General features: G+C 32.4%; 3 protein-coding genes across 5 annotated transcripts; 2 read left to right on the forward strand and 1 right to left on the reverse strand.

Moving 5' to 3' along the window:
- The first annotated feature begins 399 nt into the window (after positions 1-399).
- LOC108847490 (60S ribosomal protein L19-3) lies at positions 400-1,721 on the forward strand. Its single transcript, XM_018620737.2, has 4 exons — positions 400-574; positions 837-1,273; positions 1,365-1,390; positions 1,484-1,721. The coding sequence occupies exons 1-4, from the start codon at positions 424-426 to the stop codon at positions 1,509-1,511; spliced, it is 642 nt and encodes a 213-aa protein (XP_018476239.2). The 5' UTR covers positions 400-423; the 3' UTR covers positions 1,512-1,721.
- Positions 1,722-23,469: 21,748 nt separating this feature from the next.
- On the forward strand, positions 23,470-37,429 carry LOC108843967 (probable cyclic nucleotide-gated ion channel 12). 3 transcript variants are annotated; one of them, XM_018617136.2, is made up of 8 exons: positions 23,470-24,286; positions 24,384-24,786; positions 24,856-25,059; positions 25,803-26,104; positions 26,181-26,292; positions 26,386-26,622; positions 33,513-33,576; positions 37,158-37,429. In XM_018617136.2, the coding sequence occupies exons 1-8, from the start codon at positions 24,237-24,239 to the stop codon at positions 37,178-37,180; spliced, it is 1,395 nt and encodes a 464-aa protein (XP_018472638.1). In that variant the 5' UTR covers positions 23,470-24,236; the 3' UTR covers positions 37,181-37,429. The 3 variants fall into 3 exon arrangements, with proteins under 3 accessions (XP_018472638.1, XP_018472639.1, XP_018472641.1); XM_018617137.2 differs by lacking the exon at positions 33,513-33,576 and having other exon boundaries at positions 23,471-24,286; XM_018617139.2 differs by lacking the exons at positions 33,513-33,576; positions 37,158-37,429 and adding an exon at positions 32,672-32,955 and having other exon boundaries at positions 23,471-24,286.
- A 5,198-nt stretch (positions 37,430-42,627) lies between these two features.
- On the reverse strand, positions 42,628-43,446 carry LOC108846111 (uncharacterized). The gene has a single exon (XM_018619325.2). It carries the CDS (start codon positions 43,333-43,335, stop codon positions 42,796-42,798), a length of 540 nt encoding a protein of 179 aa, XP_018474827.1. The 5' UTR covers positions 43,336-43,446; the 3' UTR covers positions 42,628-42,795.
- Between the last annotated feature and the right edge of the window lie 7,542 nt (positions 43,447-50,988).

The following is a 50,988-nucleotide window of genomic DNA, read 5'->3' on the forward strand; positions in this document are numbered from 1 at the left end:
TTATGAACCCCATTTTTGGGGTTCAGGGATGGAGATGCTCTTATGAACCTACAGGAGATACTTACATGGCAGAAGTACGTAACCATATCGCAGAAAGTATTTGGAATGCTCGCTATTAGTTAATTAATTTAGCTTACTTTGTTTTTCATAAGATTGTTTTTAGTTGCTGGAAAACTTGTGTACGTGATTTGTTTTTAGTTGCTGGAAAACTTGTGTACGTGATCATTTGTTCTTTTTCTTTTTTCTTTAATTCTTTAGTTTTAATTATGTCTATTTTGGTCATTTAATATTTTAAATGCTACAGCTTTGCCAATCATATAATTTGATTGTAACTAATATAGCATACAGCTTCTGCTGCATACTGCTTCTGCTGCTTACTGCTACTGTTTCTGCTAATGCTTTACCAATCAAGGCCATAAAGAAATGGTCTTTACCTTGGAGAAGGGAGAGAAGGCGAAAGAAATGGTGGCGTTGAAGCTCCAGAAGCGTATCGCAGCCTCAGTGCTCAAGTGCGGAAAGGGCAAAGTATGGCTCGACCCAAACGAAGGCAACGACATCGCCATGGCCAACTCTCGTAACCTTCTTCTTCTACCTTGTTGTTTCGATTTCACTGTTGATGATGATGGTAGCTTGATTCGTTGAATGATTATTGAATTTGAGATCGAATCCAATACCGTTGATGTTAGTTCAATTTGTCATCGTTTGATGATTGATCTTGGATTCACTATGTTGTTTCTTGATATCATGAGCTAGGGTTTCCTGATTGTTATGGATTCATCTCACTGTTTCATGATTGATTGTTAAGATACTGTACTGTGTTGTTATGTATGTATCAGGCCAAAACATAAGGAGGCTAGTGAATGATGGATTCATCATCAAGAAGCCAACAAAGATCCACTCACGCTCCAGAGCACGACGCATGAAGATCGCCAAGATGAAGGGACGTCACTCTGGTTACGGTAAGAGGAAAGGTACCAGGGAGGCGAGGCTGCCGACTAAAGTTTTGTGGATGAGGAGGATGAGAGTGTTGAGGCGTCTTCTCAAGAAGTACCGTGAGTCCAAGAAGATTGACAGGCACATGTACCATGACATGTACATGAAGGTGAAGGGGAACGTTTTCAAGAACAAGCGTGTGTTGATGGAGAGTATCCATAAGTCCAAGGCTGAGAAGGCTAGGGAGAAGACTCTGTCTGATCAGTTTGAGGCTAAGAGGGCTAAGAACAAGGCTAGTAGAGAGAGGAAACATGCTCGTAGAGAGGAAAGACTTGCCATGGTGAGCTCTTGTGCTTGTGTATATGATGTATATGGTTTGGTGAACTCACTGATTCATTTGATTTTGATATGTTTTTTTGGTTTTGTTTCAGGGTCCTGGAGGAAATGTACCTGCAGAGTAAGTATTGATCTTTTCATCGTAATTCGATCAAGCTTTTATTGTATTGTGGGGAGGTTCTAAACTCTTGCTTTGGGTTGTTTGTTCTTGCAGGGACCCAGCTAAAAGGTCCAACAAGTGAGAAGAAGAATAAGCTTTGTTCTTTAGTGACTTTTTCTTTAGCAGATAATTTTGGAACGTTTTTTTTTTGTGATTTAGCTTTATCAAACAATTTATCTGCGACACGTATGAGTGTCTTCTTCATTAGTTTTGTCAGCAGTTCGCTGTGTTTTAGTCTTCAAATACTTTTTTATTTCCTATCATCTCAGTAATATGTCCGTTCACAGGCTTATCTAAAGAGAAACTATTATTAGAGTAAAAGAAACAGAGTTCTTTCAGCTCAAGACATGTTTGTGTCTGTTCTGACTATTCCGGGATAGGTTTGATCATGAAACCGAGTTCCAAGAGTTCAAGTCCAAGGTTACGTTACAACAGATTTGTCTAAGTTGAGTGCCGAAGACGATAGCAACTCTGTTTTGTTTGAACCCAAGAACAAAAGAGAACATCAACTTGGGCCTACTGATACAAACCATCTGTTTCGTTTGAACCCAAGAACAAAAGAGATCATCAACTTGGGCCTACTGATACAAACCTTATAAAGATGAAGAAGCCTCGTGTTGATGAAACCAAAACCATCTGAATCGAGGATTCGGTGGAAGCTATTCAAGCGTTACAAGACATGAATGAGGAGCTTATATTAAGATGCTTGTCATCTGGTTGAAGATGAACACAAGGGCAAAACTTTCTGGTCTCTAGATGTGATAACTACACAAGAAGTGGTTGATAAAGATATATCCGGCCTCAATTAATATTACGAGCTGTAAACGAAGTTTGAAAGATAAAAATAAGCTAATTGGCTTACAATAACACTACTCAGGTTAATAACTTTTGCTAGAGTTTCATATATAAACTACTTGACCAAGAGCAACAAAGATTCAAACAATGTATTACATGCTTTCTTAGTCTTACTCAGAAGTCGTCAGATGTGATCAAACATGGCTGATGATATCAAACTGTAATTACCCCATTGTTAGCGTCTAGGTGATGCTCTTCGTCGAAATGGTGACACAACTGAACTTAATCATAATCATCTGTGCAGAATGGGCACTGATAGTCCACTTCCATTTCATCATCTTCCTCTTCTTCAATACACGAACCTAAAAATGAAGTTAACCATCAAACATAAACCCTAAAAACCCTAAATATGAGGGGGTTGAAGCTAACTAGACTGATACGTGATAAGCTCTTCTAACCAGCGCTGGTACATGGTTTTTGGAGGTCCTCCTCAATACTAGAAGTGTGCCTTGCACTCAATACTAGAAAATGTGATTTGATATTCAAAGTTCAAACAAATGAATAATACTAATTATTTTTCATTAAATTCAAAAGCAAAGAAAAAAATGAAGAACATTTGAATTAGATTATGTATTGCATATTACCACATTTACACATTCAATAACATGATTGCTTAACCTAAACTAACAAAAATAACAATGACTAGCATCTAAAAATGACAAAACATTACCCAGATTTTTTTTCTTAAAAAAAAAAAGAGATTCACTAACTTCTAAAATTGTGTGCGATACAGCGTTGCTTACTTTGCTTCGGCCGTGGGCCGGGCCTGCTTCTAATCGATACTTCTTGGAAGAATCAAAATCACACATGTCTAAAACTCATGCCTCTCTCTATTTTTCCGCCGTTCTCCTATTTTTTTGGGATTTCCTCGTCCATAAATATGTTATTGTTGTGAATTAATAGAATAGAGAATATATAAAGGTTTATTATATATGTGTGTGTTGGTGGTGAGCAACGAGAGAAAGAGAGTTGAGTTTGATAATTATTATTGAACTTTCATATGTATGATACAAATGAGGGGGATGATCTATTTATACTAGTGAATGTCGGTTAGTGTCAACCGACATAGAAGAAAAGGACAAAACATAAGGATAAGCATTATCCTTATTTGGATAATCACTTATTATCTAATACTCCTCCTTGATTATCCAATTTGGTGTTACGTAGTGCCTCGTTAAAAACCTAATCATGGAAAAACCCAGTGGGATAAAAATCATGATAAGGGAAAAAGAGTACACTGACGTAATCTCTTCCTAAGAATAATGGACATAGCTTTTTCTTCATAAGTCACGTAAACGCCGCATCCCGATACCGTCGACGTGTTTCCGGAATATTGTAGTCGGAAGAGACTTAGTGAACAAGTCAGCCGGATTGTCGCATGACCGTACATATTCGATGTCCACTTCTTTATTTTTCTCGAGTTCCCGAATGTACGAGAAAAATCTTGGAGGGATATGCTTCGTTCTGTCGCTCTTAATATAACCTTCTTTGAGTTGAGCGACGCAAGCCGAGTTATCTTCAAAAACTTTCGTCGGCTCTTTCTTGTTAACTATTCCGCTTGAATCTTGTATGTGGTGACTCATTGATCTTAACCACACACATTCTCGACATGCTTCGTGAAGCGTAATAGTCTCTGCATGGTTTGAAGAAGTTGCAACCAGAGTTTGTTTTTGGGACCGTCAAGAGATCGCGGTTCCACCAATTGTAAAAACATAGCCGGTTTGCGATCGAGCTTTATGAGGATCTGATAAGAATCCTGCATCTGCAAAACCAACCATACCAAACTCGGGTTTTCTAAAATACATTAACCCTAAATCAACTGTACCTTGTAAATAACGGAATAGATGTTTTATTCCGTTCCAATGCCTGTGAGTAGGAGCAGAGCTATATCTTGCTAAGAGATTAGTTGCAAAAGCAATATCAGGCCTGGTACAGTTTGCTAAGTATAAAAACCCACCGATAGCACTCATATAAGGTACTTCAGGACCTAATATCTTTTCGCTATCTTCACAGGGTCTAAAAGGATCACTCTCAACATTGAGAGATCTACCAACCATTGGAGTACTCAAAGGAGTCGCTTGGTCCATACGAAAGCGTTTCAATAACCTTTTCGTATAGTTTGATTGATGCACAAATATCCCTTCTCGGAGATGCTCTAACTGGAGCCCAAGACAAAACTTTGTCTTTCCAAGATCTTTCATTTCGAACTCCTCTTTCATATGAGTTCGAGCATCATCAACCTCCTTTTGAGTTCCAATCATGTTCAGGTCATCTACATATACAGCAATGATCACAAGGCCAGATGACGATTTCTTAACAAAAACGCAGGGACATATCGCATTGTTCACATATCCTTTACTCAAGAGATATTCACTTAAGCGATTGTACCACATGCGTCCGGATTGTTTTAATCCGTATAGTGATCGCTGTAACTTGACCGAACATACCTCCCTGGATTTTTCTTTCAATGCCCCTGGCATTTTCAATCCTTCAGGGAGTCTCATATATATATCATTATCCAACGATCCATATAAATAAGCTGTCACAACGTCCATGAGATGCATCTCAAGAGTTTTTGACGCCGTAAGGCTCATCAAAAATCTAAACGTAATTGCATCCATTACCGGGGAATATGTTTCCTCAAAATCAACTCCCGGTCTCTGAGAAAAACCTTGGGCTACTAATCGGGCTTTATATCGTGTTACTTAATTCTTTTCATTTCTTTTTCTCACGAATACCCACTTATACCCAACAGGATTTATATTCTCAGGCGTTATGACAATAGGTCCAAAGACATCTCTTTTATTCAGGGAGAGTAATTCAATTTGAATGGCCTTCTTCCACTCCTCCCAATCATGTCTTTTCTGACATTCTAAAATGGATCTTGGATCGGGATCATCACTTTCGTGATTGATTTCTTTGGACACAGAAAAGGAGAACATTCCATCAACATCTTTTATCTTATTTCTGATCAATAACCTTTGATCAAGGGCGTAGTTGATGGAAATCTCATACTTTTCTGTTCCCTCCTCGTCATCTGGATCCTTATCTTTATTTGGTTCTTCTTGAACCTTTTCATCTATGCCTTCTTTCAGACATTTTTCAATATCAGGTTCTTCTGGAACCTTTTCACTTTGTTCAACCAATTTCTTTTTCTTTCGGGGATTTTTATCTTTTGAACCCGCTGGTCTCCCCCTCTTTAACTGAACCCCAGGTTCATTTATTTTGTTTCCATCAGTTTGTTCCCCAGGAACAACCACTCTTGATGGAATATTTTCAGCGGGTATATATGATTTCGTCACTCTTCTCGTATCTGTGAACGCATCTGGTAACTGGTTTGCCAAATTATGCAAATGCACAATTTTCTAAACTTCCAGCTCTCTTTAATTTGTAGGGGGATTAAGGTGTAACAACAACTGTGTACACCATGTAATTTCTTTTAGAAATTCCTTTAGTTCCTCCCCCTAACGCTGGAATTCATTCTTATTAAAATGGCAATCGGCAAACCGTACCGTAAACATATCACCAGTTACTGGTTCCAGATATCTCATTTACGGCTTGTTCTAACTCTTTCAGAGTTTTATCATTCCCGAGAATATCATTAATTCTCCAGGGACTATTAAGATGCATCTCAAGTCATTTGTGTCCTGCCAGACATATTAATATTGCATCTACTATAAATTTTCTCCAGTAACCTCAGAACAAGCCGTTTTTCATACCTCAAGGTTATCTTTTATTTCATTTTCTGGAGAAATATATACATTGGACCTTTTGTCCAAGAATCTCTCGTTTTTCTAACGAGCTTTATATCAAATTGATTGCCTCATTCACTTTTTGGCTAATCAATTCACTCTATCCTCATATATAGAGGTATATTCATGATCATGATCATCATTTATATAGCGCTTTTTCATTTATTTATTGTCGACAATCTATTTTCTCTTTGGTTCCATCTTTTTACCCGTACTGATATGGTTAATCGAGATCTCTTTCTCATCATCGATGATTTACCCAGGTACCTGACTACACATTAACCCATATCAACGGTCTCTTTAAGAGATTCGTCCTCTATTCATATATTTGCTCCATTTTGAGGACACTTTGAAACCAAAGTGGTCTATCACGTCTCTAGCGTGCCATAGACTCATATATCGTCCTTTTAGGACACATTTTCTTATTGGAGCCTTTTCAGCTGGATTATGAGATCATTATTTTATCAAAATGTCTGGCAGGCATTTTATAAATGGATTGTCTTATATAACTTTCATGATAATCCATTTCTCATATCTCATTCCATCAGCTGCTTATATGCTTCCAGCAACCTTGCGAGCATATTTCTGATTAGTCCATATACTTCATCCCTTTTGGATTGTATATGACTCTATTACATGCATAACTGCATGTTTACACCCGATCATGGGAATCATCTTGCTTGAATTTACTTTATCAAGTACTTTTTCGAGTGAACAGAATATTCTCATTGTTCCACTCACTAGGATTCTTTAATTCTCCCCCTCGAGATGATGACACTCCATGTCTAAAATCTCGTACTGAATCCCACTCTAGAACCAATAACATATTCAGATTTCCCATTTGGGATGAATTATGTTTCAAATCCTTTAGAGTGAGATCCTGATTTGGGACTGTTTAAAGAAATCACATCTATTGAACTTGTTTGATGATTCAATACCCATGATGGTTTCTTTGTTTTCTTAAGACATGCTATATGTGAAAAACCTTTAGTTTTTCAACATTTCACAATAATGTCGATAACATTATTGGGGATGGCTATATATCAGTAAACTTCAGGTTTACTACTCATTCATAATTTTTGCCATCCTTCTCTTATGCATGTCTTTTCATCATAAGCTCTTATAGAACCAATAGTAATTTATATATACATTACTGATACTATACTTATTTATTTTGAGAGAGGATAGATATTTGTTACCTTTAATAGCCATGTATGATGATCCATTATCTGTCAAGTATATCTATCTCCATCCTGAATCTCAAAATATTGTTTAGAAAAATAATTTTCATGTCACATCGATATTTCCATTTATTTTCTGAATTACCCAGAAAATCTTAAAACATCAAGATGAGTATTAAATCTATGAAAGATGGTCCGGGTTCATAAGAGATGAAGTATATCTCACTTCCTTTCTCTTTTCTTATTGACCATCAATACAGATCGGCTAATATTTTGGCGTACAACAAATATGTACCAAACGTTTCTTTTCTTGCCATATCTGTAGCAAACCTTTTCTGTTTGCCTTTTATCACCCGACCATTTTCATTTACGTGGAAGTTCTTATTATTTCATAGGGACGGTATATTCTTCCTCGTCCTCTTCCACGACCACAATAGCGGTTTCAACCGCATCTACACCTTGGTCCTTTTGTAGTAGGACCGACTTGATGGTTTAGTATCATGATTTCCAACTTTTCAGTTTTCATGGAGGATTTACATCAACTCCAATTATTTAGTGAATCCTTTCTTTCAAGGATTTAGTTTTTCAAAGATCTTCTAGATCTTTTCATGATACACCTCATCTTATAAACCATCTTTAAATTGGTGTAAGATATCATGGCTTTTCTTTTCTCATCTGATTAACTTATCGATGATTTCTCAAAGCTCATTTTCTCTCAGGTGCATCTATGCACCGAGTGCCCAGATCAAATAATTATTTTTCGTAATATCTAGGGCATTAATTTCGAGCTTTGTTAAATTCGACATGATTGCTTTATTTATAAACTAATAATATAAATATAGACGGGAATTTAAATGCATAAAAATAAATGCAAAAATTAAATTGCGTAAACTTAAATCGCAGAAATTTAAATAGCATAAATAAAATTGGGGGTCCAACCCACCATATGATCCAGGAGTCTTAGACTTTCATATTTGATCATTTTCAAAGGTTCGAGGCGACATAGTCGGCCATATTAACCTTTTCTTTTAATCAAGGTCCGAGGAGGCTTAGCCTTCTATTTTAACCTTTTATTCACGGAGGTAAAACCTACCACGTGTTTCTCTGATCGTGAAGGCCTAGCCTATCTTAACGATCAGTCGGGAAAGACAACGCCTCTCTTCCCGAAAAAAATAAACGGAGAAGACCTAGCCTCTCACTCCGGAATAATAAAAATAATTTAAATAATTAAAATTATTGAAAGACATAAATTTAAAAACTTATTTCGCTTGCTTGGTTTAAGAGCAGTCGGTATAAGAGAGCTCGTCGTGCTGATAACGTGTTGTGAATTAATAGAATAGAGAATATATAAAGCTTTATTATATATGTGTGTGTGTTGGTGGTGAGCAACGAGAGAAAGAGAGTTGAGTTTGATAATTATTATTGAACTTTCATATGTATGATACAAATAAGGGGGATGATCTATTTATACTAGTGAAGGTCGGTTAGTGTCAACCGACATAGAAGAAAAGGACAAAACATAAGAATAAGCATTATCCTTATTTGGATAATCACTTATTATCTAATAATTATTCCTTTTTCTTCATTTTCTTCTTCTTTCTTTATTATTTATCTGATTTTTTTCTTATCTGATTTCCTATCTCTCACTACACATCTTTCATATTACACGCATATATGAAAAAATGCAAAAGTAAAACTTCTCAACAAACAAAGTTTCATCGAGCTGTACAATCGTTTATGTTGTAGAATTTGGTTAAAAATTGTGTAAGTTTTACCAAATTGTATCTCGACAATAGGGATGAATACTTTACCCGATACTTGAACCCGTATTCAAACCCGATCCAAAAAATCCGAACCAAAATCTGAACCAAAATAGAAAAATACCCGAACGGATATTGATTTAGGAGACTTTGGATATCCAAACTCGAACGGGTAATATCCGAACCCGAATGAATATCCAAATTAAGTTATCCGAACATATGTATATTTATCCTTATATTTCTAGTTTAGATTTTCCATTTTATTTAAAATATTTATATTGATATTACATATATTTTAAGATCATATAGTATACATATAGTTACGGAGAAAATGATTTGATACTCGCTTAAAATGTATATCAGGATTGTTGTTTTTATGTATTAACAAAAGTTACATCCAAATTCTAAAAACAATAGTTAATATAAACGTCTGTTTATTTTTGAAATGTTATTTCCAAATCTATTAATTATTAAATCTATTAAAATAAAAAAAATCAGTTAGTTAAAAGCTAAATTTCCAAATACAAAAAACTTTAAAAATAAAATTTTTTTTTTTTTTCAAAATCTAAATATCCGAACCCGACCCAAATTACCGACTCCGAACTAAAAAAAAATATTCGAACCCCATCCGAAGGACAAGACTTAGGTTCACCCCCTATGGTGAACCTTTATATTCACCACACCATTTATGACCAATGAAAATGACATGTAGATAATCAAATAAAATATATTAAATTTATTTTAAAATAGTTAAAAAAGAATAATGACAATTCTAAACCACAAATTTTAATTTTTAAACCCTAAACATTAATTTCTAAATCCAAACCCTATACCCTAAATCAAAATTCTATACCATAAACTCAAATCCTAGAACCTGACCTCAAACCCAAATTCTATACCCTAAACCCAAACCCAAATTCTAAACCCTAAACCCAAACCATAAATCTTAAATCTAAACCCTAAACCCAAATCGTATACCCTAAACCCAAACCTTATACCCTAAACCCAAATTCTATATCCTAAACCCAAATCGTAAACCCTAAACCTAAACCGTATATCCTAAACCCAAATCCTAGACCTTAAATCCAAACCGTAACCCTAAATTTAAATTTAAAATTTAGGGTTTAGGGTTTGGATTTAAGGTCTAGGATTTGGGTTTAGGATATACGGTTTAGGTTTAGGGTTTACGATTTGGGTTTAGGATATAGAATTTGGGTTTAGGGTATAAGGTTTGGGTTTAGGGTATACGATTTGGGTTTAGGGTTTAGATTTAAGATTTATGGTTTGGGTTTAGGGTTTAGAATTTGGGTTTGGGTTTAGGGTATACGGTTTGGGTTTAAGACCTAGGATTTGGATTTAGGGTATACGGTTTGGGTTTAGGGTCTAAGATTTGGGTTTAGGGTCTTGAATTTAGATTTAGGGTATTAGATTTAGATTTATGGTTTATGGTTTGGGTTTAAGGTCTAAGATTTGAGTTTAGGGTATATGATTTTGGTTTAGGGTATAGAGTTTGGATTTAGAAATTAATATTTAGGGTTTAAAAATTAAGATTTGTGGTTTAGAATTGGCATTATTCTTTTTTAACTATTTTAAAATAAATTTATAATGTTTTATTTAATTATCTACATGTCATTTTCATTGGTCTTAAATGGTGAGGTGAATTTAAAGGTTTACCATAGGGGGTGAACCTAAGTCTTGTCCGAAGTATATAAATACCCGAATGGGTTCTATACTACATATACCGACATACCCGAAAATATGAAATACCCAAACCCGAACTGGTATCCGAACGCCCACCCCTACTCGACAATAGTAAAAATTGTTATAATTAGAAATTTTTTTACCAACTTGTATAATCGTTCAAGTATAACTTGGTAAAACTGAAGAACTTGGTGAACTATGAAATTTGAAAAAACTGTAAATTTTTGTAAAATTGTAGAATTTTGTAAAACTGTGGAACTTGGTAAAACTGTATATCGATTATTCAGATCTAAAAATTTGAAATCTGAAATTTGATTTAGGAGGAAAAACAATAAAGGTAAAATTGAAATTCTATTATCCTATTAAAAGTATGAGAGTATGTAGATTTAGTAAGAGTAGGAGAGATTAAGTTTTCTCTACTAAGACCATATGAGGCTTTGGTTTAGGGAGCTGCGTTTTCACTTCACGAGTAAACTGGATACCAATTTCAAATCAGAAAAGATTCAATTAGCAAGCATTAAACCGGAACTAAAAGAAACCAAAGGAGGGTTGGTATGTTTATGCTGAGAAGGTAGCTCGGAATCGTTCAAACAGTTCTCTCCGAGCTCAGTATTCAAACCTACTCTTGGGAATTCATCGTTAACAGCTTCATTATTATTAAGGGATTGTACCCGTCGACAAGGACTATCAAATACATAATTCATCCATTTATGGTGAAGCCGACAAAGATGAACTCGACCCAATTAATCAAATTCGATGTAGACTAAACCGACTTAAGAACAAAAGGAAAAAATAAGCGAGTATAAAAAGAGAAGGGAAAACACTAAAAAAATGTATTCACCAAACAAACTCATGGGCACAAGAGCTAGGATTTTTCTCATTACTGTACTTTCGTCGAATGCTTTATCATTCTACCTATATATATATATATATATAAATTGTCAAAAATACTACAAGTTAAGAGCATCTCCAACTCCACTCCATATTTTACTGCAAAATGGAATGGAAAATGGAATAATGACCAAACAAAAAAGTTATTACTCTATATATGGAGTAATCACTTTTTTCTTTGGTCATTACTTCATTTCCCACTCTATTTTGTAGTAAAATATGGAGTGGGGTTGGAGATGCTCTAAGTACCACTTTTCAAAAATACTATCAATCAAAAATATATAAACATTTGGGTTTAGGCTTTAGTGATTAGTGTTTAGGGTTTAGTATTAAGGAGTTTGGGTTTGGTTTATATATGTTTTATAAATATTTTGAAAAATTAGTTTAGTGTTATTTTATCACAAATTTAGGGTATTTTTGAAAATAGTCATTCATTAATGGTAAATATGAAAAGTGGTATCAAAATTGTGGTATAATTGACTTTTCTCCAAAATTCTTCAAGAGTTTATAATTAATATTTATTATATTAATGTTGAAATGTATACTCCGACAGTTGCTTTCTGCTTGGAAAATCTTTGAATATTTTACCCAGTTTACCAAAAATGAATAATATATTTTATATTCTTGCTTTCATTATTGTGAAATTTATTACAATATCTTATTTATAGTACCGGAAAATATATACATACAGATGACATTCGCTCCGAAATTATCTTTAGAAATTTTGGAAATTGTCCTGTGTCATTCATAAAATGAATTTTTCTTCAACAAATTCAATTTTGGTTAAAAGAGTTTTTATTAATTTCAATTACCAAAATATAAATCAATTATTTTTACCGAAAATAATATTTTATCAATTTAAACTTGTTTAAAATATAAATCATGTTTCTTATACGATAATGATAATATTTATTGTTAATAATTTATATATGTATATTGAGCAGCTTAAAATATATTTTTTTGTAAGTTTAAGAAAGACACATAAAAACCTTCTAAAATATTAGTATAAATTATTTTCTGTCAATCTATACTAAAAATTAATCAGAAATTGTATTTGAAAATATAAATAATAAATATTTTTATTATTGATGTGTTGAAATGTATTATCTGCAGTTGCTTTCTGCTTTGAAATTTCTTTGAATATTTTATATTCTTGTTTTTATTATTTTAAAAATTCTTACAGTGTCTTATTTATAGTTAAGATGATACATACAAATGAAAGTTGCTCGGAATTTATCTTCAGAAAATCTAGAAATTGTTTTGTGTCATTCGTAAGATGATTTTTTCAAAAGAATTTAATTTAAGTTACAAGAAATTATAACTTTATGCTTTTATCAATGTTAATTTTTGAAATAACAGTCAATTATTTTTATCAATAAAGTAAATATTTTATTTATTAAAACTTGTTAAAATATAAATCATGTTTCTTCTATAATAAAACTGTTAATGAATCTCTATAATATTATTTGAGAAGTCAGTTTCTTATGTGTCGTGCTCACGTTTATTCTCACACAAGTCAATTACACGAATAACCGTAATGAATTAATTTTAGTTATATCTAATTACCATTACTAAAAATTGCTTCATTTACTTTTTATTAATAAAGTCTTAGTTATCTTTTTAATTTTCGTTTATGTATGTCATAAAACCATATATAATAAAAGGAAATATCTATAAATATAGATTTTGTATATACAAAACGAATTTATTTTTTCTTACTTTATATTTTCCTAAAAACATAAATAAAAAAGCGAATATCTATATATTTTTAAATATATAGGTGTATATATAATAAAAATAAATAATTTAAGAAAATATATTTATAATGATTATATTTTTGATCAAATGATTTAAAGAAAATTAATTTCAAACAATGTAAAGTGATCATCTAATATCATATTTTTCAAATCACATGCTAAATTAAGGAAAAAATACAAAATTAAAAATCTACCTAACTTTCATAGATAAAATTAATTATAAAATGTATTCACAATTCTAAACAAGTGATGATTTACCAATTATTAGGATTTAGTTCCTTTATAAACATTCATATATGTACATGAATTTTCAAATATTATAAAATATGTTTATGAATACAACTACAACAATTTTTGTGTGTTTATATGTTTTTTTAAAATAAACTTATCAAATTTATATGATTTATAAAATATATTTAGAAATATAAAAGGATGAACTGAACTAAATGAAGCTAAAAATAGTAATCTAATTTTAATCTTATTAAATTAAAAACAAAATAACTGTTCTTCAGTTTGAAATAACAGTTGCAAAAACATACCTAAAAATTAACATTTGAATTGTCCAAAATATCACATTTGAAATAAAATATCTAATTAAGATGAAAACATACGTCTAGATAAAATCTTTTGAATTTTTGGGCGTAATTACCTTATGAATTCGTAATTAATCAATTAATTTTTGAAATACTTCAGAATTGGTTTTCTTATTCAACTCTCAATATCTTAGCACTTTAATTTATTTTATATAGTTATATCTAAAATAACATACATTAAATTTTTAAAATATTAGAATTATTTATTAATGCAATTCCAGCTTTTTATTTCTTTTTTTCAAATAACATATATCAAATTAAAAAGTGTTGTTTACTTTGCAAACAAATATGGAGCTCAACAATACCATATATGAACCGATTTAAATTACTATACATGGCATCGCATATCTTTTTTTTAACACTGATTTATTATGATATTACAATTATTAGGAACATTACATAGACGATTCGACAACCCACAATACTATCTGTTTTATGAAGATCTACGCCTAACTGCATCATCACCTGGCATCGCATATCTAAAACATAATAATGCGTAATATAATATTATTTTCATGATATAAATTAAAATGACTTAAAAGTTATGAACAAATGTATAGACACTTTTTTGTCAGCAAATGTATAGATACTTATTTCCATGTAATAATACCTAATACTATTCCATTTATTTATCATAAATATAAATTATAGAATTATGAAAATTATAAACAACATATTTAAATGTTTAACAATTATTATTATTTGATTATTTTATAAGTATTTATTCTCGTCCATAAACACATGAGAATCATCTAGTTATCTATATAATGGAAACTCATAAAATAGTTTTTTATTAAGTTTACCAGAGACACGAAAACCTTCACAAGTATTATATAAATTATCTTCTTTCAATCTACATCAAAAATTAAATTGGAAATCTTATTTTAAAATATAAATAACAGAAAGAGTTTATTATTAATATTTACATTATAAGATTTATGTTAGACCGCCGATTATTTTATAGACAGCTTCATTTTTGTAATTGTAACTTGAGAACTTTTAAACTAGGTGTACGAACAGATAATGATAACGTTTCAATTTACTAGCAAAAGTTTATATTTAAAAAAGAAGTTTAAATATATTTCTAGTCCAGTAATAATAAAATATACCCATAAAATTATATATGTGGCAACTTGTTAAAGTTTCTCTTGTTCTTGAAAACTATATAGTAAACCAGGCAGTCATATTACTTTTATCATTTTTAATGTACAATTAGTTTACGATCATATATGACACCACCCAAAGAATGGTTTCTGCACGACTAATTTTTTTTAAAAATTATACTTTCAGCATATTATCCCAAAACATATATTGTGCTAAGAAAAGTCGGTTTAATTAATTATATACTTTTATTAAAAATATTTATACTATTATTTTCAAAAATAAATCTTAACTAATTATTATATTATAAATTTTTTATTACATATAATATTTCTTGTGAACTATCAAAAACATCAATAATTATCACTAAATATTATGTACCTAAAATAGTGTATATCATCTTTTGAAGGCTTAGACAATTTCCAATTTATTTTCCTATTTTTTCTATAATAGAAGAATTCTCTAATAGGGATAACTTCCTATCCATTGTATTCCTCTACTTTTTTCTCTAAAAATAATATTCCTAAAAGATTCCTTTTTATTTTATTTTACAATTAACACCTTATATTTGTAAATGTTAAAAATTATTCCATTCATTGTGATTTTTGTTTTTTTCCAAAAATTGCAATACTATACTATTAAACTAAACATTTTATTCCAAAAAACATTATACATATGAAATCAAACAAGGTAAAAATTATTTAACCATCAGTATTATTATGTTTTCACATAAATGATTTATTAATGCATTTCCAAGTAAGAAATGAATATTAGTTAATATTTAGGTTGAACTTAAATATGTTATGAATATGTAAAATCTATGTAAAACATTTAATAATTAAATTTAATTTTATTTTAGTTAAATATAAAACTTTAAATATCATTTGTTAATTTTTTTGGATTTTAAATAAATAATAATATTTTTATGTATGGTTTATTATATTGTGAAAAGTTAAAAATTAAATTGTGTTGTTGTATGTATAAATATTTGTATTTCTCCATAAACATTATTTTAGTTGTAAATACAAAAATTTAAAGGATTATTTATAAATAAAAGTTTTCCCTAAATATTAAAGATAAAAATAGCAATCTCTGTTTTATGTGAACAAATAGAGATAAATTGAAGTAATTTTTTTTTTGTAAACTAAATTGAAATTGAAGTAAATTTTACTCTACTATAGAGTATAGAAACAAATATAGTATAGGATTGGAGATCTTTATTGCTAGTTTTTTACTATTAATAAGTCTAGACCGGTGACAAAAGAAAACTGAACTAACTCTAACTCTAAAAAATTATCCATTTGTAGATGTTAAAGATTTGTGCACGGATACTATATATTCTAGTTAGAAAACCATCCATTTGTAGAAGTTATCCATGAATGTAATGCTTACAATATTCCTCAAAAAAGATATTAATATTAGGAAAATATGATTATTCATAGAGACACTTGTCTCATTCGTATGAATGATGTATTAGTCACTATCTAGGTGTCAGTCTTATATTTTTCCCTTTCTCTCCAAGTTTATCAAGTCACCGACTTGATACATATATAAACAGGGATGATGTGCTTTGATGTTTGAATAACAATAAGAAGAATAGTACAGCTTTTATTTCTCTCTCTCTCCCGTACAAAAACACTCTCTCACCAAAAACCAAATGGTTCCCCATCATTTCATATCTCTCTCTCCATCGATTAGCTCATATATATATATATATATATATATATATATATATATATATATATATATATATATATATTAATAATTATAAAATCCAGCATCAGCTTTATATTTCACAACACGTTATCAGCACGACGAGCTCTTTTATACCGATACAAGGTTATACCAGCGAGATAAGTTTTAATTTATGTCTTTCAATATATTTAATTTATTTAAATAATTTTTATTATTCCGGAGTGAGAGGCTAGGCCTTCTCCGTTTATTTTTCGGGAAGAGAGGCGTTGCCTTTCCCGACTGATCGTTAAGATAGGCTAGGCCTTCACGATCAGAGAAACACGTGGTAGGTTTTACCTCCGTGAGTAAAAGGTCAAAAATGGAAGGCTAAGCCTCCTCGGACCTTGATTAAAAGAAAAGGTTAATATGGCCGACTATGTCGCCTCGAACCTTTGAAAATGATCAAATATGGAAGTCTAAGACTCCTGGATCATATGGTGGGCTGGGCCCCCAATTTTATTAATGCTATTTAAATTTCTGCAATTTAAGTTTACGCAATTTAATTTTTTGCATTTATTTTATGCTTTTAATTTCTGCATTTAAATTATGCATTTAATTCTTGTTTATAATTATATTATATAAATATAGTAATCATGTCGAATTTGACAAAGCTCGAAACTAATGCCCTAGATATTACGAAAAATAATTATATGATCTGGGCACTGGGTGTAAATATACACCTGAGAGAAAATGAGCTTTGAGAAATCATCGATAAGTTAATCAGATGAGAAAAGAAAAGCCATGATATCTTACACCAATTTGATGATGGTTTATAAGATGAGGTGTATCATGAAAAGATCTAGAAGATTTTTGAAAAACTAAATCCTTGAAAGAAAGGATTCACTAAATAGTTGGAGTTGATGTAAATCCTCCATGAAAACTGAAAAGTTGGATATCATGATACTAAACCATCAAGTTGATCCTACTAGAAAAGGACGAAGGTGTAGATGCGGTTGAAACCGATATCGTGGTCGTGGAAAAGGACGAGGAAGAATATACCGTCCCAATGAAATAATAAGAACTTCCACGTAAATAAAAATGGTCGGGTGATAAAAGGCAAACAGAAAAGGTTTGCTACAGATATGGCAAGAAAAGAAACGTTTGGTACGTATTTGTTGTACGCCAAAATATTAGCCGATCTATATTGATGGTCAATAAGAAAAGAGAAAGGAAGTGAGATATACTTCATCTCTTATGAACCCGGACCATCTTTCATGGATTTAATACTCATCTTGATGTTTTAAGATTTTCTCGGTAATTCAGAAAATAAATGGAAATATCGATGTGACATGAAAATTATTTTTCTAAACAATATTTTGAATTTCAGGATGGAGATAGATATACTTGACAGATATTGGGTCATCATACATGGCTATTAAAGGTAACAAATATCTATCCTCTTTCAAAATAAATAAGTATAATATCTAGTAATGTATATAAAAATTACTATTGGTTCTATAAGAGCTTATGATGAAAAGACATGCATAAGAGAAGGATGGCAAAAATTATGAATGAGTAGTAAACCTGAAGTTTACTAATATATATCCATCCCCAATAATGTTATCGACATTATTGTGAAATGTTGAAAAACTAAAAGTTTTTCATATATAGCATGTCTTAAGAAAACAAAGAAACCATCATGAGAGTTTAATCATTAAACAAGTTCAATAAATGTGATTTCTTTAAACAGTCCCAAATCAGGATCTCACTCTAAAGGATTTGAAACATAATTCATCCCAAATGGGAAATCTGAATATGTTATTGGTTCTAGAGTGAGATTCAGTACGAGATTTTAGACATGGAGTGTCATCATCTCGAGGGGGAGAATTAAAGAATCCTAGTGAGTGGAACAATGAGAATATTCTGTTCACTCGAAAAAGTACTTGATAAAGTAAATTCAAGTAAGATGATTCCCATGATCGGGTGTAAACATGCAGTTATGCATGTAATAGAGTCATATACAATCCAAAAGGGATGAAGTATATGGACTAATCAGAAATATGCTCGCAAAGTTGCTGGAAGCATATAAGCAGCTGATGGAATGAGATATGAGAAATGGATTATCATGAAAGTTATATAAGACAATCCATTTATAAAATGCCTGCCAGACATTTTGATAAAATAACGATCTCATAATCCAGCTGAAAAGGCTCCAATAAGAAAATATGTCCTAAAAGGACGATATATGAGTCTATGACACGCTAGAGACGTGATAGACCACTTTGGTTCCAAAGAGTCCTCAAAATGGAGCAAATATATGAATAGAGGACGAATCGAGACCGTTGATATGGGTTAATGTGTAGTCAGGTACCTGGGTAAATCATCGATGATGATAAAGAGATTTCAATTAACCATATCAGTACGGGTAAAAAGATGGAACCAAAGAGAAAATAGATTGTCGACAATAAACAAATGAAAAAGCGCTATATAAATGATGATCATGATCATGAATATACCTCTATGTATGAGGTTAGAGTGAATTGATTAGCCAAAGAGTGAATGAGGCAATCAATTCGATATAAAGCTTGTTAGAAAAACGAGAGATTCTTGGACAAAAAGTCCAAGGTATATATTTCTCCAGAAAATGAAATAAAAGATAACCTTGAGGTATGAAAAATGGCTTGTTCTGAGGTTACTGGAGAAAATTTATAGTAGATGCAATATTAATATGTCTGGCAGGACACAAATGACTTGAGATGCATCTTAATAGTCCCTGGAGAATTAATGATATTCTCGGGAATGATAAAACTCTGAAAGAGTTAGAACAAGCCGTAAATGAGATATCTGGAACCAGTAACTGGTGATATGTTTACGGCACGGTTTGCCGATTGCCATTTTAATAAGAATGAATTCCAGCGTTAGGGGGAGGAATTAGAGGAATTTCTAAAAGAGATTACATGGTGTACACAGTTGTTGGTACACCTTAATCCCCCTACAAATTAAAGAGAGCTGGAAGTTTAGAAAATTGTGCATTTGCATAATTTGGCAAACCAGTTACCAGATGCGTTCACAGATACGAGAAGAGTGACGAAATCATATATACCCGCTGAAAATATTCCATCAAGAGTGGTTGTTCCTGGGGAACAAACTTATGGAAACAAAATAAATGAACCTGGGGTTCAGTTAAAGAGGGGGAGACCAGCGGGTTCGAAAGATAAAAATCCCCGAAAGAAAAAGAAATTGGTTGAGGAAAGTGGAAAGATTCGAGAAGAACTTGATATTGAAAAATGTCTGAAAGAAGGCATAAGTGAAAAGGTTCAAGAAGAACCAAATAAAGATAAGGATCCAGATGACGAGGAGGGAACAGAAAAGTATGAGATTTCCATCAACTACGCCCTTGATCAAAAGTTATTAATCAGAAATAAAATAAAAGATGTTGATGGAATGTTCTCCTTTTCTGTGTCCAAAGAAATCAATCACGAAAGTGATGATCCCGATCCAAGGTCCATTTTAGAATGTCAGAAAAGACATGATTGGGAAGAGTGGAAGAAGGCCATTCAAATTGAATTACTCTCCCTGAATAAAAGAGATGTCTGTGGACCTATTGTCATAACGCCTGAGAATATAAATCATGTTGGGTATAAGTGGGTATTCGTGAGAAAAAGAAATGAAAAGAATGAAGTAACACGATATAAAGCCCGATTAGTAGCCCAAGATTTTTCTCAGAGACCGGGAGTTGATTTTGAGGAAACGTATTCCCCGGTAATGGATGCAATTACGTTTAGATTTTTTGATGAGCCTTACGGCGTCAAAAAGTCTTGAAATGCATCTCATGGACGTTGTGACAGCTTATTTGTATGGATCGTTGGATAATGATATATATATGAGACTCCCTGAAGGATTAAAAATGCCAAGGGCATTGAAAGAAAAATCCAGGGAGGTATGTTCGGTCAAGTTACAGCGATCACTCTACGGATTAAAGCAATCCGGACGCATGTGGTACAATCGCTTAAGTGACTATCTCTTGAGTAAAGGATATGTGAACAATGCGATATGTCCATGTGTTTTTGTTAAGAAATCGTCATCTGGCTTTGTGATCATCGCTGTATATGTAGATGACCTGAACATGATTGGAACTCAAAAGGAGGTTGATGATGCTCGAACTCATATGAAAGAAGAATTCGAAATGAAAGATCTCGGCAAGACAAAGTTTTGTCTTGGGCTCCAGATAGAGCATCTCCGAGAAGGAATATTTGTGCATCAATCAAACTATACGAAGAGGTTATTGAAACGCTTTCGTATGGACCAAGCGACTCCTTTGAGTACTCCAATGGTTGGTAGATCTCTCAATGTTGAGAGTGATCCTTTTAGACCCTGCGAAGATAGCGAGAAGATATTAGGTCCTGAAGTTCCTAATATGAGTGCTATCGGTGGGCTATTATACATGGCAAATTGTACCAGGCCTGATATTGCTTTTGCAACTAACCTCTTAGCAAGATATAGCTCTGCTCCTACTCACATGCATTGGAACGGAATAAAGCATTTATTCCGTTATTTACAAGGTACAGTTGATTTAGGGTTAATGTATATTAGAAAACCCGAGTTTGGTATGATTGGTTTTGCAGATGCAGGATACTTATCAGATCCTCATAAGGCTCGATCGCAAACCGGCTATGTTTTTACAATTGGTGGAACTGCGATCTCTTGGCGGTCCCAAAAACAAACTCTGGTTGCAACATCTTCGAATCATGCAGAGACTATTGCGCTTCACGAAGCATGTCGAAAATGTGTGTGGCTGAGATCAATGAGTCACCACATACAAGATTCAAGCGGAATAGTTAACAAGAAAGAGCCGACGAAAGTTTTTGAAGATAATTCGGCTTGCGTCGCTCAACTCAAAGAAGGTTATATTAAGAGCGACAGAACGAAGCACATCCCTCCAAGATTTTTCTCGTACATTCGGGAGCTCGAGAAAAATAAAGAAGTGGACATCGAATATGTACAGTCATGCGACAATCCGGCTGACTTGTTCACCAAGTCTCTTCCGACTACAACATTCCGGAAACACGTCGACGGTATCGGGATGCGGCGTTTGCGTGACTTATGAAGAAAAATCTATGTCCATTACTCTCAGGGGGAGATTACGTCAGTGTACTCTTTTTTCTTTATCATGGTTTTTATCCCATTGAGTTTTTCCATGACTAGGTTTTTAACGAGGCACTACGTAATACAAGATGAATAATCAAGGGGGAGTATTAGGAAAATATGATTATTCATAGAGACACTTGTCTCATTCCTATGAATGATGTATTAGTCACCATCCAGGTGTCAGTCTTATATTTTTCCCTTTCTCTCCAAGTTTATCAAGTCACCGACTTGATACATATATAAATAGGGACTAGATTTTGACCCGCGCTTCGAAAGCGCGGATATTATTTTTCACTTTTATGAAATATATTATTTGTTTGTAATTATTGAATTTATTTATTTTAATAAAATTTTCTTTATAATAATTTCGACACATAGAGTGTCTCTAATAAACTATATATTTCTCTAGTTTTGTTTTATTCGCTCTTCAATCAATATATTTATTTGGCTTGTTGTTAAAATAAATGATTATAGACTTTGATCTCTGCACCTCCGCGGATGTATATTTTAAAAAATATGATGATATTTGTTTTTCATGTAATTATAAGGGTTTGGCAAAATGAATCCGAGGAACAGAACTGATACCAATCAGTAAATATAGTACCAAACCTGAACATAAATTGATTAAATATTCGAATTATTCAAAACTGTTAGTTAGAGAACCGAATCGGATCCGAACCGAAGTATTCGTGTACCTGAATTTATCTAAAAATAGATTTATATATTTATATATTAATTATTTTTATATTTAACGTATATAAAACATCAAGAATGATACCTTTAAATTGGTTTAAAATACTTAAAAATATATATAAATAGTCAAAAACAAATATCTGAAATAGTTAAAGTATATTCAAATCACCAAAAATACTTAAAATAATTATTGATTTCGTATCCAAATTTTTAAATCAAACCAATTGATATGTTAAGCTTAGGTATTCTGACATATGTTACTTAAATTTATAGGTAACATATTACTTTATTTATAGATTTTGAGAAATTTTAAATATATAGTGATTTAAAACTTTAAAAATAATTTAAATATGTTATCCAAACCCAAACCAAACCCGTAAAGATCCGAATCAAACTCAAACAAAAATTTAGAAACATCCTAATAGGACTGAAATCTTTGACCTCGAAAACTCGAAACGCAAACTGATCAGAATCAAACCCGTATGGATGTCTGAAAACCCATCCTTAGTCATTATTATATATCGTATAATTTCATCATATAATTAATCGTATTTTATATGTACCATTATATAACTAATCATATAATTAATAGTATTTAATATGTATCATCATATAAATAATTACATATATTATATTTTAAAATTTTAATATGAAATATAAAAACCATAATTTGAGTTGGTATTTCAAATTGGGCTTTGTATTGTATTTTTCTTATATATATTGACAATGTTCTTTTATAATGGACTTAATAACTTAAGCCCATTACTTTTTCTATTTAATACTACTATCTTTGTTTCCAAACAATTTTTTTTTTAAAAGACTACAATCCATGTTTCCAAACACACCAATTTTTTTTAATACTCTTATCCAAGTATCCAAACACACCGAATTTGTACTTCAGCTTTAATAAGATAGATGATGTGCTTTGATGTTTGAATAACAATAAGAAGAATAGTACAGCTTTTATTTCTCTCTCTCCCGTACAAAAACACTCTCTCACCAAAAACCAAATGGTCCCCCCATCATTTCATATCTCTCTCTCCATCGATTAGCTCATATATATATATATTTAATAATTATAAAATCCAGCATCAGCTTTATAAAGATTTGTGCACATATACTATATACTTTTCAACTATTTGAACCCGGTGGCGCATACTTTTCAACTATTTGGACCCCTCACGACGCCGTATTCTATTTTGTAACTCGTGTTTAGAAAAATCTCAACTTTCACGTAAGAGGCAAGTAACAAACAAATATTAGTTGATCTGAGCCATAGATCGTTCCGCATGACTCAAATTTGATCTGAGCCATAGATTTATGCGTCCTTCTCTTCAGTTGCTTGCTGCTTTAAAAATACTTTGAGAAGTTGGGGAAAGATTATAATCTATCATTCATTTTCCAACATCTTCTGGCTCCCAGGTTGCATTTTCTCACTCTCTGAATCGAAATAAATTTACATGGAAATGAATTTATCTTCTTCTTTGGCCTCTGAGAAATTAATAACTATATGCAAATAACTATATAAGAATCACCTTGTGAGCTGGCTCTTTCGATTTTTTTATTGAAATAGTTTTTCGTGGAAAGAACCGGTGGTGGTGGTTTAGTAGCGCTTAAGGGAATTAAAAATCCAATACGGTGAATCCGGTTTCAAATCACACCGACCACACGGATATGAGTTATTGCTTTCGGCTCATTTGAATGCCCCTGATAAAGTCTATTTATGGGCTATACCTCCACCCGGAGGTTAGGTCTGTGTCTTTAATAGACCCGGATTTAATTCTTTTTTTTTGTCAGAAAAATAGTTTTTGCTGAGAGAATTGCTATTATAGCTATATCTTGTAACAGCAGGTTTATAATTGGAAAAATGGAAAGATCTTCAACGACAAAGTCAGTCAGGGAGAGTGTTAGAGGAAGCTTAAAGACAGCTTACATCAAGATGAAAACTCCTGAAAACTGGAGGAAGATAATCCTGTTCGTTTGTGTTGTTGCTTTGGGTATTGATCCTTTGTATCTCTTTGTACCTGTGGTTGATTCTCCTAACTTCTGCTTCACTTTCGACAAGAAGCTTGCCACAGGAGTATCTGTCCTTCGTACCTTCATTGACGTATTATATGTGGTTCATATCATTTCGAATTTCATGAGATATTCAAATGGCCAGTTAAACTTCCATTCTAAGCCTAAATGGGAACCATATTTTTTCATCTTTCATACCATTGTTGACATTTTGTCTGTTCTCCCCAGTCCTCAGGTATGTTCACTTCTTTTCTAGATCGTGCGTCCTTTTAAATTGTGATCTATATTCTATAAAATCTTGTAGGTTCTCGTTCTCACTTTAATGCGTCGGTCTGACTCGCTCGTGTCAAGAGAAATACTGAAATGGATTATACTTTCTCAATATATACCAAGAATCCTACGTATCTATCCGCTTTACAAAGAAGTGACAAAAGCCTCTGGTACAGTAGCAGAAACAAAGTGGATTGGAGCTGCTTTTAACCTTTTCCTCTACATGTTGCACAGTCATGTAAGTCTTTATCTCTTACTTGCTCCCACTGCTATTTTTATTTGAGTAATTCTTAAGTACACTCCACTCCCTAGGATGAACCTATAGAATTTTACTATTTCATATTTAGTATCTTTTAAAAAAAATATTGTCAAATTAAATTATGTTTTTAAATTAAAAGACAAAAATAAATAAAAAATAATACAAGTTGCAAAAAAAACTTTAAAAAACTAATTTTAATACCGTCAACAAAACACTAAACCCTAAATACTAAACCTTAAATCCTTGGATCCTAAATCTTTGAACTTTTTTAATAAAGTACCGTCAGCAAAACACTAAACTCTAAAACTTAAATACTAAATCCTAAACATTTGGGTAAACCCTAAACCTTGAATAAATTCTAAACCCTAGGATTTAAGATTTATCAAAATGTTTAGAGTTTAGTATTTAGTGTTTAAGGTTTAGTATTTAGGGTCTAGTGTTTTGTTGATGGTATTAAAATTATTTTTTAAAAGTTTTTTGTTTGCAACTAGTATTATTTTATATATTTTTATCTTTTAATTTTAAAAACATAATTTAATTTGACAATTTTTATTTCTTTTTTTTTAAATACTAAATATGAAATAGTGAAATTTTATTGGTGGGTGAACCTATAGATTCACCCTAGAGAGTGAACCCAAGATTTACTCTTTTTATTTTATTTATTTTGTTATGAAGCAACAAAAAAGTTGTTACAATTGTGATATGCATATATGACGGTTCAGGTGTTTGGGGCTTTCTGGTACGTGAGTTCAGTAGAAAAAATTAACAAATGTTGGCGTCTAGCATGTCCTGATATCCCGGGATGCAATCTCAAATTCCAGTTCTGTGGACAAGAAGGTGGAAACAACATTGGTGCATTGAACACTTCATGCCCATTAATCGAACCTGACCAAATCACAAACTCAACGGTCTTCAACTTTGGTATGTACATTGATGCATTGAAGTCAGGGATCGTAGAGGTCAATCCAGATGATTTTCCAAGGAAATTCTTTTACTGCTTTTGGTGGGGTCTACGAAATATTAGGTTTGTACATTTCAACTCTGAACGCATAAGATAAACACATCCGTCCATAGCTTAACATTTTCTTTAACTATCGCAGTGCTTTAGGTCAAAACCTACAGACAAGCAACTCTGTTGGGGATATCGTCTTTGCTCTTATCATCTGCGTCTCTGGTTTACTTTTGTTTGCTGTCCTCATTGGAAACATCCAGGTTGACTTTTAGTAGATTCAGATTTTGATCTCATAGAGCTGATTTTTTAATCTCATAGAGTTGATTCTTAGATGATTCTTTTGGTGGTCACAGAAGTTTTTGCAATCAACTACAATTAGATTAGACGCAATGTTGGAGAAAAAGAGAGACACTGAAACATGGATGTCGAATAATAATCTGCCAAAACATATAAGGGAAAGCATTAGAAAACACGACGAAGACAAATGGAAAAGTACCAGAGGCATCGACCATGAAACAATTCTTAAGAGCCTTCCAGAAGACATCAGGCAACAAACTGAACTTCATATTGAACGGAATTCTTTAAACAGTGTAAGCTCTCTTTATCCTTGTTAATTGATTTCATGAGGTTCACACTACACTAGTACAAAGTAATCCAATAGCCACTGAATAGTCACCATAGGTTTGTAACTAATTTTAAACAGACACAAAAAAGGTCATGAATAACCTCTCATATCCGTAGTTAATTATATCATGTCTGTTGTAACTAACGTGAGAAGAAAATAGATGCGGAAACAGATGAATAAAACGATGTAACTACGACACAGAGATTTAACGTGGTTCACCAACTTGGCTACGTCCACGGGCAAAGAGAGATCTTATTATTGGAGGCGATATTGAGTTTACAGAGTAGTAGTTTAGGGTTACTTCGAATACAAAATATATATAATAGCATCTCGCATCTAAAACCCTAGACTATACGGACTCATGGGCCTAAGCCCACGATCAGATGTAACATCCATAATGACTTGATGCAACGCTCTTGATGCAACCGAGCTGGTATGATGTACGTGATGTAACATCTGTCGTCTAGATGTAACATACAGATTCAAGGCACATCAACAAATCTCCACCTTGACTTGAATCCTCCCAATAACAGATGTACCAGATGTACTAGATGCACCTTCAAGTGCCAAATGTACCAGATGCGCTTCTCTGCGCCAGATGTACCATCCCTCTCTTTGCCTCAGATGTCCTTCAGACCAGATGTGTTGCTACGATGAACCAGACGCCCTTTAACGGCCAGATGCTCAACTAGAGCAGACGTTCATCCTCAACTAGATGTCCCAACAGACCGGATGTTTTTTCGAACCAGATGCCCCTTCGGGCCAGATGCCCCTTCGGGCCAGATGCCCCTTAGGGCCAGATGTCCTTTCGGACCAGATGCCCCTTCGGGCCAGATGCCCCTTAGGGCCAGACTAACAAGTTGAGATGTTTAGCAAGTCCAAGCAATGCTTAAACTTGCTGTGAGGAACCGGTTTAGTGAACATGTCAGCAGGATTATCTGCAGTTCCTACTTTCTTCACTTCAATTCCCTTCTCATCTCTCAAGAAATGATACCTCACATCAATATGCTTCGTTCTCTCGTGATGAACCTGATCTTTGGTTAAACATATAGCGCTCAAACTGTCGCAATACACAGTAGCCTGATCCTGATGCAAACCGAGATCATTAACCAATCCTCTGAGCCATATTCCTTCCTTCGCAGCTTCTGTCAACGCCATATACTCTACCTCAGTAGTAGACAAAGTCACTGTAGACTGTAGAGTCGCCTTCCAACTAACCACAGAACCGCCCAAGGTGAACACATAACCGGTCATAGATCTTCTGCTGTCCACATCTCCAGCATAATCAGAATCAGAATAGCATGTTACCAGTCGCGGATTGTCGCATCCATAGATGAGACCAACATCAGATGTACCCTTCAGGTACCGGAAAATCCGCTTCACTGCTGCCCAATGTTCCTTCCCAGGTTGTCCCATAAACCTGCTAACCACACTGATTGCATGTGGCGGATCTGGTCTTGTGCAGACCATTGCATACATCAAGCTTCCTACATCGCTAGCATAAGGAACCCGAGACATATACTCTTTCTCCTCTTCAGACTGAACCTCATACATGGTAATCTGAAGATTTGATGCGCACGGAGTATTGATAGGTTTACATGAAGACATCCCGAACTTTGTCAACACCTTATTATTGTAGGTCTTCTGTGACAAGAACAACTTCTTCCTCTCCATATCTCTGAAGATCTCCATCCCTAGAATCTTCTTTGCTGCACCTAAATCCTTCATCTCAAATTCAGAACTCAGAAGCTCCTTCAACTTCTGGATGTCACACATCTTCTCTGCAGCTATCAACATGTCATCCACGTAGAGCAACAAATAAATGAATGTACCATCCTTCAACTTGCTCATGTAGACACAACAATCATAAGGACTTTTGATGTAGCCCAACTTGATCATATAGCTGTCGAATCTTTTGTACCATTGTCTTGGAGACTGCTTAAGTCCATAAAGTGACTTCCGAAGCTTACATACATAATCTTCTTTTCCAGGAACTCGAAAACCATCCGGCTGAGTCATGTATATCTCCTCCTCTAGTTCTCCATGAAGAAACGCAGTCTTCACATCAAGTTGCTCAAGCTCCAAGTCCTGACGTGCTACCAGTGCTAGCAACACTCTGATGGAAGTATGTCTGACCACTGGTGAGAAGATCTCATTGTAGTCTACTCCCTCTCTCTGACTGAAACCTCTTGCAACAACCCGAGATTTATACTTAGGTCCTTCTGTCGGTGATGCTCCATCCTTGATCTTGTAGATCCACTTGCATGTAACAACTCTTCTCCCTGATGGTAATGTGACCAAATCCCATGTATGATTCTTCTCATGAGACTCCATCTCGTCTCCCATTGCAGCATGCCATTTCTCATATTCGGGACAAGAAATAACTTCCATGTAAGTGGATGGTTCATACGTATCCACTTCCTCTGCAACCTGAAGTGCATAACCCACCATATCATCAAAACGATATCTCTCTGGTGGCCTGACATCAACCCTTCTTGGTCGATCCTTCGCGATGCTACGCTTTGTAGCATCCGGCGGTTGAGTCTCTGTAGACTCCAACTGAACTTCTTCTACACGCTCCTCTTGATTTTCTGTGGGCTTCTGCACATCGATCACTTCATGACCACCTTGCAGCTCCACCTGTTTATCGATGCTACCTTTCTCTGCTTCATAATTGGACCCTGAACTTCTAACCATAGATGCTTCATCGAAGACAACATTCTTGCTTAGAATCACCCGACTTTCTGATGGAGACCAGACCATGTATCCCTTGACACCATCACCGTAGCCCATAAATACTCCCTTCCTTGCTCTTGGCTCTAGTTTACCTTCACTTACATGATAGTAAATTGTACAACCAAACACTCTTAGAAGTGAATAATCAGCAGATCTACCATACCACACTTCAAAAGGCATCCTGCACTCGATGCCTGTGTGGGGACCGAGATTTATCAAGTAGCAAGCCGTGTTGACTGCTTCAGCCCAAAACCGTTTCTCCAGACCAGCATTCGAGAGCATGCACCTCGCTCTCTCTAGCAATGTCTGGTTCATTCGTTTTGCTACACCATTATGTTGTGGTGTTTCTCTGACTGTAAGATGCCTCGCAATCCCTGCATCCTTACAAAACTGATTGAACTCTGCTGAGCAGAATTCCAGACCGTTATCAGTACGAAGTCGCTTCACCTTCTTCTCTGTTTGATTCTCCACCAACGTTTTCCACTCCTTGAAGCTACTGAATGCTTCACTTTTGTGCTTCATAAAAATTATCCAAGTCTTCCTCGAATAATCATCAATCATAGACACAAAATATATGTGACCTTTCAGTGACTCAACCCTGGATGGACCCCAACAGTCTGAATGGATGTAATCAAGTGTGCCTTTTGTTTTATGAATTGCCTTGTGAAAGCTCTTTCGATGCAACTTCCCAAAGACGCAATGCATACAGAACTCTAGACTTCTGGTCTTGTGACCACAGAGAAGACCCTGCTTCGACAGAAGTTGCATCCCACGTTCACCCATATGTCCAAGTCTCATATGCCACAACTTAGCCATATCTTCCTCTGAGATCTCTGGCGATGCAACATTTGCTGAACCCGTAACAGTAGTACCCTTCAGCAAATACAAAGTACCATTCATGAAGCCCTTCAGAATCACATCAGAACCCCTGCAGACATCCATAACTCCATCGCCACCTGAGTATTTGAACCCTCTACTGTCCAGAAGACTCAAGGATATCAAATTCTTCGTCATCGATGGAACATGCCTAACCTTGTTCAATGTGCAGAATCTACCATCATGTGTCCTGAGCTTGATTGAGCCAATCCCAGCAATCTTGCAGACAAAATCGTTTGCCATCTTAATCTTGCCGTCAAGTACCTCTGTGTACTCTGAAAACCACTCTCTCCTCGGTGTCATATGGTAGGATGCTCCCGAATCCAGAACCCACACATCAGAAGAGTGTGTGTGTCCATGCACAACAAGAGCAATGTCACTATTAGACTTGGCTTCATCCTCAGCTACTGCAGCAGATCCAGACTGCTGCTCTTTTTTCTTCTTGGGACAGTCTGACTTCCAATGTCCCTTCTCTTTGCAATAGTTGCAAGTATCAGTTGGCTTAGGGCCTCTTGAGAACGATTTCCTGTCTTTCAACTTCTTTTTGTTCCCATGTCCCTTCGCACCACTGACAAACAATCCTGAAGCTTGATTGTCAGTCCCTGAGCTGGATGCCTTATGGCGAAGTTCCCTACTATGAAGCGCCGACCTAACTTCTTCCAGTTTCACTGTATCTTTGCCAACAATGAACGATTGCACGAAGTTCTCGAAGGAGTTCGGTAAAGATACCAACAGGATTAGAGCAGCGTCTTCATCCTCCACCTTAACATCGATGTTACGCAGCTCCAGTAATATCGAATTTAACTTGTCAAGATGGTCGCGAAGCTCAATACCTTCTTGCATACGCAAGGCGAAGAGGCGTTGCTTCATAAGTAGCTTGTTCGTCAGAGATTTTGTCATGTACAAGCTCTCTAACTTCTGCCACAAACTAGCAGCAGTTTTCTCATCCGACACTTCGATGATGATCTCGTCTGCTAGACACAACAAAATTGTTGAGAACGCCTTCTCTTCCAGAACCTCCAAATCAGTTGCTTCAGATTTCTTCCCTGACAATGGTCCCCAGATGCCTTGTTGCTTCAGCAACGCCTGCATCTTAATCTGCCAAAGATTGAATCTGTTTCTCCCATCAAACTTGTCGATCTTCGTTCTTATTCGAGACATCTTCTCACCAGATCACAACCCGAAGCTCTGATACCAGTTTGTTGTAACTAACGTGAGAAGAAAATAGATGCGGAAACAAATGAATAAAACGATGTAACTACGACACAGAGATTTAACGTGGTTCACCAACTTGGCTACGTCCATGGGCAAAGAGAGATCTTATTATTGGAGGCGATATTGAGTTTACAGAGTAGTAGTTTAGGGTTACTTCGAATACAAGATATATATAGTAGCATCTCGCATCTAAAACCCTAGACTATACGGACTCATGGGCCTAAGCCCACGATCAGATGTAACATCCATAATGACTTGATGCAATGCTCTTGATGCAACGTAGCCGGTATGATGTACGTGATGTAACATCTGTCGTCTAGATGTAACATACAGATTCAAGGCACATCAACAATGTCTCTGCCCATGTTCGAAACCTAAACTAGGCCAGGCGCGAGTGGACGGCCGGTCCGATCCCAGCTAGTAGTTTTAATTATTATTTTAAGTTTTAAATAATTATATGTGTAGACATTTTAACTTATGGGAAGAAACAAGAAAATGTAATGTTGTCAGTTGGTTAAGGTGCTTGCGTCAGTTTATCTAAAGTTGGGTTGGAAGCCTAATAGACACTATTAGAGGGTGTATTCAATTGATAGTTTTAGGTCATTTATATTAAAATGATAAATCCGCTGTTATTAAAATAAGAATTTAAAATTTTATTTAAAATCCACTATTATTGAATTCGACATTTCGTAAAGTACTCTAAAATCAACTGTTACTGAAAATATTTCAAGTTGTGGAGTTTTAAAGTTTTTGGGTGATTTTAGGATGGTTGGGTGGAGTTTCTTATTTGAAAAAAAAAACTAAAATCTAAATTCTATGATTTTAAGTGATATTGTAGAGTAGTTTAACAAAAATCACATAAATCTCTGCAATTTATTGAAATCATCTAAAATCCCATTAAAAATCAAATCACGTCAAATGTTAAATTGAATACACCCTTTAAGTTATTTTATGTGTTTCTTAAATAAGTGGCATTATTGTAATTATGTCACCTTATTCCTCGTTTTTTTAGGGTTTACTGCAATTTTTTTCCGCTGTCAACACAAATTTGTCAAAATCCAAAAGTTTTATGAGTTTTCCTTGTTGTTTATGCATCAAACTCACAGACCTACCTTTCAAAATGCCATTTGAACACTTAAAACTTCAAAATATTGACTTTTTTAATCAATCCAATTTCTTGGCCGCAGAGGTTGAAATCGCCACGGTAGAGCTCCACCGAGCGCTGCACTGCCGCTTAATCGGGCTCTGCGGACGTGTTTTAGAACCTGAGTTTCTGCCAAAATAAATCATGGACCTCGATTGGAACATCTGATAACAAAGCAGTAGCAGTATTCCATAGATATGTATGCTGTAAAAGGAGTATTCTGTTTTAAATTTAGTTAATTAAGTGATTAGTATAGCAGTTACAGTAGTACATGAGTCATATATATAACTATTTTAAAACTTAGTATATAATATATTCTAAATAATATATATATATATATATATATATATATATTAATTTTAAACTTTATTCACTATAATAAATAATATTTAATTATAGGGCTTTTAGCAAATTTGACCTAAAACTCAAAGTCAGACACATACTAACCTATGTTTTCTTTGGAAATTTCATTTGTCCTATTTACCCCCACAAGTTCATAGTATTCACGAAAATACCATTAATTTTTTTTCTTTCGAAAATGACTTTTTTACTCTCTCAACCTCATCATCTTCAAATATTTACAATATTACTATTGCCATCAATACACCAACCACCATGAACAATCAATTTGAAACTCTTAATGCACCTCAAATCGATTTACACTCATTCTTTCTCAATTCTTATGAACTAAAAACAACATCTCTTTCACTTTCTCTCCATATTCATCCAAAAAAACCCAAAATTTAATTTAAAAAATTTATGGTTCATAGAGCTATTTAAGGTTACGATTCTTGGTGGCTCACTTTGGTTTGAGATTTTGGGTGCTTGGAGAAGACTTATGTTTGCTAAACAAGTTATTTCACTTGTTGAAACTATGAAATCAGATTTTTTCCAAATCTGTTCGTGGCTGTAGACGACTTATATGGAAGTCTTCTGATCAATGTCGAGGTTAGTTTTGCAATTGACTTTTAAATGTGTTTTTAGAGACGACTTACATGGAAGTCGTCCATCTTTGTTTGTTAAAAAAAAAAATTCGAGACAACTTCCATGTAGACGTCTAGGGTAAACGGGTTAGTTTTGCATTTAACCGGATTGTGTCAGAAATTTAACTTTTCCTGGATGAGTTACACGTAAGTCGTCCAGTAGAAAATTAAAAAATCAATATTTTGTTATGAAGTCGTCTAGGTTAGTTTTTTATTGAAAAATAAAACAATTTTTTTCTAGCGACTTACACGGAAGTCGTCGGTTAGACGACTTACACGGAAGTCGTCGGTTAGACGACTTACACGAAAGTAGTCCATTATTTTATTCCGAGATTCTGGTCAAACCTTGCTTATCTTGGATGACTTCCATGTAAGTCGTTGGACGAACGACTTCTGTATAAGTCGTGTAGAAAAAATTAAAATTTTATTTTTATTTTTCAATTGTAAAACTAACCTGAGACGACTTACATGGAAGTCGTCTAGGTATAACAAAATATTGTTTTTTTTAATTTTCTACTGGACGACTTATGTGTAAGTCGTCTAAAAAGGTCAAATTTCTTACACAATCCGGTCAAATGCAAAATTACCATGCTTACTCTAGACGACATACGGGGAAGTCGTCTCAGATATTTTCGAGATTTTTTGTTTACAAGAAAGTTGGACGACTTCAAGATACATCGTCTCTAGAAAACACATTTAAAAGTCAATTTCAAAAATGACATTCTAGACAACCTCCAAGGAAGTCGTCTACCGGAAGACTTTCGTGGAAGTCATCTACATCAATGTTTAATAAACTTTCATTTTCTCTAAAACTAATTTTTTTAACATTTTCTTATTAGTTCATGTATATTAGTCAATATTAGAGCTACTGAATAAAATTCATAAATTAATTGGTGATAATTATGAGGTTACCAACATTCATGTTTATTAAAGTTTCTAACTGATCCGAGAAAACTTCCGTGGAAGTCTTCTACGTTAGTTTTTGTAAAACTAAATTTGACTAAGTTTTTCAGCATGACATGTAAAAAAATGTGATATGTTTTAACTAGTTACTATTATAAGTAACAGATTCTTGAGGACTTAAAGAACAATCACTATGAAATAAAGTATAACGAGTGGTGTCACACATATCAAAAAAAGATATGTTTATCTTCTCAAAAAGATTTCTAATGAAAGTGTTATATCTTTGAACATATGTAATGTTTTATCTTTTGTGAATTTGACTAAGTTTTCTTGAGAATTCTTCTTCTTTAGTTATAATAAATTTTATTAATTTTGTGTTATTGTGTTTTGCTATTGAAGTTGTATCAACTTCAATTATTGTCAAGTAATTTTGGTAAGATAATATTGTAGAAAATGAACATATTATAGCAGAGTTAAAAATCAGACGGTTATAGCAAAATTAAGAATCAGATGATGAGAACTAAAATCTTAGCTCGTCTTATTGATGTGTCTCTGATACCAATATTACTAGGTGATTTCCCGTGCTCATGCACATGTATAAATATTTACAAAGTAAAAGTTGATTGCTATTTACTTTTAATTTTATTAATTAATAATTTTACCATAAATTATATAATAATATTATATTAATTTAATGACATATGATTTTAGATATGTATATTTAGTCGGTGTTGTTTTTTTAAAGTTGATTTATCATTTGGATATATTGGACTACATCTATTTCTATAAATTCTAATATTTTTTGTTCTAAATATATTAAAATTTTAATTTTTTTATTTGTATTTAGGTTACTTGTTGTCTTAACTATATTATTATATTTTAGGAATATTATATATAACTTAAGATATATTATGCTTATGAGTATTCTGCAGTCTCATGCATATATATAAATTTTTACAAAAGATCTAAATTGTAACAATTGGTTAATATTTTATTTTTATTTGTTATTATTATTACAAAATTATATATTCTTATTGCAGTTAAACTTATGACTTTGGATATAACTTGGATTAGTCCAGTCACTCATATTGTGAGTATATTGACTTACATGTATTCTTTCAAATTCAGTCTGAAGTATAATTATTTTTATTATAATTAAATTAAATAAAATTAATTTAATTTATATTTTAAATGTGCATTTATTTTCATAATATTTATTAAATTATATATTGATTGTTAAAGAAATATTAGAAAATAAGCGATGATCAATAGAAAATTACAACATAAGTAATTGAAAGCCCACGAACACATACCAATATTTACAATAATTAAAATATTTTATAAATTCTAAATAAATTTATGTCTTAGATTTATTAAATTGTAAGCTGAAGTTTATTTTACACAATTTTAAAATGATAATTCAGATTTTCTTTGGTATTTTTATTATGGTTATATTTAATTCCAAAAAATTAAAACTTAACATTTAAAAGCAAATTAATATTAAGAAACCAAATAATTTTATTAATGGTAATATATAATATACCTACCTCTTTAAAGTATATAGTGTTATGTTATTTTAAATATGATGTAATTATTTGATCAAAAGATTTTTATTTTTAAAATTTATTTTTAGTTTTTAATATCTCTTAAATAAGCAGTAAACTAATATTGTGATTGTATTTGAGAAATCATATTATATAAGTAAAAATAATTTATAGATATTCGTTTTCTCTAATTGAAAGATATTATAGTCAACTAAATATATGAAAAATAAATAGAACATTTCAATACTAATTATACATTATTTTTAGTCAATTAAACATATATCAATTTATGTTACTTAATTATTTTATGTAATCATCGAAGAAAAAGATAGATATATAAAAAATATTTCTATTGCTTTGAAAATATATTTTTGTATTGTTTAAATTTATGTCTTCGAAGAAATAATATTTCTTTTTCTAATATAAAGATTATCCGTGTGATTATTTTTTATGAAACTACATTATATACAAATATAAAATTTTCATCTAAGAAAATATTTTATTACTTCAAAAGTATTTTTATGTTATTTAAATATTTTTTAAATGAAATATTACTATTTTGTGAACTTTCCTTTTCAATGAAATCATATTATATATACATATATTTTCGTTTTTAAAATTGTTTTTTACTTTATAAATGTTTCCTTTCTATTTTAAATGTTATTTGTAAATTTTTTAAAAAACTAAATAAAATATCAATAATAATATTTAAATGTAATATTTTTTAGTTCATTAAAAATATCATTGTAATCAATTATACTGAGTGAGTGCGATACATAAGAAACTCAATTCTCAAATAATACTATAGAGATTGACAAGTCATGATCTTGATGTGTCTCTGATACCAATATTATAGCAGAGTTAAAAATCAGATGGTTATAGCAAAATTAAGAATCCGATGATGAGAACTAAAATCTTAGCTCGTCTTATTGAGTAGCCTTTACAAAACAACAAACTTAATCCTACTTTTCGGAGGACTTTAACAACTTCAATTCAAGTGTTTCTTAAACTATGACCAAGTCTCAAATAAACCAACACTTTTCTCAAATTTTTCTGAGAAATGGAAGAAATGATGCGTGACTTTTTGTTTTTGTCTCAGTCACAGCCACGAAGAAGAGGTGAAAAAGAAGACGCGACGAGGAATGACGAGAGGGAGACGCACCATGCGTGACGAGGTGTAGCCGAATAATAAGTATCCAAGTGGGACTTGATTATAATGTTATTGGGCTGTGTTGGGTTTGTCTAAAACTATCTAAAACTTATTTTTGTTATAAACCACTTGGTGGTCGACCCATATTTATTATAACGGTCTATTTGTACTTGTATATATAGAATCCTTTGAGTTAATGAATAAAGTATCCTTTTCATAAATCTCTAGTTTCACAATACGTTATCAGCACGAGTTGCTCCCTAAACCCTAGAAGCTAGCTGACGGCCACAATAACCATAATTCCGCCGCAACTTCAAACCCTTCGTTCTTTCCAACCGTAAGGATCCAGACGACGGACCACATATCAAATCGAAGCTCTCGACGAAACGAATCCAACGCCGTAAACATCGTGTCAATCCGATCTTAGACGCTCCCTCACGCTCTGTTTCAATACGCGCCGCCAGTAACCTTAAAAACCCTAATTTCGGCGCAACTTTAAATCGATCGATCTCTTCAACCCTGAAAAACCAGACGACGAGTAATATATCAAATTGAAGCTCTTGACGAGACAAATCCAACGCCGTCAGCCTCGCCTCTATCGGACTCCGGACGCGCCCTCACGCTCTATTCTAAGACACGCCGTCGAGTGACCTAAAACCTTGAAATTCTAAAACTCTTCCGACGACTTCAAACCGTTCGTTCTCTCAAACCGTAAGGATCCAGACGACGTGTAATATATCAAATTGAAGCTCTTGACGTGAAGAATCCATCGCCGCGAACCTCGTATCAATCCGAGCTCACACGCGCCCTCAAGCTCCGTTCCAACCCGCGCCGTCAACTACTCTAAAACCCTAATCAAAAACCTAAACTGCAGCCTCTCTCTATACTTTGTTATTTTCTGCGATTTGCTTCATCTATCTATACTAACTTGTTTTGATTCGTTTTTTATTAAGGTTTCTAAAGATACAAGAGGTTTTTGCTCAACCTAGGACACGCGACCAGCTCCTGATCCGTTCCGGTCATGCAGTTCGCGATCCGACTTGTTCCAGCTCTCGGTGGTCCAAATCTACACTTCAAAGTTCTAAAGGTAAACTTTGAAACCCTAAAAGAACTCATAATCGAACATGGTTGATTGATAAATGAATGACCATTAAAATTTTGCAAAACCCCAAATCAAACCCTAGCAAAGATTAATAGGTCCAAACCCTTCCATGAGTAAATCGAAACTCTTAAACCAAAAGTTTGATATGAGATTGTTTTACAATTAAAATCGAAACCACAATGGTTTCTAAATCTCAAAACCCCCTTGATCTGAATGATCAAATCGAATCCTTAAACCTAGAAATCGATCAATCTTCTAAAACATAAACAAGATCGGTTTTCATCCAAAAACATCTAATTTTTTTAATGATTCCGACTTGAATATTGATCTGATTGTCTAGTTTGATTTTTTTTTTAAAAGTTGTTCTTGATGTTTAGAACTGCTTAGGATTGAGAATTATACAAACCCTATTTTTTTATGAAATCCGATTGCAAATAGGTGTTTTTCGATTGAAATTGTTAAATTTTAGTCTACTTGCTAGATGATTTCCCTGATCAATGTCGAAATTGACTTGAATCGTTAGGGATTGATAAAAAAAAATTTATAGAAATTTTCTAGATTGCTAGATTGAAAGAAAAATCGGATTGCATTGCATAAATTTAAAGGTTGAAATAAACCAAAGCTGCATTGCTATATTGACTAAAATAAATCGGATTAGATTATATAATTTAGAGGTTGAAAGAAACCAAATCACATTGCATAACTAAAAGGTTGAAAGAAACCAAAATGCATTGTTTGAATCTGATTATAAGTCAAATAATAAGACTCTAAAATCTATATTTTCAGATGTCAAATTTGGATTATCCAGCCCTTAATCTCTCTGGAGATAATTATGTAAAATGGACCATGAACACTGCAAGTGTCCTGAAGATAAGAGGACTTGACAGATGTATCATCAAAGGCGAGTATGCAACTGAAAATGAAAAATATGAGGCAGTAACAATTATTCGCCAACATCTCACTGAGGATCTCAGAGATCAGTATCTAAATATTGAGAACCCTCTAGACCTTTGGACAGAGTTAAAATCCAGATACACAATAGTGTTATTACCAAAGGCTAGGCATGAGTGGATAAATCTCAGATTTCGGGACTTTAAGTCCCTAGATGAATATAACTCAGCTCTAATCAAAATCGTTTCTAAATTGAAACTATGTGGTGAAGAGGTAACAGAGGAAGATTTACTGGAAAAGACATTCCTTCCAGCTGATCCAAGGGATCTATTGTTACAATATACATACAAAAAAAAAAAAAAATTCACCACTTATACGAATTTGATCTCGTATCTATTACAAGCTGAGAAGAATAATGAGATACTAAAGAAAACCAGTGAGATGAGACTTCCTAAAGCCAATAAGGCTGGAGAGAATAAGGATGAATCCAAAAAAAAGCCACGTCCAGAATAATAAAGGAAATTGTCGGCTTGATTTATGTTTTGATTTGTTTGTCATTTACAATTTTATTATAAGAGTTGTTTTATTTTTATATTATCTTATTTGATTTGCTTGATAATTTCTTGATTGATAAATGACAAAATGAAAATTTAGAAAATGAGTATAGTAATTAAAATTATCCGACCAAATGCATTGCCTAAAACGGGCATGAATTATTTACCCAAATAAAAGACCCATTTGAGTTATAAAGTTTTGAAAATGAATGGTTTCCACATTGAACCAATGAGCAAAGAAAAAAAAAGTTCCTTCAAGATTATAAATAAAAACCGCTCAAGGCATAGAAATGGTCGAGATTGTACTCCCGGCTGATCTAAACTATGCTAAAAGATCAGTATGATAAAGGCAAAAGGCCTAGGTAACCAGATAGGTTGACCATGAAATTTTATACACTTTATGGCATGACTGGACTAGCCATCCAGGTCTTTAAAATTGATGCAAAGATTGATATCGAAAAAGGCACAAAAGAGTTATCCCATAGAATCTCACGTTGTGTAACATGTACACAAGGGAAACTCAATAGGCTATAATGTTCCAAGCATCTAAAGATTTATAAGCATGTTCATGAGGGGGAGAAATGACACTCCCGTGGTACATGAACAACACTAAAAATCCGAGTGACATGGTCTATGACCAATAGAACTTGGCCGAATTCTTTGTGATACAAAGATCACTAGCTAATGCTTGGGAACACATGGATTTACATGTAATAAAAATATGCATCAGGCCATATAAAGTGAGCATAGATATTCCCATCTAAGAATGATAAAGGGTCATGATCCAGACATAAACCATCCTAAGAGATTATGTTTAGACCACCACAATAATATGTGCCGTCTAGGATGGAACCTCATAAGAAGATGAGATAAAATTGGGAATATATGTTGGATATGAGAATGTCTTCCTCCCACGATTTTATAAGAGACCTTGAGCCAAAATATGGATGATCAGATTAAGGCCAGGTTTACGGTTTACATGATGAATCCGACTATCCAACATCAGGGGAGAAAGAAATAAGCTGGTACAAGTATAAAGAGAAATGGAATGGTATTAACCATCCTTGTCTTGGCAAGATCCTCGGACCAGAGAATATGATTTAAGACGTCCAAAGAAAGATCATACAGAGCTAGCTAAAAGAATGCCAGACAGTTTAGACCCGAAAAGAAAAGAAAAAGAATGACTAAGTCATACCAGCTTAAGCACCACGAAATTAATGTCCTAGAAGAGACATAATCAAGTTGCTATAGAGTCTAAAGATAGACCAATATGTTCCATAAGATAAGGAACCTCGGAAATAAAAAGAAAGGTGCAAATAAATGACATATCCGAGGTCATAAGGGAAACCAGACCAGACATTTAGATAAGGCTGCGCAGCTGAACATCTAAGATACCAGACCATGTAGTTTGGGACGCCAAACTGCAAGGTAAATGAAGGTTCTTAGTAAGAATGAAATCTCTAATCGATTAGTTCATGTCTGGAACACAATGGAACACTATAAAAGAAGTGTCGACACATAAAAGATAAAGATGCATAAGGAAATAGCACTTGAGTTTAAAAGATATAAGCGAGGATCAGAACCCACGAAAATACAAGAATGCATTCATAGACTAAAGGAAACCGTGGGAGTTCAAAGAAAGATTCAAAGAATCTATAAAAGAGATGGGTGTATTGGCCATATATATAAACACCATCTGATAAGATAAAACCAGTGAAAAATAGGTCATGTGTGGGAAAGGAAAAGAAATCGTGAGACATGGACTAAGGTGTTCATATTCCTATTTAAAGTATTCAAGGAAGGGCTTGATTACACAAGGATACTCACAGAGACCAAAGGAACATATTATAAGGAGATATACTCCTATGTGGTGGATGCTACTACAAATTCGAAAAGGTCTGGATATAAGTAAGAAAAAAATGTAGTAAGTAACATATTGATCACTGGATAAAGAAATGATAAAAGTATCAAAAATATGAGAAAAGAAATTCTCATAGAATAGTTTTGTTCCTAAGCTATTCATGGACTGAAAACAAAGCAGCTGCAAGTGATATGAAAGACTAAGAAAATACTTAGTACAATCAGTCCATAGATCCTTATAGAGGATATTATAATTCTTTGTGTTTATGTTTATATCAAACCAACCTAAAGAGAGGTTCAATGGTTCAATGATTTCAATGATACAAGTTATCGATTAATTTTGGACAGAATATGATGGGACTAGAAATCATAGCCGTGTATGAGTTGAGATCATCACACCACAATTACATGGTGTAATGTGAGATGGTCGCAGGAGAAGGCAAAGAGAACCATTAATTCTCATGCCAAAGACCATCCAGCTCTATACATCCCAATCGTCCATAAGAATAACCAAAAGTAGTATGGTGAATTGGTTCAGATCGACCATATCGACCAGCATGCGTAATATGGCTAATGGAAAGATCGACCAGCATATGGTAGTATCATAAAACGTGTGGTCAAGTACCAAATGAAGTATATGGGACTAATGAATGTCTATACATCAGTAAAGAAATAAAAGAACCAATCATCATAAGAGTGGTCGAGGTTTATGGTCCGACCAAGTTCCACCAAAGTATAAGGTGGACCACACCATATAATTGCAGTATCATATCCGGACCATATCTTTATATCAGGCTGCAATACCTTAGCCATATATGAGTATATTGGCGTGTGATGACAAGGTCTATGATTTAACATGTATGTTTTCGAAAAGATAGCATTGTCTACGACAAAATAAAAGAAGTCATGAGACATCATCCAGAGATAGTGACCAAAAGAATGTCTGAGTCAATAATAAAATGAAAGTATCCACGGTATGGCAAAGCTATGAGACTAGAGGAACCGTGGGACATGAGAGGACCTGCAAGAAAGATTTAATCGCAGGATAGAGGTACATCCAAGTACCGGTAGAGTACTATAAAAAACAAGTTGCAATCATATATATACATAATATCACCCTTCAAAATTGAAAAAAAAACTCCATAAATAACTATGCTTTTTTAAAGACAAATAATTATGCTTATTCTCCGTATTTCATATATGAGATTTGCCTCTGCAACTTGATCTGCTCATAGAACTTAGCAATGAACTTCTCTGCTCTTACATCCACCCCTTTCTCTTCTTCTTCCTCATCATCTTTAACCGTACGATCACACTCTTCCACACTAGACTCATCGTAACTGTACGATATCACCTCATCGGAATAATCTTGACCGTCAGCGTCAATACCAAACTCATAACCAAATTCTATGGGAGAACCAATGCATGGAAGGAGGAACCTCATAGACGTAGGACGATGTATCTTCTTCTTCTTGACGTTAAACAACGGCGTTTCATCAAAGGAAAGCTCACGTTCCCCGTAACGGGAGAGAGAACGGTCACTGTTGTTATGATGAGCTAGGGCTTTGAGATGCTTGGAGAACAAGTTACGTAGTTCAAGCAAAGGCCACCTTTTGAAAGCTCCACCTTTTCTTGCCCATAGAAGAGCCATCCTCACAAGACTCCATGCTTTATGCATTATTAATCTCCCGCTGGTTTTCTTCTTCCATGAATCCGCCATTGATGGTTGATAGATACTCTGCAAAATATTTGATCTGAGATTTGAGATGTGTTTTTTTTAATGAGTTATTTATTTCTCTAGTGTTGGTTGGTGCTGGTTCTTGAAATGATTGTGTGGGTATATATATACACACAATAGTGTGCATCTTTTGCTTGCTGTTTGCAATTTGCCCTCCCCAAAAGAAATATATTATCCTACGTGATTGGCTAATTTTGTTTGATTTATATATTATTTAAACTAGTTTTTGTAAATTTAAGAGAAATATTTTTCTATTCATAGTACTAAAGTTTCTTAAATTCATACTCTTAAATCGGCCATTAAAAGTGTAGAAAATGTCATGTAAATTTATTTATTGTACCTAAAAACATATTAGTGTTTTCTGTAAAATATTTTTAAAAATAAGGAAAACTTTACAATAAGTTCAAGTGGATTATGCCTTTTTCAAAAAAAAAAAAAAAATTCAAGTGGGTCACCGCTGTCGGCGGACCATATCTTAGCTGTGTTAGCCGTTTTGTTTCATAATTTACGCCTTTAGTTTGTTTTTATTTTTTGTCTGTTATGCTTTTTTAAAATATATAATTTTATTTACTTCAAACCTCTTTAGTTTCAAGTTACAAGTTGATTCCACATTTTTGAAATTGTAAATAAAAATATATATACAAGTTGTAAGTTACAACCTTATTTTTAGTTTCATGTTTCCAGTCTTGAAATGTGTACATTTAGATATTGCTTTCGTTGTAAAAAAAACAGATATTGCTTTCATTTTCGATTTTAAAATAAATTTAGATGTTTTTTATATTATTCTATGACAATGGTTCACCCTATGTATTAAAAATCAAACATTTGATACTACTAAAACTTCTTTATGCTGCAATATAAAGAGTTTAGACAAATTATGATTTGACTAAGCATTTTGTTTTGTGGTATGAACTGCAGTTATGTTTTGAATAAAGTAATAAACTAATCACCGAGTAACTCAAAGTCTATACTTAGCGAATAAGTTGGAGAATGCTTTAGAAGTGGTACTTGTGAACATTTCTCTATAACTTTTTTTTTGACCAAATACGTTTCTCTAAAACTTACTCTAACATTTTACTAGAAGAAAATAATAAACACCTAAAATGGAACTTTCGTTATAATCAAACGAAGTGTAAATGAAGGCAATCAGAGATCTAGTTAAGCTTTTGCTCATAAGTTTGAGGATAGACAGAATATATTGGTAACACATAAGTCATTTCGAGAAGACGAACCGTAAACTCACAATTATCTAAGACCATTGTTAACTCCAGTTTTTTTAACTGAGGTTTTTAGCTTTAGATAATAGACGGTTAATTTTTTTTAGATTTTAACTAAGAGAAAATAAGAACATTCTCTTAAATAAAATATATAAGAGCTGTTTCTTAACCGAAAAATATAAAATAAATAAAAAATGTCAAATCATGAATTAAGGGAGGTGTATTGAATCAAGAATTTTAGGAGATTTTAGAGTGTTTTAATTTTGGTGAAATTTAGTGGGTTTTGAAGTTATTTGAGTGACTTTAGTAAAACTTTAAAAAAATAAAAAATGAAATCTATAGGTGTTTTGGTAATATATTTCTAAAAATTTCAAAGTAGTTTCAGTGATTTGAGATGATAGTATTATTTTGTCAATATACGTTTTGCTTACGGATCTATTTATCAATTCATTCATTTTGCCACACATGTTTTCTAATTATACATTCATTACTAACAAACAACTATCAAGAGGCTGTGAAAAAAAGAAAAGGAGACGTGTAACCAAGAAGCCACACTCTAGATGTCAATCGGTGGCGCTACATAGGAGGTCATTCAAAAAAGCGAGCAGGAAAGCCTGATGTTCGTTATGCAGCCAGATAAGCTGCTGATCAGTAGAGAAACTTCGATGCTATCATTGTCTTCTGCAAAAAAGTGATGTTTGTTTTTCTATGGTTTAATTTGTACAGCAGCAACAAGTTTCTTTTTCTTTGAAAAAATTGTAAGTCAGTTAGAATCATTGCAACCTAGTATCTTATCAGTGTGCACCATTTTCGTCTCAACAAAAAGTTTGAAGTAATTCACAGCAGCCATAGTACTTCACAAGACTCATAACTTGATGCATAAGAACATTCCATAGTAAAAAAAAAACTATTGAGAAAAATACAAGAAGCTGTCCCATATATGCTGCAAAGTACAGGAAGTACTCCGGTGGAATCTACTGCTCTTGAATAACATATGATGCTCTGAACAGATCAATAAATACCCTATCTAAACGAGGCCAGAACGCAGAAATATCATCACTATGACACATACTTCTAGAATCAACAAAGATCATTCCAGAACAGTATTTATGGTGAGAAGAAATCTGCACACCACATCACTGTACATGTGCCATGAACATGAGGTGAAATAACTCTCTGGTGGTCTTGAGAGAGAACTGTATGAGAGAATCATTCCTGATGGAACAATGATCTCCACCAAACCAGGAAACAACATATATGAATCCATCTCAAACTCATGTAGAAAATCAAGCATAAACACAGCAGTGGATCACATAGCCAATGAAACATAAACCAAAGAGTTCTTCTAGAATCAACAAAGATCATTCCAGAACAGTATTTATGGTGAGAAGAAATCTGCACACCACATCACTGTACATGTGCCATGAACATGAGGTGAAATAACTCTCTGGTGGTCTTGAGAGAGAACCGTATGAGAGAATCATTCCTGATGGAACAATGATCTCCACCAAACCAGGAAACAACATATATGAATCCATCTCAAACTCAGGTAGAAAATCAAGCATAAACACAGCAGTGGATCACATAGCCAATGAAACATAAACCAAAGAGTTCCAAACATAAACCAAAAATAAATTTGTATTTTATTTTAATTATAACAAAATCCGTTGAGAAATAATCTAACAAAATCTTACTAAAAGTTTAACTATTTTTATAAAATAAAAAATTAATTAATTTCGTAATTAATAATATTATTATAAATCAATGTTAATTAAAATTATTCCAAAACAAGAATATTAAAATTATATTCTATTTTATATAAAAATAGAAGTGAATTATGAATTAAATATGACAAAATTATATTAAAGGTAAATTAACAAATTTTATTTTTAAAATTGTTATCACTCATCTTTAAATTGGTTAAATTTTTAAAATATATAATATTTTTATATACAAATAAATTTATTAATATAGGTTAAACTTTTATATCTACAACTATATATTCTCTCTTTATTTATTTTGAAACTCTCAATAGTATATTGTTTGAAAATGTTTATATAGGAAAATATAATGGTATATAATAACCTTTAGTTCATATATTATTTAAAAATATGTTATTAGAAAAATATGAAATTTTAGTAATTCATTTAAAATATTAATGACAAATCAAATTTTAACTATAAATTTATTATTTATTTTAATTATAACAAAACCTGTTGAGAAAAAATTAAAAATCAATACCAAATTTTCAAATTTAGAAAATATTACCAAAGTTTCAAATACTTTTTTATAAAATAATGTATTAATATAGTAAAATATTTCAAAATTTATGTAATCTCCCAGACTCAAAAATAGTTGTGTAATTTTATAAAGTTTTTTTTTACAAAATATACAATTTTGAAAATAAATATTCAAACTAAAAATGATAATATTTTAGATTTTAGAAAAGATATAAAAATAAATTTTCGAAATGCACCACGAAAACAAACTATATATGTTGTAAAATTAAAGTAATCTAATATTTTGAAATTTAATTATAAAAATTTAAAACTTAATATCATAACATCCAAAAATATCCTATATCAATAAAATTTACAAAAATAATATGATAGATGCTACTATGTATAAAATTTACGAAAATAATAAGGTAATATTATTTAAAACTTTGTTTTTACTTATAAATCCTGAAAATACTAAAATGATATATGTTAAAGTATATTATTTAAAACACAACAAGTAAATATAAATTATCTTAAACATATATAGTTTCTATAATATAAATAAATAAATTTTAAAAATGTATTATATGCAAAATGTATAAATTAAAAAAATATATTTTGGAGGAGATTCTCTATTTAACTATTTCATATTGTTATTTATTGTACATAACTCGAAAATATATTTGTAAGCAATAGAATTAAAAAAGTAAAATTTAATAAACAAATCACTATATATTAATAATGCCGTATAAAAATATAAATAACAATGTTATAAAGTTACACAATATAGAACACTAAAATAAAAATTATATATTTAAAATTTTTGTAATAATATTTAATTTATTTATAAAATAAAAAAATATCAGCACGGACGTACGGATCAAAATCTTAATTTTAGTTTAACTTAGACTTCTTTTCTACATGACTGTCGATAATTTTCAAGGTGCTTCACAAATCAGAATGCATGCATCTTTTCATGGGGCACTAAATACACCCATTCGTCACTCATCATAAACTCTATTTTTATTCACTTCCTATTGAATCGGTCATTTGAACAAGTCATGCTTTTATTTTGAAGATTGCTTTGTAATTCCCACCTTCGATATATCCACATTTTACTCATTTCAGTTGGATATTTAAAGACCTCAAAACATACATGTTCCCAAAACTAAATTGTTTCAACTTTCTCAAGGCTAATTGATTATCATAAAGAGCTACTAATTGATCAAAAAAATGAAGACCATTCAATTAATATGCATCGTCTTCGTCATACTCTTGTCATCATTACCGGCTACAATCAAGAGTAAGAGTTTAGCAGATACTTGCTTTGAAAGTCTTGATTACTGCATGCGCCTTATTACTAGAGATAAAAAGTACTGGGAAAAGGACTGTTGTAACGTTCGTGCAAAGCGAGATCAAGCGGCGACAAAACAATGTGCATGTATAATAGCGAAAGATTATAAGAAATATGTTGATCTCGTCAAACTTTTCAAAGCCTGTGGATTAGGCAATGTAGGTGATTATCACCAACAAACTTGTAAATGATACGAGCCGAACATAGTCAACCAACCCAAGCGCCAAGGATCGTCAAACCAAATTGGAGATATTTATTTATAGGCAATCATAGGTTATTTCCTAATATATTTTGATCACTTTAATTAAGTTCATGTTTGATAAATAGAGAGTAATATATGATCCGCGCAGGTTAGTTTTTTCAACTATAATGCATTTAAATATTATAAACAATATTTATTTTGTTATCGATAATTTTTTTTACATTAAAAATGGGCATTCGGCTATCATTTTATTCGATTTTGGTCGATTCAATTCAGATTTTTACGGATTCCGTTTTGGTTCAGGTTTTTGTGGGTTCGGTTTGGGTTCTAACCCATTTAATTTAAAATAAAAAATAAAGTTCATATATACTTTTAGTTTCTAAAAAATTAAAAACAAAATATATATATATAACATATAAATTTGAATAATGTATGCCAAAATACTTATACTTAACATCAAAATTTGTTTAGATTTAATATTTGGATAAAAATCAATAGACATTTTAAGTATTTGGGGCATTTTGAGTATCATTTATCTACGTAAACATGTACTTTATCTAGTTTAAGTTACTCACTTTGTGGGTTATATTGAGTTACATATATTTCTTCAAATCGAAGTACAATTTTAGTCAAACAAAATTTGATTAGTTTTATTTACTACTTTATCTCAGCTCTTCATCTTAAATATGTAATTGTACTTTAATAAAAGTATAAAACCTCATGAACGAATATCAATATTTTTTAAATAATTATTTTTCGTAAAATCTAAATAAATGTATACTTTAGATGTATACAAGATAGATTAAAAAGTTTCTAAATAATCTTAACCATAATGGTTTATGTATTCTTGTTAAAAGTGTATTAGGTTGTATATATTAAAATTTAAAATAAAAATAAAATATTAAGCCTTGCAGAATATTTAATGGTATATTAGGTTTGATTATAGTTTTTATATTTGTATTTATTTATGTAGATTGATAAAAAAAATTATATAAAATGCAAATAAAAAGTAAATTAATAAAAATAATTATGCAAAAATCAATAAACATCTCAACTATAGCAATTATAAAATATTTTAGTTCATCAAAGATATATTAGTTTATGTTATTTAATTTACTTTTGTAATAGTCTGAGAAAATTTATTGATAGAAATAAAATAAAGTATTACTTGTAAAAGAGATGTTTATTTTTATTTTGAGATAAAAAAAAAAAAAGTTCAAGTGGGTCACCGCTGTCCGCGGACCATATCTTAGCTGTGTTAGCCGTTTTGTTTCATAATTTACGCCTTTAGTTTGTTTTTATTTTTTGTCTGTTATGCTTTTTTTAAATATATAATTTTATTTACTTCAAACCTCTTTAGTTTCAAGTTACAAGTTGATTCCACATTTTTGAAATTGTAAATAAAATATATATACAAGTTGTAAGTTACAACCTCATTTTTAGTTTCATGTTTCCAGTCTTGAAATGTGTACATTTAGATATTGCTTTCGTCGTAAAAAAAAAGATATTGCTTTCATTTTCGATTTTAAAATAAATTTAGATGTTTTATATATTATTCTATGACAATGGTTCACCCAATGTATTAAAAATCAAACATTTGATACTACTAAAACTTCTTTATGCTGCAATATAAAGAGTTTAGACAAATTATGATTTGACTAAGCATTTTGTTTTGTGGTATGAACTGCAGTTCTGTTTTGAATAAAGTAATAAACTAATCACCGAGTAACTCAAAGTCTATACTTAGCGAATAAGTTGGAGAATGCTTTTGAAGTGGTACTTGTGAACATTTCTCTATAACTTTTTTTTTGACCAAATACGTTTCTCTAAAACTTACTCTAACATTTTACTAGAAGAAAATAATAAACACCTAAAATGGAACTTTCGTTATAATCAAACGAAGTGTAAATGGAGGCAATCAGAGATCTAGTTAAGCTTTTGCTCATAAGTTTGAGGATAGACAGAATATATTGGTAGCACATAAGTCATTTCGAGAAGACGAACCGTAAACTCACAATTATCTAAGACCATTGTTAACTCCAGTTTTTTTAACTGAGGTTTTTAGCTTTAGATAATAGACGGTTAATTTTTTTTTAGATTTTAACTAAGAGAAAATAAGAACATTCTCTTAAATAAAATATATAAGAGCTGTTTCTTAGCCGAAAAATATAAAATAAATAAAAAATGTCAAATCATGAATTAAGGGAGGTGTATTGAATCAAGAATTTTAGGAGATTTTAGAGTGTTTTAATTTTGGTGAAATTTAGTGGGTTTTGAAGTTATTTGAGTAACTTTAGTAAAACTTTAAAAAATAAAAAATGAAATCTATAGGTGTTTTGGTAATATATTTCTAAAAATTTCAAAGTAGTTTCAGTGATTTGAGATGATAGTATTATTTTGTCAATATACGTTTTGCTTACGGATCTATTTATCAATTCATTCATTTTGCCACACATGTTTTCTAATTATACATTCATTACTAACAAACAACTATCAAGAGGCTGTGAAAAAAAGAAAAGGAGACGTGTAACCAAGAAGCCACACTCTAGATGTCAATCGGTGGCGCTACATAGGAGGTCATTCAAAAAAGCGAGCAGGAAAGCCTGATGTTCTGTTATGCAGCCAGAGAAGCTGCTGATCAGT

Source organism: Raphanus sativus, chromosome 3 (genome assembly GCF_000801105.2).
Source record: "Raphanus sativus cultivar WK10039 chromosome 3, ASM80110v3, whole genome shotgun sequence".
NCBI classification, from domain to species: Eukaryota; Viridiplantae; Streptophyta; class Magnoliopsida; order Brassicales; family Brassicaceae; genus Raphanus; species Raphanus sativus.

What these genes read in the sequence shown, in the direction of transcription:
- LOC108847490 (XM_018620737.2), top strand. Translation starts at nt 424, where the DNA reads ATGGTCTTTACCTTGGAGAAGGGAGAGAAGGCGAAAGAAATGGTGGCG. An exon ending in GAGAGGAAAGACTTGCCATG is followed by an intron (nt 1,274 to 1,364) that starts GTGAGCTCTTGT and finishes GTTTTGTTTCAG; the next exon opens with GGTCCTGGAGGAAATGTACC. An exon ending in GGAGGAAATGTACCTGCAGA is followed by an intron (nt 1,391 to 1,483) that starts GTAAGTATTGAT and finishes TTGTTCTTGCAG; the next exon opens with GGACCCAGCTAAAAGGTCCA.
- LOC108843967 (XM_018617136.2), top strand. Translation starts at nt 24,237, where the DNA reads ATGCCCCTGATAAAGTCTATTTATGGGCTATACCTCCACCCGGAGGTT. An exon ending in TACCTCCACCCGGAGGTTAG is followed by an intron (nt 24,287 to 24,383) that starts GTCTGTGTCTTT and finishes ATCTTGTAACAG; the next exon opens with CAGGTTTATAATTGGAAAAA. An exon ending in TCCTCATTGGAAACATCCAG is followed by an intron (nt 26,293 to 26,385) that starts GTTGACTTTTAG and finishes TGGTGGTCACAG; the next exon opens with AAGTTTTTGCAATCAACTAC.
- LOC108846111 (XM_018619325.2), bottom strand. Translation starts at nt 43,335, where the DNA reads ATGGCGGATTCATGGAAGAAGAAAACCAGCGGGAGATTAATAATGCAT.